General features: G+C 31.7%; 1 protein-coding gene across 1 annotated transcript; it reads right to left on the reverse strand.

The window, feature by feature from the left end:
* Positions 1-21,785: 21,785 nt before the first annotated feature.
* LOC143250406 (metabotropic glutamate receptor 5-like) lies at positions 21,786-55,861 on the reverse strand. Its single transcript, XM_076500861.1, has 5 exons — positions 55,622-55,861; positions 52,667-52,844; positions 45,051-45,177; positions 43,668-44,598; positions 21,786-23,061 (listed from the first exon to the last, which is right to left on the reverse strand). The coding sequence occupies exons 1-5, from the start codon at positions 55,822-55,824 to the stop codon at positions 21,837-21,839; spliced, it is 2,664 nt and encodes an 887-aa protein (XP_076356976.1). The 5' UTR covers positions 55,825-55,861; the 3' UTR covers positions 21,786-21,836.
* Between the last annotated feature and the right edge of the window lie 16,228 nt (positions 55,862-72,089).

Raw genomic sequence — 72,089 nt, forward strand, 5'->3', positions numbered from 1 at the left:
GAAACAAGAAAAACATTACACATTACATCCTACTAACAACCCAGAGTGAAACAAGAAAAACATTACACATTACATCCTACTAACAACTCAGAGAGAAACTAGAAAAACATTACACATTACATCTTACTAACAACCCAGAGTAAAACAAGAAAAACATTACACATTACATCCTACTAACGATCCAGAGTGAAACAAGAAAAACATTACACATTACATCCTACTAACGACCCAGAGAGAAACAAGAAAAACATTACACATTACATCCTACTAACAACCCAGAGTGAAACAAAAAAACATTACACATTACGTCCTACTAACGATCCAGAGTGAAACAAGAAAAACATTACACATTACGTCCTACTAACGATCCAGAGTGAAACAAGAAAAACATTACACATTACGTCCTACTAACGATCCAGATTGAAACAAGAAAAACATTACACATTACATTCTACTAACGACCCAGAGTGAAACAAGAAAAACATTACACATTACATCATACTAACGACCCAGAGTGAAACAAGAAAAAAAAAACACATTACATCCTACTAACGACCCAGAGTGAAACAAGAGAAACATTACACATTACGTCCTACTAAGGACCCAGAGTGAAACAAGAAAAACATTACACATTACATCCTACTAACGACCCAGAGTGAAACAAAGAAAAAAAAACACATTACATCCTACTAATGACCCAGAGTGAAACAAGAAATCTATTGCATCCTTCTAATGGCCCAGAGAGAAACAACCAAACTATTGCATCCTTCTAATGACCCAGAAGGAAACAACAAAACTATTACATCCTCCTCATGACCCAGAGAGAAACAATAAAACTATTACATCCTCCTAATGACCCAGAGGGAAACAACAAAACTATTACATGATCCTTATGACCCAGAGAGAAACAACAAAACTATTACATCCTCCTTATGACCCAGAGGGAAACAACAAAACTATTACATCCGCCTTATGACCCAGAGAGAAACAACAAAACTATTACATCCTCCTTATGACCCAGAGGGAAACAACAAAACTATTACATCCTCCTTATGACCCACAGGGAAACAACAAAACTATTACATCCTCCTAATGACCCAGAGGGAAACAACAAAACTATTACACCCTCCTAATGACCCAGAGGGAAACAACAAAACTATTACATGATCTTTATGACCCAGAGAGAAACAACAAAACTATTACATGATCCTTATGACCCAGAGAGAAACAACAAAACTATTACATGATCCTTATGACCCAGAGAGAAACAACAAAACTATTACATCCTCCTTATGACCCACACGGAAACAACAAAACTATTACATCCTCCTTATGACCCAGGGAGAAACAACAAAACTATTACATCCTCCTTATAACCCAGAGAGAAACAACAAAACTATTACATCCTCCTTATTACCCAGAGAGAAACAACAAAACTATTACATCCTCCTTATGACCCACAGGGAAACAACAAAACTATTACATCCTCCTTATGACCCACAGGGAAACAACAAAACTATTACATTTCACAAATGACCCAGGAGAAAACATCACAGACATTACATCCCACTAACAAGCCAAGGGGAAGCAACAAAAATATCAAATCCTACTAATTACTCAGAGGGAAAGACATCATCCTACTAACGATTCAGGTAAAACAGACAGAAATACAACCTAGAGGGAAAGACATCATCCTACTAACGATTCAGGTAAAACAGACAGAAATACAACCTAGAGGGAAAGACATCATCCTACTAAAAATTCAGGTAAAACATACAGAAATAGAGCCTAGAGGGAAAGACATCATCCTACTAACGACTCAAGTAAAACAAGACAGAAATACAACCGAGAGGGAAAGACATCATCCTACTAACGATTCAGGTAAAACAAGACAGAAATAAAACGTAGAGGGAAAGACATCATCCTACTAACGATTCAGGTAAAACAAGATAGAAATACAGCCTAGAGGGAAAGACATCATCCTACTAACTATTCAGGTAAAACAAGACAGAAATACAGCCTAGAGGGAAAGACATCATCCTACTAACGATTCGGGTAAAACAAGACAGTAATACAACCTTGAGGGAAAGACATCATCCTACTAACGATTCAGGTAAAACATACAGAAATACAACCTGGAGGGAAAGACATCATCCTACTAACGATTCAGGTAAAACAAGACACAAATACAACCTAGAGGAAAAGACATCATCCTACTAACGATTCAGGTAAAACAAGACAGAAATACAACCTAGAGGGAAAGACATCATCCTACTAACGATTCAGGTAAAACAAGACAGAATTTCAGCCTAGAGGGAAAGACATCATCCTACTAACAATTCAGGTAAAACAAGACAGAAATACAACCTAGAGGGAAAGACATCATCCCACTAACGATTCAGGTGAAACAAGACAGAAATACAACCTAGAGGGAAAGACATCGTCCTACTAACTATTCAGGTAAAACAAGACAGAAATACAACCTGGAGAGAAAGACATCATCCTACTAACGATTCAGGTAAAACAAGACAGAATTTCAGCCTAGAGGGAAAGACATCATCCTACTAACAATTCAGGTAAAACAAGACAGAAATACAACCTAGAGGGAAAGACATCATCCTACTAACGATTCAGGTGAAACAAGACAGAAATACAACCTAGAGGGAAAGACATCGTCCTACTAACGATTCAGGTGAAACAAGACAGAAATACAACCTGGAGGGAAAGACATCATCCTACTAACGATTCAGGTAAAACAAGACAGAATTTCAGCCTAGAGGGAAAGACATCATCCTACTAACAATTCAGGTAAAACAAGACAGAATTTCAGCCTAGAGGGAAAGACATCATCCTACTAACGATTCAGGTGAAACAAGACAGAAATACAACCTAGAGGGAAAGACATCGTCCTACTAACGATTCAGGTAAAACAAGACAGAAATACAACCTGGAGAGAAAGACATCATCCTACTAACGATTCAGGTAAAACATACAGTAATACAACCTGGAGAGAAAGACATCATCCTACTAACGATTCAGGTAAAACATACAGTAATACAACCTCGAGGGAAAGACATCATCCTACTAACGATTCAGGTAAAACAAGACAGAAATACAACCTAGAGGGAAAGACATCATCCTACTAACGATTCAGGTAAAACAAGACAGAAATACAACCTAGAGGGAAAGACATCATCCTACTAACGATTCAGGTAAAACAAGACAGAATTTCAGCCTAGAGGGAAAGACATCATCCTACTAACAATTCAGGTAAAACAAGACAGAAATACAGCCTAGAGGGAAAGACATCATCCTACTAACGATTCAGGTGAAACAAGACAGAAATACAACCTAGAGGGAAAGACATCGTCCTACTAACGATTCAGGTAAAACAAGACAGAAATACAACCTGGAGAAAGACATCATCCTACTAACGATTCAGGTAAAACAAGACAGAAATACAACCTAGAGGGAAAGACATCATCCTTCTAACGATTCAGGTAAAACAAGACAGAATTTCAGCCTAGAGGGAAAGACATCATCCTACTAACAATTCAGGTAAAACAAGACAGAAATACAGCCTAGAGGGAAAGACATCATCCTACTAACGATTCAGGTGGAACAAGACAGAAATACAACCTAGAGGGAAAGACATCGTCCTACTAACGATTCAGGTAAAACAAGACAGAAATACAACCTGGAGAGAAAGACATCATCCTACTAACGATTCAGGTAAAACATACAGAAATACAACCTGGAGGGAAAGACATCATCCTACTAACGATTCAGGTAAAACAAGACAGAAATACAACCTAGAGGGAAAGACATCATCCTACTAACGATTCAGGTGAAACAAGACAGAAATACAACCTAGAGGGAAAGACATCATCCTACTAACGATTCAGGTAAAACAAGACAGAATTTCAGCCTAGAGGGAAAGACATCATCCTACTAACGATTCAGGTAAAACAAGACAGAAATACAACCTAGAGGGAAAGACATCATCCTACTAACGATTCAGGTGAAACAAGACAGAAATACAACCTAGAGGGAAAGACATCGTCCTACTAACGATTCAGGTAAAACAAGACAGAAATACAACCTGGAGAGAAAGACATCATCCTACTAACGATTCAGGTAAAACATACAGTAATACAACCTCGAGGGAAAGACATCATCCTACTAACGATTCAGGTAAAACAAGACAGAAATACAACCTAGAGGGAAAGACATCATCCTACTAACGATTCAGGTAAAACAAGACAGAAATACAACCTAGAGGGAAAGACATCATCCTACTAACGATTCAGGTAAAACAAGACAGAATTTCAGCCTAGAGGGAAAGACATCATCCTACTAACAATTCAGGTAAAACAAGACAGAAATACAGCCTAGAGGGAAAGACATCATCCTACTAACGATTCAGGTGAAACAAGACAGAAATACAACCTAGAGGGAAAGACATCGTCCTACTAACGATTCAGGTAAAACAAGACAGAAATACAACCTGGAGAGAAAGACATCATCCTACTAACGATTCAGGTAAAACAAGACAGAAATACAACCTAGAGGGAAAGACATCATCCTACTAACGATTCAGGTAAAACAAGACAGAATTTCAGCCTAGAGGGAAAGACATCATCCTACTAACAATTCAGGTAAAACAAGACAGAAATACAGCCTAGAGGGAAAGACATCATCCTACTAACGATTCAGGTGGAACAAGACAGAAATACAACCTAGAGGGAAAGACATCGTCCTACTAACGATTCAGGTAAAACAAGACAGAAATACAACCTGGAGAGAAAGACATCATCCTACTAACGATTCAGGTAAAACATACAGAAATACAACCTGGAGGGAAAGACATCATCCTACTAACGATTCAGGTAAAACAAGACAGAAATACAACCTAGAGGGAAAGACATCATCCTACTAACGATTCAGGTGAAACAAGACAGAAATACAGCCTAGAGGGAAAGACATCATCCTACTAACGATTCAGGTGAAACAAGACAGAAATACAACCTAGAGGGAAAGACATCGTCCTACTAACGATTCAGGTAAAACAAGACAGAAATACAACCTGGAGAGAAAGACATCATCCTACTAACGATTCAGGTAAAACAAGACAGAAATACAACCTAGAGGGAAAGACATCATCCTACTAACGATTCAGGTAAAACAAGACAGAATTTCAGCCTAGAGGGAAAGACATCATCCTACTAACAATTCAGGTAAAACAAGACAGAAATACAGCCTAGAGGGAAAGACATCATCCTACTAACGATTCAGGTGGAACAAGACAGAAATACAACCTAGAGGGAAAGACATCGTCCTACTAACGATTCAGGTAAAACAAGACAGAAATACAACCTGGAGAGAAAGACATCATCCTACTAACGATTCAGGTAAAACATACAGAAATACAACCTGGAGGGAAAGACATCATCCTACTAACGATTCAGGTAAAACAAGACAGAAATACAACCTAGAGGGAAAGACATCATCCTACTAACGATTCAGGTGAAACAAGACAGAAATACAACCTAGAGGGAAAGACATCATCCTACTAACGATTCAGGTAAAACAAGACAGAATTTCAGCCTAGAGGGAAAGACATCATCCTACTAACGATTCAGGTAAAACAAGACAGAAATACAACCTAGAGGGAAAGACATCATCCTACTAACGATTCAGGTGAAACAAGACAGAAATACAACCTAGAGGGAAAGACATCGTCCTACTAACGATTCAGGTAAAACAAGACAGAAATACAACCTGGAGAGAAAGACATCATCCTACTAACGATTCAGGTAAATCAAAACAGAAATACAACCTAGAGGGAAAGACATCATCCTACTAACGATTCAGGTAAAACATACCGAAATACAACATTAAATCAACAATCCAAGGAAAGAAGACAAAAACGGTCCATTCTACCAAAGATCCATACGAAAAACGTAATTTATATGTGATACCCTTTGGAAATATCAGGTTTTACAAAATAAAACATTTTTAGAATAATCTAACACAATGTTTAGAGTTCGACATTTTTGTATAGAATGGTACAGAAGAATCTCTTGTTTCAATGAACACGTGGAGAACCATCTTTACACATGTGTAAGTAAATAAAAAACATAGCATTTGGAGAAGGAAACCTCTTATTCTAACAATTGTGTATTGTTCTAGCTTTACACATGCAATTACAGATGTACGATACTTGTTTACGAAAACCATAGCAACGCGATAGTTATAAATGTCTCGTGTATAGTGATATATTTCTCCGTTTCATGTTTCAGAATAGAGTGGATTTTTTTTCTGACCTTATGTCAATTTATCTTAAAAACATTGAATATGTCTACAGATCTACTGACGCTAGTAACTAATTATTTGCTACTTTTAATATCTAGGTTTAAAACTAAATGAAAAAGAAATTAATATGTAATTCGTAGTTAGTCTTAGCTGATTATGTAGGCTTACTAACTGTGATAACAAATACTTTTAATACCCTACAACCTAACACTATTATAATTAATGTAATAAGTTACAGTAACATGATTTGTAATGTATGATACAATAAATTACAGTAGCATGACTTGTAATGTATGATACAATAAATTACAGTAGCATGACTTGTAGCGTATGATGTAATAAGTTACAGTAGCATGACTTGTAATGTATGATATAATAAATTACAGTAGCATGACTTGTAGTGTATGATGTAATAAATTACAGTAGCATGACTTGTACTGCATGATGTAATAAGTTACAGTAGCACGACTTGCAGCGTATGATGTAATAAATTACAGTAGCATGACTTGTAGTGCATGATGTAATATGTTACAGTAACATGACTTTTAATGTATGATGTAATAAATTACAGTAGCATGACTTGTAGTGTATGATGTAATAAATTACAGTAGCATGACTTGTACTGCATGATGTAATAAGGTACAGTAACATGATTTGTAATGTATGATATAATAAATTACAGTAGCATGACTTGTAGTGTATGATGTTATAAATAACAGTAGCATGACTTGTATATGATATAATAATCTACAGTAACATGACTTGTATTGTTAGGCAGAGACTACATCTGGTTGAAGATATATTTATTTTCAAAACTTTGCTTTTCGTCCTAAGGAAAACAAAAAAAATATATTTAAAATGAATGTCATTTTTAGGCTTTACGTAATGCTTGAGGTATCTATAATACTGAAAAAGTTAAACAAACGGACTGGAGATGACATAGTAAACGAAATCACACTGTCACAAGTCGACATTGAAGAATTTAGTTTTGACATATTCGTGTGTCGTCTTGAGTCTCACGTGGAGGGAAGAGGACATACGAATGTGTCGAAAGTAGTTTTTTAATGTCAAAACTTGTGACAGTTTTTCGGTTTAGTTTTTATTATTTTGTTCACTAGCTGTTTCGTTCGATGTTTTGTTATTTTGTGTTTCCAGAGGCATCACGTGGAGTACCAGGCGGAATAAAGTATAGATTTTAAGGCTGTGTTCCATGACTTTTTCAATGATTACAATATAGGAAGATGGCGATTCTTACAGGAATTACTTACATGATATTAACTTAGTAAAAAACAACTTCACTAACCTTATTATGTATTAGAATCAATAATTAGTAACCACACGGACAAGGAATGTCTTTATTTGGTATTAGTATTGATAATTAGTAACCACACGGAGAAGGAATGTCTTTATTATGTATTAGTATTAATAATTAGTAACCACACAGAGAAGGAATGTCTTTATTATGTATTAGTATTAATAATTAGTAACCACACAGAGAAGGAATATCTTTATTAGGTATTAGTTTTAATAATTAGTAACCACACGGAGGAATGTCTTTATTAGGTATTAGTATAAATAATTAGTAACCACACAGAGAATGAATATCTTTATTATTCCTTATTATTAATAATTAGTAGCCACACGGAGAAGGAATGTCTTTATTATGTATTAGTATTAATAATTAGTAACCACACTGAGAAGGAATGTCTTTATTATGTATTAGTATTAATAATTAGTAGCCACACGGAGAAGGAATGTCTTTATTATGTATTAGTATTAATATTTAGTAACCACACGGAGAAGGAATGTCTTTATTATGTATTAGTATTAATAATTAGTAACCACACTGAGAAGGAATGTCTTTATTATGTATTAGTATTAATAATTAGTAACCATACGGAGAAGGAATGTCTTTATTACGTATTAGTATTTATAATTAGTAACCACACAGAGAAGGAATGTCTTTATTATGTATTAGTATTAATAATTAGTAACCACACGGAGAAGGAATGTCTTTATTATGTATTAGTATTAATAATTAGTAACCACACGGAGAAGGAATATCTGTATTATGTATTAGTATTAATAATTAGTAACCACACGGAGAAGGAATATCTGTATTATGTATTAGTATTAATAATTAGTAACCACACAGAGAAGGAATATCTTTATTATTCCTTATTATTACTAATTAGTAGCCACACGGAGAAGGAATGTCTTTATTATGCATTAGTATTAACAATTAGTAACCACACAGAGAAGGAATGTCTTTATTATGCATTAGTATTAATAATTAGTAACCACACGGAGAAGGAATGTCTTTATTATGTATTAGTATCAATAATTAGTAACCACAGAGAGAAGGAATATCTTTATTATGTATTAGTATTAATAATTAGTAACCACACGGAGAAGGAATGTCTTTATTATGTATCAGTATTAATAATTAGTAACCACACAGATAACGAATGTCTTTATTATGCATTAGTATTAATAATTAGTAACCACACAGAGAAGGAATGTCTTTATTGAGACACATAATAAAGACATACTAATTAATAATACTAATACATCATAAAAACATTCCTTCTCTGTGTGGTTACTAATTATTAATACTATTACCTAATAAAGATATTCCTTTTCCCTGTGGTTTCTAATTATTAATACTAATACATAATAAAGACATTCCTTCTCCGTGTGGTTACTAATTATTAATACTAATACATAATAAAGACATTCTTTCTCCGTGTGGTTACTAATTATTAATACTAATACATAATAAAGACATTCCTTCTCCGTGTCGTTACTAATTATTGATACTAATACATAATACAGATATTCCTTCTCCGTGTGGTTACTAATTATTAATACTAATGCATAATAAAGACATTCCTTCTTTGTGTGGTTACTAATTATTAACCTCCACAGTTGACTTTACTTTCAAGCGGTGAGTGAGTCGATTTCATCTCTGTTAATTGACATCTCGTTAAAACAAATATAAGTAATGGATTTCTCTAGTGATAGAGTGCTATGTACCACGTGCTTTGTTTGTGAACTGCGTTGAAGATTTTTAGTTCAAATCCTTGTAAGTTATATATCATTATAATTAATTAAATGACCTCGAAATGCTATATAAGGGAATGATTTAACATCATTGTGGTGGCCCCACTCGTGCTAGGCAAATTGTTGTTTCCAGTGCCTAAAAGTGGAATATATTCATGGACATATATAAAGCGATGACATAAACATGGTCAGTACACCTGTCGAGTACAAGGGCGAGATACAATATATTTTTAGAAATTCATACAAAACTTTGTGATTATAAGTAACAATCCCTCCCAGCTTCTATAGGAATACTCTCAGAGTAAGACTTATCCCGTTGGAAACTGCTTTCAACTTAAGGTTATATTTTATTTTGAACTACTTCCAGCGTAACGTTACTGTCCAGATGGAACTACTTCCAGCGGATGGTTACAGTCCAGTTGGAACTACTTTAAGCGTAAGATTATTGTCCAAATAGAACTACTTTCAGTGTTAGGGTACTGTCCAGTTGGGACAACTTTCAGCGTAAGGATACTGGTCCAGATGGAACTACTTCCAGCGTAAGGTTACTATCCAGATACAACGACTTCAAGCTTAAGATTACTGTCCAAATGGAACTACTTCCACTGTAAGGGTACTCTCCAGTTGAAACTACTTTCAGCGTAAGGTTACTGTAGAGATGGAGCTACTTACAGCGGAAGGATATTTTTAGGTTGAAACTAACACCAGATTAAGTTGATTGTCAAATCATCTCCATGATTTGATTTTAAAAATCCTAATTCAACTTGAAATTCTCTAAAAGCTAGTAAATTATCGTATGGAAGAATAAAACACTCAAACGTAATTAATTGTCAGACACTCCCCGTCAGCATGCAGAAATTGTACTAAAGAATGTTCAACACCTCATCAATAGCATGTACTGAGTGTGTTGGGAAATAAATTAATATATGTTCTATAAATACAGTAAGGAAATATTGTTTGTGTTTTATCAAGTCGGTATGTTCTATAAATATGGTAAGGTAATATTACTGGTGTTTTATCATGTCGGTATGTTCTATAAATATAGTGACGTAATATTATTGGTGTTTTATCATGTAGGTATGTTCTATAAATATAGTAAGGCAATATTATTGGAGTTTTATCATGTCGGTATGTTCTATAAATATGGTAAGGTAATATTATTGGAGTTTTATCATGTCGGTATGTTCTATATATATAGTAAGATAATATTATTGGTGTTTTATCATGTCGGTATGTTCTATAAATATAGTAAAGTAATATTATTAATGTTTTATCATGTCGGTATATTTTATAAATATAGTAAAGTAATAATGTTATTGGTATTTTATCATGTCGGTATGTTCTATAAATATGGTAAGGTAATATTATTAATGTTTTATCATGTCGGTATATTTTATAAATATAGTAAAGTAATAATATTATTGGAGTTTTATCATGTCGGTATGTTCTATATATATAGTAAGATAATATTATTGGTGCTTTATCATGTCGGTATGTTCTATAAATATAGTAAAGTAATATTATTAATGTTTTATCATGTCGGTATATTTTATAAATATAGTAAAGTAATAATGTTATTGGTATTTTATCATGTCGGTATGTTCTATAAATATGGTAAGGTAATATTATTGAGTTTTATCATGTCGGTATGTTCTATATATATAGTAAGATAATATTATTGGTGTTTTATCATGTCGGTATGTTCTATAAATATAGTAAAGTAATATTATTAATGTTTTATCATGTCGGTATATTTTATAAATATAGTAAAGTAATAATGTTATTGGTATTTTATCATGTCGGTATGTTCTATAAATATGGTAAGGTAATATTATTGGAGTTTTATCATGTCGGTATGTTCTATATATATAGTAAGATAATATTATTGGTGTTTTATCATGTCGGTATGTTCTATAAATATAGTAAAGTAATATTATTAATGTTTTATCATGTCGGTATATTTTATAAATATAGTAAAGTAATAATGTTATTGGTATTTTATCATGTCGGTATGTTCTATAAATATAATAAGATAATATTATTGGTGTTTTATCATGTCGGTATGTTTTTAGATATAGTAAAGTAATATTATTGGTGTTTTATCATGTCGTTATGTTCTATAAATATAGTAAAATAATATTATTGATGTTTTATCATGTAGGTATGTTCTATAAATATGGTAAGGTAATATTATTGGTGTTTTATCATGTCGGTATGTTCTATAAATATAGTAAAGTAATATTATTGATGTTTTATCATGTAGGTATGTTCTATAAATATAGTAAAGTAATATTATTGGTGTTTTATCATGTAGGTATGTTCTATAAATATGGTAAGGTAATATTATTGGTGTTTTATCATGTCGGTATGTTTTTAAATATAGTAAAGTAATATTATTGGTGTTTTATCATGTCGTTATGTTCTATAAATATAGTAAAATAATATTATTGATGTTTTATCATGTAGGTATGTTCTATAAATATGGTAAGGTAATATTATTGGTGTTTTATCATGTCGGTATGTTCTATAAATATAGTAAAGTAATATTATTGATGTTTTATCATGTAGGTATGTTCTATAAATATAGTAAAGTAATATTATTGGTGTTTTATCATGTAGGTATGTTCTATAAATATGGTAAGGTAATATTATTGGTGTTTTATCATGTCGGTATGTTCTATAAATATGATAAGGTAATATTATTGGTGTTTTATCATGTCGGTATGTTCTATAAATATAGTAAGGTAATATTATTGGTGTTTTATCATGTCGGTATATTCTGTGAATACTGTAAAGTAATAATGTTATTGGTATTTTATCATGTCGGTATATTCTGTGAATATAGTAAAGTAATATTATTGGTGTTTTATCATGTCGGTATATTCTATAAATATAGTAAAGTAATAATGTTATTGGTATTTTATGATGTCGGTATGTTCTATAAATATAGTAAAGTAATAATATTATTTGTATTTCATGATGTTGGTTTATTCTGTGAATATAGTAAAGTAATAATGTTAATGGTATTTTATCATGTCGGTATATTCTATAAATATTGTAAGGTAATATTATTGGTGTTTTATCATGTGGGTATGTTCTATAAATATTGTAAGGTAATATTATTGGTATTGTATCATAACCTGTACTTCTTACGTGAAAAGAAAGACATGAAATAGTGGAATAAACTTCCGTTTTCAAAAGATGAATTTATGTTGAAAATTGATACAATACTACAGTTTAGTACTGGGACTAGATAATATGTAGTGATATAATACAGTTTAGTATTAGGACTAGGTAACATTATGTGATATAATACAGTTTAGTATTGGGACTAGGTAACATGATGTGATATAATACAGTTTAGTACTGGGACAAGGTAACATGATGTGATATAATACAGTTTAGTACTGGGACTAGGTAATATGTAGTGATATAATACAGTTTAGTGTTGGGACTAGGTAACATGATGTGATATAATACAGTTTAGTACTGGAACTAGGTAACATGATGTGATATAATACAATTTAGTATTGGGACTAGGTCACATGATGTGATACAATACAGTTTAGTACTGGTACTAGGTAATATGTAGTGATATAATACAGTTTAGTACTGGTACTAGGTAATATGTAGTGATATAATACAGTTTAGTACTGGGACTAGGTAATATGTAGTGATATAATACAGTTTAGTATTGGGACTAGGTAACATGATGTGTTATCATACAGTTTTGTACTGGGACTAGGTAACATGATGTGATATAATACAGTTTAGTACTGGTACTAGGTAATATGTAGTAATATATTACTGTTTAGTACTGGGACTAGGTAATATGTAGTAATATAATACTGTTTAGTACTGGGACCTAGGGAACATAATGTGATATAATACAGTTTAGTACTGGGACTAGGTAATATGTAGTGATATACTACAGTTTAGTACTGGGACCAGGTAACATGATGTAATATAATACAGTTTAATACTGGGACTAGGTAACATGATATGATATAATACAGTTTTGTACTGGGACTAGGTAACATGATGTGATATAATACAGTTTTGTACTGGGACTAGGCAACATGATGTGATATAATACTGTTTAGTACTGGGACTAGGTAACATGATGTGATATAATACAGTTTAGTACTGGGACTAGGTAACATGATGTGATATAATACAGTTTTGTACCGGGAGTAGGTAACATGATGTGATATAATACAGTTTAGTGCTGGGACTAGGTAATATGTAGTAATATAATACTGTTTAGTACTGGGACTAGGTAAGATGTAGTAATATAATACTGTTTAATACTGGTACTAGGTAACATGATGTGATATAATACAGTTTAGTACTGGGACTAGGTAACATGATGTGATATAATACAGTTTTGTACTGGGACTAGGTAACATTATGTGATATAGAACAGTTTTGTAGTATGACTAGGTAACTTGATGTGATAGACTGAAATGTTTTGTAGTGGTTTATACTCTACATAATTATCAAATTTTCTTAAAAACAAATGTTTTAGTTTGAGCTGTATTAATAATTCTTTATCTATTTGATCTAAGGGACTAGGGACGAGACTTTGGTAAGAATATATTAACACTGTATTGTTTAATCATATATGCAAATCAGTTTATCCATTGTTATTTTATTGACATATCCTAAAATTCGCTAAACTAATAAGTTACAACAACGAATGAACAACTGTTATGGCATGAACGTTTCTCCAAGGGAATATATAAGAATGCGCTGTAAACAATATGGTAGCTCTAACACTAATAACTCGTAATAGGTGTAATTAGTTAAATTTATGTTTCGTCGGTTCGGTAAAGACGTTCGTTCACACCATAATTATTGCTGTAACAAACACATAAGTATTGTTTCCATGGCTACTGTGTTTGTTAGTCCTAACTTCCATGATGAAAAATATATTTAGTAATGGATACAGTGGACATTTTATTATACACTCTTGTCTGGAAAGCCGTAATAGATAGAATGAATGAGTTAATGCTTAAATATTCGATAGGCTTAATATTTATCTCTTATGGTGAGTATTATTATGTATTAGTTATACTAAATGTATCAGTCTTTCATTTTCTTTGAATGATTTGTTTGAGCAAATGGATTTCGAAATAGTGAATAGAAAAATACTTTGATTGCATCAAAACAAAAACAATCTATATATGTATGTGACGTTCTGACGTTCTCGCTGTCTTTGTATATATTCATGTACATGTAAAGTGATTTTCGTGTAGACCTTCTGTATATACAAATATACATGTATACTTTGAAGCTAAGGTTCTTTAGTACTATCTGAATAAATATAAACTTATAATATTATTACAGAATGCTAACATCACGTGGTGTTTTTCTTGTCACCTCCACCATATCCATTACACAAGTGGCTAAAGATATGTTGGTCATGTGTCTACCAGTCGTAATGAACCACCTTTCAGTCCATGTCTGACGAAGAGAGACAATACCTCTATGTGGGTCCTGTTTTCGTGGACTCTTCCAGAACCAGGGTCCATTTTATATATCCTTCATTGGGCAACAGGCGCCCTCTAGGAAATTTAATGTTATACGTTTTTGTTGCTGAGGATCTTTAAATTCTTTTTATGTGTGTGGGTGACTTTCTAACTTAATGTAATGATTTATTAAAGGTTTGTTTAGGGTATTAATAATGCTTTTCTTCCTTTTAATATATTGGTCAGTTGACTTTGCACAGATTTCCATACCTACTTAACTGTGCACGATGTTTGTATACGACAGTGATGTGTTTATTATATCCGTATAATATCTAATTATTAGTGTGATCCCTGTATATTATTGTTACACTTATATGTAATGTATGTATAACAGTGTTTCATTTATAAATTACTGTCTTTTTTATCAGTGATACCTATATTTCATTGCGATTTCTTTCTATCAGTATGATATTTATATATCGCTGTGATGTTTGCATATTAGTGTTACATTTATATATCAGTGTCCTATCTATATACATGTGAGTGTGTGACGTTTATATATCTGTATGGCATCTATATATCAGTGTGATGTCTACATATCAGTATCATGTATATATATCGCTGATGTCTGTATGTCAGTGTGATATCTGTATGTCGTTCGGATGTTAATATATGTGTATGTGATGTCTAAATGTCAGTAATATATATTTTCCCAGTTTGCCCCTCAAAAAGTAAGGTTCATTTTTTAGAAAGCTCTCGGGTTATAGGGTTTTTGTTCAAGTCTATCGAGGCTTCTTTAACCTACATGTTTTTTTCTAATATCATGAATGTAATTCAATGTGACATCTAATATCAGTGTTACGTCCATATAACAGAATCAAAATTGTAAGTCGCAGTTTAGGCTTAATCTGCCACAATTGTCGTTCACACTATAACGCTAAATCAGTGTGTAACAATTGAAATATCCTTGCCTTGTATATCATTTGTGATAAAATTGTTGTTCCATTTGACACAGAGCTGAACGTTTTTACAGATCTATCTTTATTCATAGAACCACATCGTGGAGTTCATTTCATGAAGAATTAAAATATAAAAATATATTGACATAATTTTTAATGTTTCATTTCTATATTCATAAAGACTTGGTTACGTTCTCTACAAGGTGCAAAATGTTTGTATATTTTGTAATAAATATAATCATTATTAGTAATATTAAATACTAATACACTTAATGCTGTCAACTGAAAGATGTATGTTGTATTAAGCATATACATACCTAATCATACTATAATGGAACTTTTGCTTATATGATACTGTAAAACCTTTTTAATGCGCAATGTGCAACCTCCAACTTCACAAACTTCTTTTCCAACGTGCATGTAGATTTGCAATAGGGGTCACGATTTTCTCGTTTCGCCTGCGTTTCTCGTCACAGATAACTTTATTTTTCTCCATTTTCAGGGTGCAGATATTACATCATGAATATATCGTACGCGGATTTAATGTACTGATGCCATCTATATAAATATAATAGTACTGTCTGTTGTATGTCCATGTAAATATTTCGCAGGGTGTGGATATATTAGCGTTTTTGTTGTTTTTTCTTTTAGTTCTATTTCACCCTTCTTTATGGATCTTTACCGAATTTGGCATGAAGGTTTTGCGGTTTCACTTTTTGTATTTTGCTGTTTTATGGGCGTTATTTTTTAAATTATATATAAAGGAAACAACTTTTTGGGTCCAAAAATAACATTTCATTAATTATGAGTTTATATAACTTGCGTCCAGGATAGGAGTATCTTTGCTAGTTTGTATAATGATACAGGCTCTATGAACATCATGAACGATTTATTAGAACAGCAATGTTATCAAACAGCTTTAGAAAGATGCGTAATTAACTTGAAACAACAGAATCTTACCAAAACATATATAATGACAAAATATAACATCAAATTATTATAAATAGGTCTGAACCCTTATACCAGTTCGTAATAAACATTCAGTACTTGGCTGGTCCTTCTTGTACTGTAATAACCTCTGCAAAGAGACTTGGCACGCTGTTTATGAGGTTATTGATCTAATACACCGTGATTTATTCCCAACTTATTACTAGAAAGCGCTACAACTCACTTACTCACAGTAGTTGGTTTAGTGTCGTAGTTAGTCATTTTTCAACTCAATTCTGCCTAACAGTTGTCAATGGTATTACAATCTGAAGACTTTGCTGGCCATGACAATCTTGTAATGTTAAACTGTTCGAGATAATCCTGTATAATACGTGCACTTTAGACAGTAGTATTGTCATCCTGGAACATAAACTTATTGCCAAACCTAACCCCAGTAGAAATATCCTCTTTCTTTGATACCCGTAGGAACTGTTATTGACGCTTTCCTGGATCATATGAAACGCAGTTTTTCCGCCATGAGGAAAAGTTGCCCAATCAAGTACTGCACCACCTTCCGTGTGTTCCCTGTGGGAAAGAAATCTTCCCTTATCTGTTCTCCAGGCAAACAATGAACATAAATCCTACCATCAGCTTTAACAAGCCGACAACAGGACTGATATGAAAAGATTACATGTCGCCAGTGTCCTAACTGTAAGTTGAAATGGTGTCTTGTCCAAGTAACACATGATGACAGTGAATTTTGGTTAATATCGTTATGCAGATAGCCATTGTTGAAAAATAACCTTGTTTAGTCAGTCTTATATTCACTGTTCTTCTGGATACCCTGGAACGAACATGTTCATGTCATTCCTATGTTAAGGTATTATAAGAATTTTTTTAACCTTGATATTAACCTAGTCAAAACACGGTAATTTTGGGCAGTAGCTTACCAGCGTCTACCAGTTGACTTTCATGGAACAACATTTTCTGTAATCCTGTGGCATTTCAGAATTCGGTATACAATATTTTTCTGGCAATGTCTGTTTGCTTCATTATCTGAACAAAGCATTGATTTATTTCTATAAACGGCCCGGAATGGCCAGATGGTTAAGGCACTCGACTCGTAATCCGAGGATCGCGAGTTCGAATCCCCTTCACAACAAACATGCTTGTTCTTTCAGCCATGAGAGCGTTATAATGTGACGGTCAATCCCACTATTCATTGGTAAAAGAGTAGCCCAAGATTTGGCGGTGGGTGGTGATGACTAGCTGCCTTTCCTTTAATCTTGCATTGCTAAATTAGGGACAGCTAGCGCAGATAGCCCTCGAGTAGCTTTGCGCGAAATTAAAAGCAAACCATTTCAATCAACGTTATGCCAAAACATACCCTTTTACTTGGTATAGAGTGTACGTGTATTTTGCTAAAACAATTTATACAGACCATAATAACAACTAGTAACATGTTTGTCCCATTATACGCTACGTTCTCTGATACTCCTAGGACAATATCTACTCCATACATAAAGACAATGGCATTAGTATAGAACAGTAAGGGAACATTTTGTTCAAGACGGTAACATAATACACACATAGATATATATGTACATATAATACGTATATTTAACATATATATATGTAATAGGTATACATATAACATAAATATCGGTATAAGTGTAGCCTTCTACCTTTTTTTATATTTGTGCATACGTGTGACTTTGTCGTCTTTCTGTAGTCGTGAAAATGATACACACAAATACATGATTCATGTCATTCCTGTTCAACATCAAATTCATTCATTAGATAGATTTGTTCACGTAATTTTCATATGTGTTTAAAAACACAATAAATCAAATCTGCGAAACGTCCACTAACCTACAGTAGGTTTTGGTTTCGATAACGTTATACATGAGGTAGCGGACTGATATTTCATCGTAAGAAATTGTGTTCCAATAGATTCAACATTTTATTTTGTATTCATACTCTGAGTAAGCTCATGTTGGAAGACATTTAATACGAGAAAAGAAATAAACCAGAAACCAGTAGATTAGCAGTGCAAAGTGTTTTATTTCACAGACACTTAGTTAACTACTGTGACATAACACTTCTGAATTAAGAACTAAATGGCCTGGCCATACGTGCGAAACATTCCAAACTATTAGATATATACATATATAAATTATAACATGTGTGTCGTATATACTACGGTATCAATATCTTTAATATCCTTTAGTATACGTGTATATATATATATATATATATAAACTTTTGGTCTTGTTGGCAACTAGTATCTGAAGGATATTTAGTTGTTCATTCACATTACTACAACTGGGTGATAACCAACACGTTAATAGGCATAGCTGCTTATAGGGCTGATATATATTAGATACAAACACCAGATGAACTTCATAACAAAATATCGAGTGCGAAAACATCTCACATAAATCACACGTCGTTTACATGAAGACATTAGTGCAATTAGTGAAATGATTACCGTTTATACACGCAGTGTTGCTATGAAAGACTGAGTGAGGACCCAGCGGCCATATTGTCGGCACGCTGATGTTTGTAATACAATACCCTTCACTGTGAAACTATGTTTCGCTGCAAATACCAGTTAAAATGACAAATGAAGATAATACATATATTTGAATAACTTTAACAAAGCGAAACGTTTGAATACAAACGAAACAATATGAAACTAAACACGATTTTTTTCTCGATGACGTATATAAATATTACTTCATGGAGAGGTAAGAACAAACGTTTATTTTCAATAAAACATCGGAAGTTTTAAAAGAAATATTAAATAGACAAAAGACGGTGTGGCTGTATTTTCAATATATACATGAATATGTCCATACAAGTTTTTCCTTTATATAAATTGGAAGAACATAAACATTGAATATGGTGTGCTATAAAAAGTGTCAGTTATTTCTTGGAGATAAACTTCACTTTTAACGAGACTTTGCGTTTCTACCAACACTTATATATACAATCTAATGTGCAATATTCAACTTCTCAGGTGTACAGACTCCGCTTTCCTTAGTAAAACATAACACGATTCTGAACGTTAGAAATATTATAAAAATCTCTACAATAAATCTTTACTATCACATAAACTGATCAGTTTCAGCTTACTGGTTCTGTGTTTGTTCACTGAGCTTACTTTAACACGTTGTCCTAGTTTTCATGTAGTGATCCGCATTCTGGCCTAGTTTCTCTCGTTCACAGGTTTATCACATTTTAATATTCTGGGCTAGTTTCACATTTCTGTACTGTGATCACATTTTAACATTTTGGCCTAGTTTCACACTTTCGACACGATGATCACGTTTTAACATTCTGTCCTAGTTTCACACTTTCGACACAATGATCACATTTTAACATTCTGGCCTAGTTTCACACTTTCGACACAATGATCACATTTTAACATTCTGTCCTAGTTTCACACTTTCGACACGATCACATTTTAACATTTTGTCCTAGTTTCACACTTTCGACACGATGATCACATTTTAACATTCTGGCCTAGTTTCACACTTTTGACACGATGGTCACATTTTCAAATTTGGCCTAGTTTCACACTTTCGACAGATTGATTGTATTTTAATATTCTGGCCTAGTTTCACATTTTAACATTCTGGCCTCATTTCAAACTTTTGGCTGGTTAGCTACATCTTAATATACTGGTCAAGTATCAACATACTGACCTAAGTTCACATTTTTGAAATGTTGGCCACTTTTTAACGCACTTAGTTTAGTACTAGCGTACTGACCTAATCTCTTAGTTTAGTACTAGCATGCTGACCTAATCTCTTAGTTTAGTACTAGCATACTGACCTAATCTCTTAGTTTGGTACTAGCATTTTGACCTAATCTTACACTTTCGACAGGTTTACCACGTTTCAAGATAATGGCCTATTATCAGCGTGTTGGTCCAGTATCAACATGTTGCTGGCCTAGTTGTGGCATGTTGATGTCGTTTTAAGATGGTTTTAGGGGGGATAAAAACATAGTTAAGCAGTCAATATAAATGATTATATGTAACCCTAATCTGAACAATTTTCTACGTTTATAGCTTATAGACTGCATTCATATCAATGTCTGATGACTTTACAAAACAAAGGTTAAAAATTCACACAGTTAAAGTCCTTTAACAGCTTAACGTGGACCACCAATCACAAGTGCATCGTTAGTGTCACATCCAAACTAGGACTTCAAAAACCATTCTGTGGGAAGACAAATGGTAGAACCTCTTCTAGAAAGGTTCTCTTGATCTAAAACATTAATAATTAACCAGGACGTGTCTTAATGTTCTAGATTGTTTTAAAATGCATGTAAGTATATATATATAACCAATGCATCATTAATGTAAGTGCAACCACTTAATCTTTATGTCAAAATAAATAAATATATTCTTTTAGTAAAAGTGGAACTAGTCTATAAATAACTGTAATAAACTCCTCGAACACAAAAGGTAAATCATTTTAATTGTCACACCTTAGATGGGACTTAAGTCTTCAAGTTAATAGTTTTTAGAAATTCTGACGTCAGCAACATGGAAGAACTCGTTTCTTCAAGTTCTTTTTTGAACCTTGACCCTTAAAATTCGCCATATTGTTTGTGTGGACTAGCAGCAGTTTAGATGAAGTTCGAAGTAAAATATTTCTTCAGGTAAAAAATAAATCAATCGTACATGGAAACAGTAGATCTAAAGAAACGAACTTACTTAATGCAAAACTTACACTCGCATTATAACTTAAATTCTGCCCAAAATAATTACATTCCAGAGTAAAATCTGCATATAGAGTATCTGGTAAGGATAAGGACATCGAGGTAACGTACTATTCATAGCATGGATGTTAGGTTGTGTTATTTATTTTAAAGTCAAACCTCATCGACAGATTACGATTAAATTCCTTGATCGACGTAAAAATCATTCGAAAAACTTTGAAATATACATTTTAAATTTGTTTCGAATATTTTTATCGTTAGAGTCAGCGCTTCTTAGAAATATATATTTTGCTGTTTTAAAATTTTGATAAGACATTTAGGAATGACTTTTCTTTGTAGGAATAAGCCATCATTCTGTAACGTGTGATTAGGATGGTTCAAGTTTTGTTTCTTTCTTCAGAGATCGTAGTCTTATACTATGTGGTAAGTCTTCTCTGGCTCGACTTGAAGCAGTATTAGGATTGTCCGGGAACGAAACGACAACGTTTCTTTCCAATGGAGACGCCCTAGCTTCTTGTAAGGCGTTTGTGGTGGTCCCTTTCAGAGAGTTCTCGGGAGCGTTTAGGGAGCTCCCAAGACTTATAATAATATTTTTATAAATTCCACTGTCCTCGCTGCCACTACTGGCGCTTTCCTCAACGATGGACGAAGCGCCTCCTTCTACAAGACTCTCTTCGCTCTTCTTCGAGTAGTTGGAGTGGAGGGTCTCCACATCTGGTGACAGGCGCTCCACCTTGCGGTTTATGATAAAGAGCTGCGGTTGTCTTACTGGGTTTCCCTTTAAGGAAACCCTTTGGTAGTCTATATTTCTCGTTGATATGACATCCAGTGCCTTGTTATCTTCGCGGGAATTTTCGTTGTCGTCCACTAGGTGGTTGTCCATAGAAGGTGGTTTGTATTCATCTCGAATGTGGTCGCCATTATTCTTTCTGAAACGATACGGCTTTTCATCTTGTACGTGTCTATGATTAGCTGTAGTGTAGCAACCAAAAGATACGTCTTCATTGTAAGAGAAGCCCGGGGGTGGTGGATAATAATACGATAAGTTTGATGCACTAAAAACGGTTCCATTTCCTCTGAGTCCGTGGTACGAAGATCGAAATTCATTGCTTGATCTTATGTCTATTCCGTCCTCTTCTGGTGTTAAAGTAGATAGCAAAGTCTCTGATCGCACGACCCGTCGTCGTCTGAGATAAATCCACGAATCCAGAAGATCTTCGCTTGTTTGACAAGCTGCATCACCTACTCGTCTTCGAATCTCACTTTTCACCTCTTCAGTTTTACTGTAAGTTTGATTCAACGTCGATACAATTTTTTTTTTCTCCTGACATCCAGGGCTTTCGTCTCCGCTCGAAGTGCTGCGTTGCGCGGGTAGTTTCGGTTGTTCTGACGAGAGACCGGAATCAGTGTGACGTAGGTTCGTCTTCCGATCGAGAGCTTCAGCCGCCCGGATAGCACGAATGTGTTCCGCAATCGTGGCGGCATTTCTTTCCTGCTTGTTTAGACGGAAACGTTCGAACAGGTTCAAACTGGATCGTTGTGGGTTGGAAGCATAATCTCGCTGTTTCACGTGAATGTCTGTTGCGTGATTCCTGAAATAGGAGAAACATTAATTTTAGCTGAGAAAGGAGTTTATTGAGACATATCAAAATGATCTGAGAACATGAGTTCAGTGAGAACTTTAACAGTACTCATGTCAGGACATGATTTTTATTGAGAACTATAATAGTACTCATATGAAAACATGATTTGACTGAGAATTATAGCAGTACTCATGTGAAAACATGATTTTACTGAGAACCATAACGGTACTCATGTGAAGACATGATTTTACTGAGAACCATAACGGTACTCATGTGAGGACATGATTTGACTGAGAACCATAACGGTACTCATGTGAGGACATGATTTTACTGAGAACCATAACGGTACTCATGTGAGGACATGATTTCATCGATCAATAAATTAATAATCTTTCTCAATGTTCCAACAATAATATTGTAAGCTTGATAACATGTTCATGTTGTGTTTGTTTTAACTCTTGTATAGCGTGCCATATATTAACTAACCCCAGTTTAAAAACATAAAATAATGCTTTTGTAAATCGATTAACTTAACCTTAAAAATGTATTTTGATGTCCTTTAACTATACCCAGTTGAAGAGCGTATACACAGGATACATTCGTTAAACTACCCCAGCTAAACTACATATAAAAAGTAATATATTCATTAACCTAAGCATGTTAAAAAACACGTTCACACATCCACCAACTCAGTCCACTTAAAGAAAATACCAAAATTATAATATCTTAGACATAAGCAGGTTAGCTACAGATAAAAAAATATCACATTTGTTTATGTTATTTTATATTTTTATTGACATAAGTCTTTGGTTCGAAATATTTAACTAGAATATGGAGTGGGGTCATTACGAACAGCAAGGTCAGTATGATTCTGGTGTCAACTCATCCGAAAAATTAGTTTCATAGCACGGTTGTGTCTGGACTCACTTGACTAGATGCGTTTCACAGCACGGTTGTGTCTGGAGTCACTTGACTAGATGCGAATGAAGTCCAATGGCTACAGCTACTCCATTGGTGTCCAGTTCAGTATGTCAGGAATGAATAGCAAATGATGACGAGTTTTTTGGTGTTAATGTTACCATTTCTGAGTCTGACATCTGCATCACTTCTCGTAACTTCCACAAGGTCCTTCACCACCAGTTGTCTACACATTTTATATGAAAAATAAATGTTCCAGATGTTGTTTGTCCAATGGCCGATAACCCATTCACTCTGTTCCTTGATGTTAGTCCTCTCGGTGGGTCTTTGGAACACGGGAATGATGTGTGTAGTCTGTTTCTAAACAACTCTTCGTTGAATCGGACAAACAACATGAATCCACTGAGATGACGGTCGACTATAGTTTTGCCAATGACTGCATACCTTGTCCACGTGTAGGAACAACTACTTTATTGCTTTAGAAACTATTACACACTCTATTCGTGACCCTTTAAACACAGTTTTAGACAATTTACAGCAGTTCGCTGTCTTACACTGTTTGCCTTTCTGAGTTAGGCAAACGGATGGCTTCTTTGAGGACAGCCATGATCTTTGTGAAAATATCAAACAGTTGAATCCACTTCAAAGTGAAAACTATAAGAAACTGTGTGTATCTATCTATATATAGACGATAAGATTACACAATGTATATATATATATATACGTGGTATGATAACATAATACATGTATTTATACATATATACATGAAATGAGAACACAATATATATATACACACATGGTATGATAACGCAATATATATAGATATACATGATATGAGAATACAATATATGTGTATAAATGGTATGATAACACAGTATATGTATATATACATGATATGATAATATAATATATATATATACACATGATATGATAATACAATATGTATATAAATATATGATATGATAAAACAATACACAGTCATGTGAAAAAGTTAGGACACCCTATGAAAGCCTGTGTATATTTGTAACATTTTTGGATATATAGATATCTAATCTCAATTTTAACAATACTGAGACATTATAGGAATATAACTAAACAATTAAAACTGAAGAAAAGACTTTTCAAGATCTTCTGTAAATGTAATTATTCAAAAATGCATATTCTAACTGAGGAAAAAGTTAGGACACCCTACCACTTAATAGCTAGTGTTAACCCCTTTGGCTGAAATAACTGCAGTGAGACGCTTCTTGTAGCCATCTACCAGTCTCTGACATTGGTCTGAAGAAAGTTTGCCCCACTCCTCAATGTAGAATTCTGTCAGCTGTGAGATGTTTGAGGGGTTTCTTGCATGTACAGCCCGTTTCAAGTCACCCTACAGCATCTCAATGGGATTAAGATCTGGACTTTCACTCGGCCATTCCAGGACTCTCCATTTCTTAGTTTTCAGCAAATCCTTGGTGGATGTACTGCTTTGTTTTGGGTCATTGTCGTGTTGCAGGGTCCAGTTCCGCTTCAGCTTTAATTTTCGTACAGATGGTCTCACATGATCCTTAAGCACCCTCTGATACACAGTAGAATTCATAGTGGATTCTATGATTGTGAGCTGTCCAGGTCCTGCTGCAGCAAGGCAGCCCCAAACCATGACACTTCCACCTCCATGCGTCACAGTTGGTATGAGGTTCTTTTCCTGGAATGCTGTATTTGTTTTACGCCAAACATGTTCTTTATTCTGGTGTCCAAATAATTCAATTTTGGACTCATCTGTCCAAAGAACATTATTCCAGAAGTCCTGGTCTTTGTCTACATTCTCTCTGGCAAACTTTAGTCTGGCCTTGATGTTTCTCTTAGAGAGCAAAGGTTTCCTCCTTGCACACCTCCCATGCAAGCTAAACTTGTGCAGTCTCTTTCTGATTGTAGAGGCATGCACTTTCACATCAACAGTAGCCAGAGCCTGCTGTAGGTCCCGTGATGACACGTTAGGGTGTTTGGAGACCTCTTTTAGCATCTTGCGGTCTGCTCTCGGGCTGAACTTGCTTGGACGACCAGACCTAGGCAAGTTGGCAGTTTTTTTGAAAGCCCTCCGCTTGCTGACTATTTTCCGGACAGTGGAATGGCTGATTTCAAAATCTTTTGGGATTTTTTTAAATCCCTTACCAGATTCATAAGCTGCTACAACTTTCTTTCTAAAGGCCTCAGACAGCTTTTTGCTCTCACCATGGTGCTCACTCTCACTTCAACAGTCAGGAGCACACCAAACTAAATGTTTGAGGTTTAAATAAAGCAAGCCTCATTCACAATGCTGAATAACAATCTTCTAATCATGTGCACCTGGTGTGATACACCTGTGTGTGGGTTGAGCCATTTTAAGTGGGAATAAATGTGGGGATGTCCTAACTTTTACCTCAGTTAGAATATGCATTTTTGTAGAATTACATTTACAGAAGATCTTGAAAAGTATTTTCTTCAGTTTTAATTGTTTAGTTATATTTCTATAATCTCTCAGCATCGTTAAAATTGAGATTAAATATCTATATATTCAAAAATGTTACACAAATACACAGGCTGTCATAGGGTGTCCTAACTTTTTCACATGACTGTATATACATACTTGGTAGGATAACACAATATATTTATATGTATGGTATGATAATAGAATATATATATGCACATGGTATGATAACACAATACATATATATATAACACTGTGGTGTTTGACATTTCTTTAAAATATATTGATAATAATACCATTATGTACGTCAACGATGGTAAAAACAGAGCATGTGACAATCAGAGAATTCCTAATTAGGTAACACATACCATTATTTTCTACATCATTCTCTGACGTTCACGGTTGTAGTAAGTAGTTGATTAAACTTTAACCTTGTCCTAAAAATACATCTCAGAACGGCTGGTATGGGTATTAACACTTTCATTAATCAAGCAAAGAACAACCTTCCTAGGTCATCTTAGGAACTAAGACATGTGCCTGGCAATGGTCAGTTGCAAACTCTCTCTTTGTTAACCTGAAAATCACCTAGGAGGGTTGTTCTCTGCTTATCAATAGACGTGTTAATTAATACCCATACCCATTATTTCAAATGGGTTTCTCGTCATCAAGAATCTAAGTTCGTCCTGTTCGGGTCTTGTTGCAGCTTTGAAATACTTATATGAAGGGCTTTAATTACAAACAAGATAAACCACACCAAGAAGACCGCTTTCACAAACACACATTACAATTGCGGGCCTTTTGGTTAGCGCATCGAGGTGCGGTAGGATGTCTGAGGTTCGGTTCAAAGCCACGGAATATTCCTAAAGATGGTATGTACCCTCAGGTGAGTTGTGAAAATAACGATTCCGCTGATGAGTTAAGAGTAGGCGGTGTCCAGTAATAACCTTTGTTTGTAAATAAACACAAAGCTACACAACTGCCCACCACAGGTATCGAAAACCGATTTCCAGTGCTGTAAGCCCGAAGACGTACCACTGTACCACTGAAATGGGACAAAGTCATTCATATCACTTCTGAAAATTCTGGAATTTTGGAAAAAAACATTTCGTTTTGGATAAAAAGTTTAGTATAATTAATAACGTTGACCAGCAGAGAGCACAGATAGCCCATTGTGCATCTTTTCAATTAATTAATAACGTTGACCAGTAGAGAGCACAGATAGCCCATTGTGCATCTTTTCAATTAATTAATAACGTTGACCAGCAGAGAGCACAGATAACCCATTGTGTATCTTTTCGCTTCACAATAAACAAAGGTAGCACAATGGATAATTTCTGGTCACTTAAATGATAACAAATTATGTGTGTTCGTCTCTGGTTCTCTTTTGTCAATCGTGCATATTCTCAGGTATACAACTCTAAAATTCTAGACCCGACCCGAACACGATATATATATATAGCCTATCACTTTTAAACGAAACAACAGTTAATACCACCATATACAATATATATATAAAGTTAACACTAACAGTATACAGGATAGTTAATACTGTCATAAACAATAAAGGTGCAGTTACGACAGAAAGTGTTTGTACCCCCTTGGTCGTGAGTAGTTTTCCCTCATAACTTAACAAGTATCATGATTAGGATAATGAAAGTATGGTATATTATACATATCATATCAACACACGTCTTCATAATTTTTTTTATAAATTGAAAGATAAATAAACTGTTTATAAACAAATAACCAAACATAGGAGGGGCAGAAAGTGTTCGTACGTTTACTTTAATGGTCAGTTGTGTAACCTTTCAGGTGAATTACTTGGCACAATCTCTTTTCATAGTCCTCCATGATCGTTTGACAGTACTCGACTGGTATTTTCTTCCATTCTTCTTCACAGAAGACCTCCAACTCTTGCAAGTTTTTCGAATGACGTTGATGAACCCTGGTCTTCAACTCATGCCAAACGTTTTCAATTGGGTTGAGATCGGGTGACTGCGATGACCACTCCAGAACGCTTATATGGTTCCTCTCCAACCAGTATTGCACATACTTCGATGTGTGCTTAGGGTCATTGTCGTGCTGGAAGATCCAACGACGCCCAAGCCACAAGTTCCGAGCATCATTCTTGATATAAGTGCCTAATATACCAACGTACTCTTCTTTTTTCATGATTCCGTTGACGCGGTGAAGGCTGCCTACACCAGAAGAGCTGAAGGAACCCCATAGCATGATCGAACCACCTCCGTGTTTAACTGTAGGGACGGTGTTCTTTGGAAGATTTCGTTCCCCCTTCTTACGGAACATATAGTGAACATTATTGTGGCCGAAAACTCGATTTTAGTCTCGTCTGACCAAAGAATACTCTTCCAATAGGTAAAGGGTTTAGCTACATGCTTTATTGCATACCACAATCGTGCTTCTAAATTAACAAGCTTTTAATATGGAGTTCTACAAGGACGGCATGCTTTGAACTCAGAAGAGCGTAACATATTCGTAACTGTAGAGGTGCTTACTTCAACCCTAGTTTCCCTTACCAGTTTCTGTATGTCACTAAGTGTTAAACGAGGGTTCCTACTAACTTCTCTGAGAATCTTCCTCTTGGTTCTCTCTGGAATTTTGGTGGGGTGTCCGGAACGAGGGATGTTAGCAATTGATCCTGTAAGCTTAAACTTGGTAATTATGCTTTGAACAGTAGATTTTGGCACATTAAGTTGTGTAGCAATACCAGAAAGAGACACACGAGACTTGTATTTTACAATAATTCGTTTTTTTTCAAATCACTGGACAGTTGTTTCCTCTTCGCCACGATGACCAAGCAGATAATGACGGAGACGGTGCTAAATTGCTAGGAGTACATTTTTGCTGGCTAAATTCCAATAATTATGAACCCAGTGTCTAGTTCTGGAATGCTATAATGTAGTTTATTTATCAAACTAAAATTTTTTACGGGAATATCAGTTTTTATACACGTTCTGAACTCTACGAACACTTTCTGCTCCTCCTATTTTTGGTTATTTGTTTATAAACAGTTTATTTGTCGTTTAATTTACATCAAAATGTATGTAGATATGCGTTAGAATAATATTCATAGTATATTATACGTCTATTAGCCTAATCGTGATACTCGGAACGCAATTGTACGAACACTTTCTGTCGTAACTGTGCAAAGTAAATACTAACACTATACAGGACAGATAATACTACCATATACAATATGTGTACAATGCTAATACTAACAGTATACAGCATAGTTAATACTATACTATACAATATATACATAATATTAATACTAACACTATACACAGTAGTTAATACTACACTATGCAATATATATATAATATTAATACTAACACTATACAGCATAGTTAATACTATACTATACAATATATATATAATATTAATACTAACACTATACAGCATAGTTAATACTATACTATACAATATATATATAATATTAATACTAACACTATACAGCATAGTTAATAGTACACTAAACAGTATGTATATAATATTAATACTAATACTATACAACGTATACATAATATTAATACTAACACTATGCAAGACAGTTAATACCACTATCTACAATGTACATATAAAGTTGATACTAACAGTTTACAGGATTGTTAATACCACTATATACAATATATATATAATGTTGATACGAGCACTATACAGGATAGTTAATACTACTATGTACAATGTACGTATAATGTTGATACCAGCACTATACAGGATAGTTAATACTACCATACATAACATGTGTATAATGTTGATACTAGCACTATACAGGATAGTTAATACTACCATACATAACATATGTATAATGTTGATACGAACACCATACAGCATAGTTAATACTACCATACATAACATATGTATAATGTTGATACGAGCATTATACAGGATAGTTAATACTACCATACATAACATATGTATAATGTTGATACGAGCACTACACAGGATAGTTAATACTACCATATATAACATATGTATAATGTTCATACGAACACTATACAGGATAGTTAATACTACCATACATAACATATGTATAATGTTGATACGAACACTATACAGGATAGTTAATACTACCATATATAACATATGTATAATGTTGATACCAGCACTATACAGGATAGTTAATACTACCATATATAACATATGTATAATGTTGATACGAGCACTATACAGGATAGTTAATACTACCATACATAACATGTGTATAATGTTGATACGAACACTATACAGGATAGTTAATACTACCATACATAACATGTGTATAATGTTGATACGAGCACTATACAGGATAGTTAATACTACCATACATAACATGTGTATAATGTTGATACGAGCACTATACAGGATAGTTAATACTACCATATATAACATAGGTATAATGTTGATACGAGCACTATACAGGATAGTTAATAGTATTATATATAACATATGTATAATGTTGATACGAGCACTATACAGGATAGTTAATAGTATTATATATAACATATGTATAATGTTGATACGAGCACTATACAGGATAGTTAATAGTATTATATATAATATATGTATAATGTTGATACGAGCACTATACAGGATAGCTAATAGTATTATATATAGCATATGTACAATGTTGATACGAGCACTCTACAGGATAGTTAATAGTATTATATATAACATATGTATAATGTTGATACGAGCACTATACAGGATAGTTAATACAACCATATATAGCATATGTATAATGTTGATACGAGCACTATACAGGATAGTTAATACTACCATATATAACATATGTATAATGTTGATACGAGCACTATACAGGATAGTTAATACTACCATATATAACATATGTATAATGTTGATACGAGCACTATACAGGATAGTTAATACTACTTTATATAACATATGTATAATGTTGATACGAACACTATACAGGATAGTTAATACTACCATATATAACATATGTATAATGTTGATACGAGCACTATACAGGATAGTTAATACTACCATATATAACATATGTATAATGTTGATACGAGCACTATACAGGATAGCTAATAGTATTATATATAGCATATGTATAATGTTGATACAAGCACTATACAGGATAGTTAATACTACCATACATAACGTGTATAATGTTGATACGAGCACTATACAGGATAGTTAATACTACCATACATAACATATGTATAATGTTGATACGAGCACTCTACAGGATAGTTAATAGTATTATATATAACATATGTATAATGTTGATACGAGCACTATACATGATAGCTAATAGTATTATATATAGCATATGTATAATGTTGATACGAGCACTATACAGGATAGTTAATACAACCATATATAGCATATGTATAATGTTGATACGAGCACTATACAGGATAGTTAATACTACCATACATAACATATGTATAATGTTGATACGAGCACTATACAGGATAGTTAATACTACCATATATAACATATGTATAATGTTGACACGAACACTATACAGGATAGTTAATACTACCTTACATAACATATGTATAATGTTGATACGAACACTATACAGGATAGTTAATATTATTATATATAATATTTGTATAATGTTGATACGAGCATTATACAGGATAGCTAATAGTATTATATATAATATTTGTATAATGTTGATACGAGCACTATACAGGATAGCTAATAGTATTATATATAATATATGTATAATGTTGATACGAGCACTATACAGGATAGCTAATAGTATTATATATAATATATGTATAGTGCTATATTATGAAGAGATAGGACAGTTAATACTGCCATATATAACATATGTATAATGTTGATACGAGCACTATACAGGATAGCTAATAGTATTATATATAGCATATGTATAATGTTGATACAAGCACTATACAGGATAGTTAATACTACCATACATAACGTGTATAATGTTGATACGAGCACTATACAGGATAGTTAATACTACCATATATAACATATGTATAATGTTGATACGAGCACTATACAGGATAGTTAATACTACCATATATAACATATGTATAATGTTGATACGAGCACTATACAGGATAGTTAATACTACCATATATAACATATGTATAATGTTGATACGAGCACTATACAGGATAGTTAATACTACCATATATAACATGTGTATAATGTTGATACGAGCACTATACAGGATAGTTAATACTACCATACATAATATATGTATAATGTTGATACGAGCACTATACAGGATAGTTAATACTACCATATATAACATATGTATAATGTTGACACAAACACTATACAGGATAGTTAATACTACCTTACATAACATATGTATAATGTTGATACGAACACTATACAGGATAGTTAATATTATTATATATAATATTTGTATAATGTTGATACGAGCATTATACAGGATAGCTTATAGTATTATATATAATATTTGTATAATGTTGATACGAGCACTATACAGGATAGCTAATAGTATTATATATAATATATGTATAATGTTGATACGAGCACTATACAGGATAGCTAATAGTATTATATATAATATATGTATAGTGCTATATTATGAAGAGATAGGACAGTTAATACTGCCATATATTATATATGTATAATGTTACTTGTCCGGTTTAATATATTTCTGTTAAACTTCTAAGTATTACCCGTTATATCTTCCATGTATATTCTACTCCTGCATATATTCTAAGTTTTCTTTGATTGTTTTGAATTGTATTCACATGGTAAGACAAATACTCCTAAAGTGTTTGGTTATAAAAATGTAAAACCCTTTGTTGTTGTTTTTCCTTGAATTATCTTGTGTTTTGTGGATTTCAAGCACATAAAATATAGTATTTTTCATGGTATGAAACAATATTGTTATGTTTCTCCTAGTGCGCTGATAATTACATATTTAATTGTTGTATGTTTTGTTTGAAACTAAAAGATTCACCCTATGAGGACTAAGAGACTAAGAATTATTCAAAATTATAATTAGGTTTTATGTATGGAGAAAATGTTCGATCTAAGTAATTGTTAGAAAAAATATTACTTTAAATCCAACTTATAAGTTTGTTGTGAAATTAGTTACCCTGAGTCTAAGCTGGAAACGTGGTTATGTCCAACTAAATGTAATTTGGTGACATTATATTAGTAGGTCTAAAACACGTAAAATTGAAATTTCATGATTTTGAGATGAATGTTCTGCTTCTCACAACTTTCATTTTATGTTCTTTCTTTTATTTATCCATCACACCAAACATGTTCGCCCTTCAACTCGTGGGGGCGTTATAATGTGACGGTTAATCCCACTATTCATTGGTAAAAGAGCAGCCCAAGAGTTGGCGGTGGGTGGTGATGATTAGCTGCCTCCCCTCTGGTCTTACACTGCTAAATTATGGACGGCTAGTGCAGATAAGCCTCGTGTTGCTTTGCGCAAAATTCAAAACAAACCAAACCGAACCTTTCCTTTATTCCACTGTATAAAGACAGCCAATGTGAAAGCTTTGATGTGTAATAGCCTCCTAGTGGCACAGCGGTATGTCTGCGGACTTACACATCTAGAAATCGGGTGTCGATACCCGTGGTGGCAGAGCACAGATAGCTCATAGTATAACTTCGTACTGAACTTCAAACAACCAATGGAAGTGTAGTAAGTGATATAAGAACGAATGTTTGAAAGTTGATTCTTGTGTTTAACCATACTACTCTGTCCTGATTTGAAGAACTTGTAGAAGGTATAAGGTAAATATTAACAAATCAATACGTTTAGTGTGTGTGTTTTCTTATAGCAAAGTCACATCGAGCTATTTGCTGAGCCCAGCGACGGGAATCTAACCCCTGATTTTAGCATTGTAAATCCGTAGTCTTACCGTTGTACTAGCGGGGAAATCAATACGTTAAATGTACAAAAATGTAACGGCATGCACTATCTGTGCGGTTTATTTACTGTTTTACATTAATTATATTTAAAAACGATAATTACATTAAATCTATAATTAAATTAATGCGAACTCCGTTGAAACTTTTACTAATGAATTACTTGATTATAAACACTTTATTTTTACGTGCTAAAGATAATTATTAATTTCTACTACATTTTTACGTGTTATATCTAATTATATGTTTCTGTTAATAACATCATTTTTACGAGCTGAGAAACCATTAATCAGTAAACCCTCCTGAAACACCATGTGGTTAAAACGAGTCGAGTGCCTGAACCACCTGGCCAGGCCGTGCCTATGATGAACCGACGAAAATATTTTCATCCACAATTGAGAACAATATTTCACTAGTAAAGTTGATCAAATTGCTAAGAAATCATTTGTCCTGTTTCATATCACATCCGCCATTTGATCCTATGTTTTCTTACTGAATTAAAATAATTAAACACTTCAGGATTCTGTTTGTAAATTTTACACTTTATTAATTCACACATCAAGAACAACGGAAAGCCATGAAGATAATTTTCAGGTACGATCACAGAATCACGAACAGAATAACCAGACAGACGACGCCCGCCTCTGAAGCATAAACGTAACAGTCCCAGAAAGGATACGAGACCAGAGAAATAGCTTATTGCTTTTCGAAAACAGTTACACAGAACAAATGACAGTTGGTCATTTTTGTATTCTGGAAGATTACGGAGGGCGTGTTATGATTGGTTGGCTTATCGCTGTATCTGATTGGCGGTTTATGTTTGTGAATAAATGCCGAATTTGAGAACAAAATGTCTTGATAATTAGTAACTGATCAAGAAAATATCTGTGAAACCTCACGAATTAATACTTAGTTAAATATCAACTAACAGTATGTGAAATATGACGTATTAATACTTAGATAAAGATCAACTAACTTTATGTAAAATGTGACGTAATAATGTTTAAAGATCAACTAACAGCATGTAAAATGTGACGTATTAATACTTAGTTAAATATCAACTAACTGCATGTGAAATGTAACGTATTAAAACTTAGTTAAATATCAACTAACTGTATGTGAAATATGACGTATTAATACTAAGTTAAAGATCAACTAACTGCATGTAAAATGTGACGTATTAATACTTAGTTAAAGATCTATAATTATATGTGAAATATGACGTATTAATACTTAGTTAAAGATCAACTAACTGTATGTAAAATGTGACGTATTAATACTTAGTTAAAGATAAACTAACAAAATGTGAAATATCACGTATTAATACTTAGTTAAAGATCAACTAACAGCATGTGAAATGTGACGTATTAATACTTAGTTAAAGATCAACTAATTGTATGTAAAATATGACGTATTAATACTTAGTTAAAGATCAAATAACTGTATGTAAAATATGACGTATTAATACTTAGTTAAACATCAACTAACACAATGTAAAATATGACGTATTAATACTTAGTTAAAGATCAACTAATTGTATGTAAAATGTGACGTATTAATAGTTAGTTAAAGATCAACTAACTGATTGTAAAATATGACGTATTAATACTTACTTAAAAGTCAACTAACAGTATGTGAAACCTGACGAATTAATACTTAGTCAAAGATCAACTAACTGTATGTATAATGTGACGTATTAATACTTAGTTAAAAATCAACTAACTGTATGTAAAATATGACGCATTAATACTTAGTTAAAGATCAAATAACTGTATGTGAAATATGACGTATTAATACTTATTTAATGATCAACTAACTGCATGTAAAATGTGACGTATTAATGTTTAAAGATCAACTAACTGCATGTAAAATGTGACGTATTAATACTTACTTAAAAGTCAACTAACAGTATGTGAAACCTGACGAATTAATACTTAGTTAAAAATCAACTAACTGTATGTAAAATATGACGCATTAATACTTAGTTAAAGATCAAATAACTGTATGTGAAATATGACGTATTAATACTTATTTAATGATCAACTAACTGCATGTAAAATGTGACGTATTAATGTTTAAAGATCAACTAACTGCATGTAAAATGTGACGTATTAATACTTACTTAAAAGTCAACTAACAGTATGTGAAACCTGACGAATTAATACTTAGTCAAAGATCAACTAACTGTATGTAAAATGTGACGTATTAATACTTAGTTAAAGAACAACTAACTGTATGTAAAATGTGACGTATTAATACTTAGTTAAAGAACAACTAATTGTATGTGAAATGTCACGTATTAATACTTAGTTAAAAAACAACTGTATGTAAAATGTGACGTATTAATACTTAGTTAAAGATCAACTAACAGTATGTGAAATATGACGTATTAATACATAGTTAAAGATCAACTAACTGTTTGTGAAATATGACGTATTAATACTTAGTTAAGATCAACTAACTGTATGTGAAATATGACGTATTAATACTTAGTTAAAAATCAACTAACTATATGTAAAATGTGACGTATTAATACTTAGTTAAAGAACAACTAATTGTATGTAACATGTGACGTATTAATACTTAGTTAAAGAACAACTAATTGTATGTGAAATGTGACGTATTAATACTTAGTTAAAGATCAACTAACAGTATGTAAAATGTGACGTATTAATACTTAGTTAAAGATCAACTAACAGTATGTAAAATGTGACGTATTAATACTTAGTCAAGATGAAAGGAAGTTTGAGAAACCATGTTGGTGATAATACGGAAGAGATCAAAGGTGAAGTCTAAATGTGTTTGTAATTAGTTAATTATGAAATAGCAGTTTCATTAAGCCTGTACGCATATCACTAATTAAGGTCAGACGAAAATTTGTGAAACCAGGTTGTTGATAATTAGAGTCGAAAGAGAAGATGAAAAACTGATTTTGTTTGAGATCGATTTAATATGAATAAATGGTATAAGAAATATTAAACAGAAACTTTAAGTTTGGAAAATACAAAGAAAATAACGTCACATCAATATCCTTATGATAACATAATAAACAGAAGACTATAGACGATCCTCTAACGTCACATCAATATCCTTATGATAACATAAGAAACAGAAGACTATAGACGTTCCTCTAACGTCACATCATTATCCTTATGATAACAGAAACAGACGACTATAGACGTTCCTCTAACGTCACATCATTATCCTTATGATAACATAAACAGAAGACTATAGACGTTCCTCTAACGTCACATAATTATCCTTATGATAACATAAACAGAAGACTATAGACGATCCTCTAACGTCACATCATTATCCTTATGATAACAGAAACAGACGACTATAGACGTTCCTGTAACGTCACATAATTATCCTTATGATAACATAAACAGAAGACTATAGACGTTCCTCTAACGTCACATCATTATTCTTATGATAACATAAACAGAAGACTATAGACGTTACTCTAACGTCACATCATTATCCTAATGATAACATAAACAGACGACTATAGACGTTCCTCTAACGTCACATAATTATCCTTATGATAACATAAACAGAAGACTATAGACGTTACTCTAACGTCACATAATTATCCTTATGATAACATAAGAAACAGAAAACTATATATGTTACTCTAACGTCACATCATTATCCTTATGATAACATAAACAGAAGACTATAGACGTTACTCTAACGTCACATAATTATCCTTATGATAACATAAACAGAAGACTATAGACGTTCCTCTAACGTCACATAATTATCCTTATGATAACATAAACAGAAGACTATAGACGTTACTCTAACGTCACATCATTATCCTTATGATAACATAAACAGAAGACTATAGACGTTACTCTAACGTCACATCATTATCCTTATGATAACATAAGAAACAGACGACTACAGACATTTCTCTGACGTCACATCATTATCCTCATTATAATATAAGCACGTGATTTGTTTGCATTGAAAACATATTAATTTAATCTCGAAACTTTTCATTGTGTGTTCGTTACGCAAGAATTGGACTATGTAAATCTCACAGTATCTACTTATACTGCTGTTGTTTTACGTCGACCTAATTAGATAGTAAGAACAGACACTCGCTCAGTTACTGTATAACTCCCACAGTGATAACTGTAGTCACTGGTGGTGTTAAACGCTATGATATATTAACTGACGTTTCTACACTGTTTTCTGGTAATAATGCATGTCGTTTTTGAACATATTTGGTAATTATCCGGAACTAGGAAAGAATGTTCTAAAATACAAATTTATATTTCTTAAAAAGAGACAATGTTTTGAAACGTAAGATTAACAAACATGTTACTCCTTCCGGGTTTAAACGTGATCGGATGGTTGTTTACTGAAAAATCGTTTGGACAAAAGAAAACTGTTGTCTGGCCGTAGGGGTTTCAGAATAACACTTCATGTTTTTTTGTTTTGTTTTGTTTTAATTTCGCGCTAAGTTTCACGAGGACTATCTACGCTAGCTGTCCCTAATTTAGCAGCATAAGACGAGAGAGAAGGCAGCTAGTCATCACCATCCACCGCCAATTCTTGAGCTACTCTTTAATCAACGAATAGTGGGATTGACCGTCGCATTATAACGCCCCCACGGCTGAAAGTGCGAGCATGTTTGGTGTTATGAATATTCGAACACGCGACCCTCGGATTACGAGTCGAGTATCTTAACCACCTGGCCATGCCGGGCCTAGCACTTCGTGAAAAGTCTTGTTTGTTTCTAGCCCTCAGCAGCTCAGCACACAGCCAATACTTCTCAGTGACTTGGCGGTGTGACAGAAGGTTTAAAACTATAAAAATTCGGGTTTAGATTCCCATGATGTGTGGCTTTACAATTCTCCACAAACACCCTCGTTGTTTTAATATAATGATCATTTTGTGATGTTTACTATGGTTACTACGATTTGTGAATTTTCTTTTTGGATCTTACTCGTTTTAAGTTTCATTTCAAAAAAAATTCCATAAAACTCTACTAACGTTTCTAAATGAAACGTAATTCTTGTGCCATAAGCTAGGTGACAAGAAAAGAATTATTCTCTGAAGTGAAGGAGTCAGCCATAAGAAAATAACATCAGAACAGCCATCAACTGATAAAGTAGATAAAAAAACGGTTTTCGTTTCCTACTGAACAGATTACATTTAATATCTCGACTCCAAACAATTGTTAATACTGACATACACGTAACTGCAGTGTTATCACTTTACTGATTGATATGGGATGGAACATTATGACCTTCTGAAAGTCAATCTGGTCTTCGAGCTTTTAGGAACAACTAGGAAACGCCACTGGTGTATGTATGGTACCATAACAGCTGTACCTTCAGAAATATCGGCTGATATATTTTGTTCTTGTGCTTTTTAAAGTACAGAAACCATTACGACACGTTATCTCATTTGTTTGTTTGTTTTTGAATTTCGGGCAAAGCTACACGAGGGTCATCTGTGCTAGCCGTCCCTAATTTAGTAGTTTAAGACTAGAGGGAAAGCAACTAGTAATCACCACCCACCGCCAACTCTTAGGCTACTCTTTTACGAACGAACAGTGGAATTTACCATCACTTTATAACGCCCCCACTGCTGAAAGGACAAGCATGTTTGCTGGAACAGGATTCGAGCCCACAACCCTCAGATTATGAGTCGAGTGCCTTAACCACCTGGGTATGCCGGGCTGAGTATCTCGTATATACGACTTGTTGGTAACCTTACCCGGCTTCAATATATTTTGAAATATTTTACTTTGAAAGTATACTGTTTACAACAGTGTATGATGTAAGGAGAGGATGAAAGTCCCAAATGATATAAACTATGGACGGATAGTCCGGAGACTTAGAAAAAAGACGTGTGAGTGGTAGATAATACCATACAGATAATAAAAATATTATACTGTTTGTGTGTGTGTTTTCTTATAGTAAAGCCACATCGGACTATCTGTTGAGCCCACCGCAGGGAATCGAACCCCTGAATTAATATAATAATAACGACTTCAATAATAAAATAGTATTGACTTCACTAATATAATAATAGTGACTTTACTAATATAATAATATTGATTTTACTAATATAATAATATTGACTTTACTAATATAATAATAGTGACTTCACTAATAGAATAATAGTGACTTTCCTAATAGAATAATAGTGACTTCACTAATGAAATAATAGTGACTTTACTAATATAATAATATTGACTTTACTAATATAATTATAGTGACTTTACTAATATAATAATAGTGACTTTACTAATATAATAATAGTGACTTCACTAATATAATAATAGTGACTTCACTAATAAAATAATAGTGACTTTACTAATATAATAATATTGACTTTACCAATATAATAATATTGACTTTACTAATATAATAAAAGTGACTTTACTAATATAATAATAGTGACTTTACTAATATAATAATATTGGCTTTACTAATATAATAATAGTGACTTTACTAATATAATAATAGTGACTTTACTAATATAATAATATTGGCTTTACTAATATAATAATAGTGACTTCACTAATATAATAATAGTGACCTTACTAATATAATAATATTGACTTTACTAATATAATAATAGTGACTTTACTAATATAATAATAGTGACTTCACTAATATAATAATATTGACTTTACTAATATAATAATAGTGACCTTTCTAATATAATAATATTGACTTTACTAATATAATAATAGTGACTTTACTAATATAATAATAGTGACTTTACTAATATAATAATATTGACTTTACTAATATAATAATAGTGACCTTACTAATATAATAATATTGACTTTACTAATATAATAATAGTGACTTTACTAATATAATAATATTGACTTTACTAATATAATAATAGTGACTTCACTAATAGAATAATAGTGACTTTACTAATAGAATAATAGTGACTTCACTAATGAAATAATAGTGACTTTACTAATATAATAATATTGACTTTACTAATATAATAATAGTGACTTTACTAATATAATAATAGTGACTTTACTAATATAATAATAGTGACTTCACTAATAAAATAATAGTGACTTTACTAATATAATAATAGTGACTTTACTAATATAATAAGAGTGACTTTACTAATATAATAATATTGACTTCACCAATATAATAATATTGACTTCACTAATATAATAAAAGTGACTTTACTAATATAATAATATTGACTTTACTAATATAATAATAGTGACTTCACTAATAGAATAATAGTGACTTCACTAATGAAATAATAGTGACTTTACTAATATAATAATATTGACTTTACTAATATAATAATAGTGACTTTACTGATATAATAATAGTGACTTCACTAATAAAATAATAGTGACTTTACTAATATAATAATAGTGACTTTACTAATATAATAATAGTGACTTTACTAATATAATAATAGTGACTTCACTAATAAAATAATAGTGACTTCACTAATATAATAATATTGACTTCACTAATATAATAATATTGACTTCACTAATATAATAATAGTGACTTCACTAATATAATAATAGTGACTTCACTAATAAAATAATAGTGACTTTACTAATATAATAATAGTGACTTTACTAATATAATAATAGTGACTTTACTAATATAATAATAGTGACTCCACTAATAAAATAATAGTGATTTCACTAATATAATAATATTGACTTCACTAATATAATAATATTGACTTCACTAATATAATAATAGTGACTTCACTAATATAATAATAGTGACTTCACTAATATAATAATAGTGACTTTACTAATATAATAATAGTGACTTTACTAATATAATAATAGTGACCTTACTAATATAATAATATTGACTTTACTAATATAATAATAGTGACTTTACTAATATAATAATAGTGACCTTACTAATATAATAATATTGACTTTACTAATATAATAATAGTGACTTCACTAATATAATAATATTGACTTTACTAATATAATAATAGTGACTTTACTAATATAATAATAGTGACTTCACTAATATAATAATAGTGACTTTACTAATATAATAATACTGACTTTACTAATATAATAATAGTGACCTTACTAATATAATAATATTGACTTTACTAATATAATAATAGTGACTTTACTAATATAATAATAGTGACCTTACTAATATAATAATATTGACTTTACTAATATAATAATAGTGACCTTTCTAATATAATAATATTGACTTTACTAATATAATAATAGTGACTTTACTAATATAATAATAGTGACTTTACTAATATAATAATATTGACTTTACTAATATAATAATAGTGACCTTACTAATATAATAATATTGACTTTACTAATATAATAATAGTGACTTTACTAATATAATAATAGTGACTTTACTAATATAATAATAGTGACCTTACTAATATAATAATATTGACTTTACTAATATAATAATAGTGACTTTACTAATATAATAATAGTGACTTTACCAATATAATAATAGTGACTTCACTAATATAATAATATTGACCTCACTGATATAATAATATTGGATTTACTAATATAATAATAGTGACTTTACTAATATGATAATAGTGACTTTATTAATATAATAATATTGACCTCAATAATATAATAGTATTCACTTCAGTAATATAATAATAGTCACTTCAATAATATAATACTTGTCTCTCTCATAATATAATAAAGTTGACTTCACAAATATAATAATACTGACTTCACTGTGCATTTTTTGGAACTAAAATGTAGAATTTTTACAAATGTAAAGAAATGCATATGTGTTTTTTCTAGTTTTGTTTTATGCTAAAGGGGGGATATAGCTCTCTCCACCCCCACTGGACCCCCAACTGGTATAATGAATGTAATTATAAGAGGATTGCTTTAGATCTGTTGGAAGCATATCCATGTAATATTTATTTAAACTGCCAAGTTATATCTCAATACACATTACTAGACTTTGGTAATTATCCTTGTTATTATAAAGAAGACATCACCAAGAACAAAGCCGCCTAACCATAAGAATAAAGTACAAAAAAAATTTTAATTAACTAAGTCTGTGCTGTTTGGTAAGGGCTGCTGATGTAAAAAAAAAAAAAAAGACAATTTCATAGCATCAACTTATTATTTAAATTAATTTTATCTAACAAGGAATAAATGACGTATTTTCCTTGGGGTTATGTGTTATCCAGTGTTAAGGATTACTCCATGATATAATAATCCGTGACAGTAAAACAAAAAACTCTCAAACCCGAGGTTCGAAATATGGATTTGTCTTCTCCAAGAATAAACACTAAAGTTTCGTTGTTACTGTTTTAATAACTTAATAATGATTATGTACAACTGTCCTTCGAAGATTCTTACCTGGGAGACTCGAGACTGAAGTCTGAAGTGGTCTGAGATGAGTTTCTTGAAACTCCTACGTTTCCTGAAGCAAGATATCCTATATGACAGCGGACATCTTTGGTTGTGGTGAAAGCGCTCCTGTTGTTTCTCTCAGGCCTGAAAACAATTATGTACACTTTAGGGACATACAGAAGGAGAAGTGCAACCAGTGCACTGAAACTTATGCACAGGCACATTGTAATCACGTTGGAGTTGCTTCCAAAATATATAGGCACAAACGCCATCCAAATGACTAAAGTCGTGTACATCGTAAAACCAATGAACTTAGCCTCGTTGAAATTTTCTGGCAAATTTCTCGTTTTCACAGCATAAACTGTACACATTGCGATAAGGAAGAAGTCGAACCCTAATGGAGCGATTATTCCCAAAGTTGTCGTGTTACAAGTTAGTTTTACCCTGTCTATGGCTGGATACACCAGCTCTGAATCTGCAGGTTCAAAAATCAACATGGCGGCGATGATCGTTCCTTCGATGGAGATCAGAATAAAAGTGATCACAACCTGAGCTGTGGCGCTCATGAACCTCGGTTTCTTGGTTATGATCTTCTTCTTGCTTCCGGCGAGAATGCGGGCGATACGATTGGTCTTTGTAACCAGAGCTGCATAAATCATCGAGAAACTCAAACCAGGGAGAACCCGAGTAAGAAAACAAGATGTCTGTGTAGGCTTAGCCAGTAATACTATGGTTGTAGCGTAGCACAGATACATACCAACCATGATGATGTAAGACAGTTCCCTGGTGGAGGCCTTCACCACTGGGGTGTTGTTATGTCGTATAAACACAATCATCACTACGAAAGTGGCCACAAATCCAAGACAAGCAATGGTCATTGAAACAACAGCAGTGGAATCCCACCAATAGATGTACTCTACAGAAATTTCGTCACAACCTGGAATAAAGAAAACGCTTATAAAGAGCAGATAATGAAAATAAACGAACTTTATCACTGATTACAAACATCTAGTTAGAATATCGTATTTAATGGTAACGTTCTTATGATGAATATATGTTAGATACCATGAAATCAAATGAAACTTTTACTGTTGTAATGCTCCGTTTTTATAAGTGGTGTCTAACAGAAATAAACCTTTGGCAAATTGTTTTTATAACTTATAATATCCTCTCTTTAATATATTCACACATTTTATACATCACATAATATTTTCATGTTTAAAGACCTATTACTGGTTAAATTTCGAATTTGTTTACAGACTTTTACTGTTTAAATATATATTATTGGTTAAGTTTCAAATCTGTCCATACACTATCGACGACGCAACTTTTTTAACACCAGTTATTTGCAAGCCAAAACCAGTTAGCAATAAAATGTTTTGTACTTGCCTGTTAAATTATCGTTGGGCCAGTATCCGGGAGGACATTCTTGACAAGTGGTTTCATTTATAACATGTGCATTTTCTTTGCATTTCACACATTTCCAACAGCACTGCACCATTTCGGACACAATGTTCTGGAAAACAAAAACAAATATATATTTTTTTCCTTTTTGGTTTACGTTAATTTTTAACCATTTTGTTAAAACCTTCATTACTTTATCTGCACTTATATATGTCGAAACAACATCTGCTTTGCACATGGAGACAACGTCTGCTGGATAAGGAACATAAAATGCACTTATCGTAAGAATTTCAAACTTTCAGATATATAACCAATGTGTTTTAGTTTTCAACATGTCAAAAACACATTAACTTAGTAAAGTCTCAAAATATAGAACACCTTGTCGTAGCTGGTACTTATTAATAGAATGAAATATAACAAAGTAATAGAAAACAACTTTGCTTCTTTTTATCTTCGTCAAGATGTAGTTTTACATTTATAAAAATTACATCCGAAACTATCGTTAACATAAAAAGTTCTAACTCATTATTCTATTCGTCTAACAGAGTTTTGTGTAGGTGAAAACTACAACTGAAACTATGGTTAACAGAAACGGTTCCAACACATTATTCAATACGTTTAACAGAGTTTTGTGTAGGTGAGAACTACAACTGAAACTATAGTTAACAGAAACGGTTCCAACACGTTATTCAATACATCCGACAGAGTTTTGTGTTGGTGAGAACTACAACTGAAACTATAGTTAACAGAAACGGTTCCAACACGTTATTCAATACATCTGACAGTGTTTTGTGTTGGTGAGAACTACAACTGAAACTATCGTTAACAGAAACGGTTCCAACACGTTATTCAATACGTCTAACAGAGTTTTGTGTTGGTGAGAACTACAACTGAAACTATAGTTAACAGAAACGGTTCCAACACGTTATTCAATACATCTGACAGTGTTTTGTGTTGGTGAGAACTACAACTGAAACTATAGTTAACAGAAACGGTTCCAACACGTTATTCAATACGTCTAACAGAGTTTTGTGTTGGTGAGAACTACAACTGAAACTATAGTTAATAGAAACGGTTCCAACACGTTATTCAATACGTCTAACAGAGTTTTGTGTTGGTGAGAACTACAACTGAAACTATAGTTAACAGAAACGGTTCCAACACGTTATTCAATACATCTGACAGTGTTTTGTGTTGGTGAGAACTACAACTGAAACTATCGTTAACAGAAACGGTTCCAACACGTTATTCAATACGTCTAACAGAGTTTTGTGTTGGTGAGAACTACAACTGAAACTATCGTTAACAGAAACGGTTCCAACACGTTATTCAATACATCTGACAGTGTTTTGTGTTGGTGAGAACTACAACTGAAACTATCGTTAACAGAAACGGTTCCAACACGTTATTCAATACGTCTAACAGAGTTTTGTGTTGGTGAGAACTACAACTGAAACTATCGTTAACAGAAACGGTTCCAACACGTTATTCAATACGTCTAACAGAGTTTTGTGTTGGTGAGAACTACAACTGAAACTATAGTTAACAGAAACTGAAGAAATATACGTGAAGAAGTTGGTAATTTTAATACTGAATAATTGTCCATTCAGTAAATCAAAAACATAGGAATGATTTACGTTTACAGAATTCAACATAGAAAATTAGCTCTGTTTCCACCGGAGGCAAAAAATTCGTAATAATATGAATAGAAAACTGGTTTGAACTTTGTAGAACGGAAGGCAATTCCTGTTGTGATGACAGAATTGTGGAGGACAACATTTAGAAAGTCTTCCGCTGACCTGAAGATGAAGGTGGAAGACTTTCTGAACGTCGTCCTCTACACTTGTATCTCCACGACAGGCAGTTGTCGTCCATTCTACAAAGTTTTATCATGAACAGTCTGTCAAAGAATAGAAAAATTGTCATTTTCTATATTCAGTCAGCGCCTGTTTTCTGAATTATAATGCCGAGAAGTTTGTTCTTTCAAACTAACTGGTTAAAGGAAAGACTAATCTTGGTGGTTATAAAATTAATTAATTAAAATTACTCTGTGTTTAATAAGTGAAAAATAAATTTTAATGTTCATTCAGAAACGGAAAGGAAAAAACATAAATAACAATACATTTTATCCATTTGTTTTTAGTGTCGAAACCCTGGAAATTTATAACATAATTCTGTCGTGAGGGTGAACTTTGATATGATTTTTATCAGCTCAAACGCGTGTTTGTTTCAATTTCGCGCAAAGCTACACGAGGACTATCTGCGCTAGCCGTCCCTAATTTAGCAGTGTAAGACTAGAAGGATGGCAGCTAGTCATCACCACCCACCGCCAACTCTTGGGCCACTCTTTTACCAAAGAATAGTGGAATTGACCGTCACATTATAACGCCCCCACGGGTGAAAGAGTGAGCATGTTTGTTGTAAGGGAGATGCGAACCCGCGACCCTCGCATTACGAATCGAGTACCTTAACTACCTGGCCATGCTGGGCCCCAGCTGAAAATAGGGTTTAAAAAGTACAACAAAAACTTCACCTAATAAATACAACGCCGCCATTGGGTTTCGTAACCAAGACCAATTGAGTAACAAAATGTATCACGAATGTTAAGTGTGTAACGTTATGATGCATGACGTATGAGTATTCAGAAATGTGGGATGTGTGAAATACTGTGAGATTTATTAATTATAACCTCATATTTAACGTGAAAGTGTATTTCACTGTATTTACTGGTCCATATTTCCCAATGAGATAACAACATTGTTAACTGTGTCGTTTGAGTGTTTTACGACATTAAGTGTTAACGGTGGTGTTTAGGTGTTATACGACATTAAGTGTTAACGGTGGTGTTTAGGTGTTATAGGACATTAAGTGTTAACGGTGGTGTTCAGGTGTTATACGACATTAACTGTTACAGGTGGTGTTTAGGTGTTATATGACATTAAGTGTAACAGGTGGTGTTCAGGTGTTCGAAGATTCCGTGGTTATATTTCGTGAAACGTACTTAGCCCTAAAACTACGAAATTGTTTTCGTAAGTTTTTAGGTTTGTTTTTTTTCTTACGAAGATACACGAATAGTTCTAAAACTTAGAGACAAGTACATGAGTTTCTCAATGGGTTAGATAGTGTATGAAGAAGGCAACTCAGCAGATCTATAAAGAACCATTAATCGTCGTAAAATTAAAAATCCAATATGTGGCAGGAAACACACACACACACATGTATATGTCGTCTTTTCATTCTGAACATTCTCTGCTAAGTCGAAAATTCTATCTATAGGACACGATAAGTGGCTATTATCTACAATCAGTCACTGGTCAGTTAACGACGCAGGAAATTGGTCCACTTCAGGTTTCTCTCAGAACGTTTTTCACCAGGGGCCTGTATCAGGAAGCGGACTGATGACGTTACGTGAGGAAACGCTCGACTAATCAGTAGCTTGTTTTGTTCTGTTGTCGTTACCCACAATACCTAGAGTAACAACGAGCACTGATTCGAGTTCTATAGGGTTTTTAACTTCATATACTTTAATCATATATCTTTATGTTGCATATAGAGTTATGTTTGTCAACTGAGTCCGCTATAAGTTATGTAAATGACAGCTTTTATCTATGATTAGAACTTCTTATATTTCGATCTGGCATATTATGGAGAAACTAGAAATGGATTTGACATTTTGTTAGATTCTTATCTGTAATGTTTCTCTTCTGTTTTTGTTCTTGTTGGATTTTTTTAAAGAAAATTTCAAAGACAGAATCATGCTAAAATTAACACCTGACTAAGGAACGTGCCTTACTCTGTTGAACGTTTGTATATTCGTGCTTTGGTAATTCAGTTGTCATTAAATGTAAATAACATATTGATACTTGATTACATCAAGCTGTTTAATAATCATGTTTCATTCCATTAGATCCACATTACACATAAACAACATATTGACAGTTCATTTCATTAAATAACCGTTAAATATAAAGAGCATATTGAAACTTGATTAGATTAAATTAGCGGTAAATATAAACCTTCACCACATGATGACCTATCTCTGTACCTGTAGTGACTTTGATCACGTTTTTGACTTTTTATTCTGAACTCCATTTAATATAAAAGAAAATTCATATCGTGTAGAATATTGTTTTAACCCTAATGATCTTGGAATTGTTTTGATTATTATATTTTTGATATTTTCAGATTTAATCACATGTTATGCAAGTTGTTTTTGCATTTTCTTATAGCAAAGCTACATTCGGGCTATCTACTAAGTCCACCGAAGGTGATATTTGTATAAGGAATGTTACACAAGAAGTATAAATCACTCGAAACATTTTATATGATAACCTTTACAGGGTGGTCAGTAAGATATGTTGTAATTTTACCCCTGGATCATTTTATTTGATAACCTTTACAGGGTGATCAGTAAGATATGTTGTAATTTTATCCCTGGATCATTTTATTTGATAACCTTTACAGGGTGATCAGTAAGATATGTTGTAATTTTATCCCTGGATCATTTTATTTGATAACCTTTACAGGGTGGTCAGTAAGATATGTTGTAATTTTATCCCTGGATCATTTTATTTGATAACCTTTACAGGGTGGTCAGTAAGATATGTTGTAATTTTATCCCTGGATCATTTTATTTGATAACCTTTACAGGGTATACAATAAGATATGTTGTAATTTTATCCCTGGATCATTTTATTTGATAACCTTTACAGGGTGATCAGTAAGATATGTTGTAATTTTATCCTGGATCATTTTATTTGATAACCTTTACAGGGTGATCAGTAAGATATGTTGTAATTTTATCCTGGATCATTTTATTTGATAACCTTTACAGGGTGATCAGTAAGATATGTTGTAATTTTATCCCTGGATCATTTTATTTGATAACCTTTACAGGGTGGTCAGTAAGATATGTTGTAATTTTATCCCTGGATCATTTTATTTGATAACCTTTACAGGGTATACAATAAGATATGTTGTAATTTTATCCCTGGATCATTTTATTTGATAACCTTTACAGGGTGATCAGTAAGATATGTTGTAATTTTATCCCTGGATCATTTTATTTGATAACCTTTACAGGGTGGTCAGTAAGATATGTTGTAATTTTATCCCTGGATCATTTTATTTGATAACCTTTACAGGGTGATCAGTAAGATATGTTGTAATTTTATCCCTGGATCATTTTATTTGATAACCTTTACAGGGTGGTCAGTAAGATATGTTGTAATTTTATCCCTGGATCATTTTATTTGATAACCTTTACAGGGTGGTCAGTAAGATATGTTGTAATTTTATCCCTGGATCATTTTATTTGATAACCTTTACAGGGTATACAATAAGATATGTTGTAATTTTATCCCTGGATCATTTTATTTGATAACCTTTACAGGGTGATCAGTAAGATATGTTGTAATTTTATCCCTGGATCATTTTATTTGATAACCTTTACAGGGTGATCAGTAAGATATGTTGTAATTTTATCCCTGGATCATTTTATTTGATAACCTTTACAGGGTGGTCAGTAAGATATGTTGTAATTTTATCCCTGGATCATTTTATTTGATAACCTTTACAGGGTGGTCAGTAAGATATGTTGTAATTTTATCCCTGGATCATTTTATTTGATAACCTTTACAGGGTGGTCAGTAAGATATGTTGTAATTTTATCCCTGGATCATTTTATTTGATAACCTTTACAGGGTATACAATAAGATATGTTGTAATTTTATCCCTGGATCATTTTATTTGATAACCTTTACAGGGTGATCAGTAAGATATGTTGTAATTTTATCCCTGGATCATTTTATTTGATAACCTTTACAGGGTGGTCAGTAAGATATGTTGTAATTTTATCCCTGGATCATTTTATTTGATAACCTTTACAGGGTGATCAGTAAGATATGTTGTAATTTTATCCCTGGATCATTTTATTTGATAACCTTTACAGGGTGGTCAGTAAGATATGTTGTAATTTTATCCCTGGATCATTTTATTTGATAACCTTTACAGGGTGGTCAGTAAGATATGTTGTAATTTTATCCCTGGATCATTTTATTTGATAACCTTTACAGGGTATACAATAAGATATGTTGTAATTTTATCCCTGGATCATTTTATTTGATAACCTTTACAGGGTGATCAGTAAGATATGTTGTAATTTTATCCCTGGATCATTTTATTTGATAACCTTTACAGGGTGATCAGTAAGATATGTTGTAATTTTATCCCTGGATCATTTTATTTGATAACCTTTACAGGGTGGTCAGTAAGATATGTTGTAATTTTATCCCTGGATCATTTTATTTGATAACCTTTACAGGGTGGTCAGTAAGATATGTTGTAATTTTATCCCTGGATCATTTTATTTGATAACCTTTACAGGGTATACAATAAGATATGTTGTAATTTTATCCCTGGATCATTTTATTTGATAACCTTTACAGGGTGATCAGTAAGATATGTTGTAATTTTATCCCTGGATCATTTTATTGGATAACCTTTACAGGGTATACAATAAGATATTTTGTAATTTTATCCCTCGATCATTTTATTTGATAACCTTTACAGGGTGGTCAGTAAGATATGTTGTAATTTTATCCCTGGATCATTTTATTTGATAACCTTTACAGGATGGTCAGTAAAATATGTTGTAATTTTATCCCTGGATCATTTTATTTGATAACCTTTACAGGGTGGTCAGTAAGATATGTTGTAATTTTATCCCTGGATCATTTTATTTGATAACCTTTACAGGGTGGTCAGTAAGATATGTTGTAATTTTATCACTGGATCATTTTATTTGATAACCTTTACAGGGTGGTCAGTTAGATATGTTGTAATTTTATCCCTGGATCATTTTATTTGATATTCTTTACAGGGTGGTCAGTAAGATATGTTGTAATTTTATCCTGGGATCATTTTATTCTTGTTTTAGTAAAACAATTTATGTGAACGACTTGAATTACATATCTATATATATTACATATCTCTATATATTATATATATATTACACATCTATATACGATTTTGTACATTTGTTTGTCGTGTTTAAGAACATTTTGGACTTCTACTGTGATAACATCCATTTTTGACTAATGATCGAAGTTGCCATCGTGTCTGACTATACAGTTCAATAATAAAGGTTTCACCGTGTCTGACTATACAGTTCAATAATAAAGGTTTCACCGTGTCTGACTGTACAGTTCAATAATAAAGGTTTTACCGTGTCTGACTATACAGTTCAATAATAAAGGTTTCACCGTGTCTGACTGTACAGTTCAATAATAAAGGTTTTACCGTGTCTGACTATACAGTTCAATAATAAAGGTTTCACCGTGTCTGACTATACAGTTCAATAATAAAGGTTTCACCGTGTCTGACTATACAGTTCAATAATAAAGGTTTCACCGTGTCTGACTGTACAGTTCAATACTCAAGGTTTCACCATGTCTGACTATACAGTTCAATAATAAAGGTTTCACCGTGTCTGACTATACAGTTCAATAATAAAGGTTTCACCATGTCTGACTATACAGTTCAATAATAAAGGTTTCACCGTGTCTGACTATACATTATCACGAACTGTATTTAATGATTACCTTTATTTCACCACGACCACAAGGTTTGCTGCACACGGATTTTGGAGGACTGTTCCCCGCAGTGATTTTTCCCCACTGGAACGCACGATCAAGCTTCAACACACCATTAATCCAGGATCCGACCTTAACGTAGTCGTACTTTGTCGAGTTCATTCTCTGGTAGTTCATAATGTCGTACCTGTAGCCATCAGATTGTAACAAACGTGATATTAATGGTTTAATAATTTAGAAGCATCGTTCAAGTAAAAAGAATTTTGTAATTTTAAGTGTTGACCTCGTTATCAAAAATAGTGAAATTTGTAACTAAATAATATTTTAGAGTAATGAGATATTGATGATATAAGAGAAACTATAAATATTTTCATCATATATATCGATATTTTTGTAGATTTAAAATCTTAGTCAATATGCAAATTAGTCGTATCTTAAATAAAGTATAGGATCACAGAGGTCTTGAAGAGAGTGTTGTTAGAGTTTAATTTGTTAGAGTCTAAGTACTAATCCAACATTACCATATTCCAGTGAGTGTTGTTAGAGTTTAATTTGTTAGAGTCTAAGTACTCAGCCAACATTACCATATTCCAGAGAGTGTTGTTAGAGTTTAATTTGTTAGAGTCTAAGTACTAAGCCAACATTACCATATTCCAGTGAGTGTTGTTAGAGTTTAATTTGTTAGAGTCTAAGTACTAATCCAACATTACCATATTCCAGTGAGTGTTGTTAGAGTTTAATTTGTTAGAGTCTAAGTACTAAGCCAACATTACCATATTCCAGAGAGTGTTGTTAGAGTTTAATTTGTTAGAGTCTAAGTACTAAGCCAACATTACCATATTCCAGTGAGTGTTGTTAGAGTTTAATTTGTTAGAGTCTAAGTACTAAGCCAACATTACCATATTCCAGAGAGTGTTGTTAGAGTTTAATTTGTAAGAGCCTAAGTACTCAGCCAACATTACCATATTCCAGCGAGTGTTGTTAGAGTTTAATTTGTTAGAGTCTAAATACTAAGCCAACATTACCATATTCCAGTGAGTGTTGTTAGAGTTTAATTTGTGAGAGTCTAAGTACTAAGCCAACATTACCATATTCCAGTGAGTGTTGTTAGAGTTTAATTTGTCAGAGTCTAAGTACTCAGCCAACATTACCATATTCCAGAGAGTGTTGTTAGAGTTTAATTTGTTAGAGTTTAAGTACTAAGCCAACATTACCATATTCCAGAGAGTGTTGTTAGAGTTTAATTTGTCAGAGTCTAAGTACTAAGCCAACATTACCATATTCCAGTGAGTATTGTTAGAGTTTAATTTGTTAGAGTCTAAATACTAAGCCAACATTACCATATTCCAGTGAGTGTTGTTAGAGTTTAATTTGTGAGAGTCTAAATACTAAGCCAACATTACCATATACCAGTAAGTGTTGTTAGAGTTTAATTTGTTAGAGTCTAAGTACTCAGCCAACATTACCATATTCCAGTGAGTGTTGTTAGAGTTTAATTTGTTAGAGTCTAAATACTAAGCCAACATTACCATATTCCAATGAGTGTTGTTAGAGTTTAATTTGTTAGAGTCTAAGTACTTAGCCAACATTACCATATTCCAGAGAGTGTTGTTAGAGTTTAATTTGTTAGAGTCTAAATACTAAGCCAACATTACCATATTCCAGTGAGTGTTGTTAGAGTTTAATTTGTTAGAGTCTAAGTACTAAGCCAACATTACCATATTCCAGTGAGTGTTGTTAGAGTCAAAATCCACTGCTGTTTCAACCAAACATATGCAGTCATATTACCATCTTCCAGAGAGTGTTGTTAGAGTTCAAACCAACTGCTGTTTGAACCAAACATATGCAGTCATATTACCATCTTCCAGAGAGTGTTGTTAGAGTTCAAACCCACTGCTGTTTGAACCAAACATATGCAGTCATATTACCATCTTCCAGAGAGTGTTGTTAGAGTTCAAACCCACTGCTGTTTGAACCAAACATATGCAGTCATATTACCATCTTCCAGAGAGTGTTGTTAGAGTTTAATTTGTTAGAGTCGAAGTGCTAAGCCAACATTACCATATTCCAGTGAGTGTTGTTAGAGTTCAAATGCACTGCTGTTTGAACCAAATACATACTGCCATATTACTATCTTCCAGTGAGTGTTGTTAGAATCCAGATCCACTACTTTGTGATCCAAGCACGTACTATTATAATGGCATCTTGCAAATAGCGTTTTACATAGATATACATATTACGCACATATGAACTTCGACATATGTACGTAAACCACATATACAAATTATTACACAGATACATTCATATACACCTTTTGAGAGACAGTCATTGTAACAACGTGAATTTGAGAAAAGAAACGTGACGAATATACATGCTTAACAAATATAACGTTACCGATTATTATTGCTTTACTTTAGTCAAATAAATAATATAAATATATCTGAAGAATAAAAATGGATGCTAGTAGAATTGTCCACCAGATGGTGACAGTATATGTTGATAAAATATAGATTAATTAACGGGTCTTTAACTGCTAGTCATTAAATTAAATACACCAATGCCACCTTTTGGGCTCAAAGATGAACTATGTTTTTCTAATAAAATATCGTAAAAATCTCAACATAAATTAAAATAGAAATTAGAAGTAAACAATATAAGAGATTGTTGTTGCCAAAATTAAACGTTTTATCATTATTATGTGTGATATATGTTGTGTTATTCAACTAAATCAAATTTATTTCCATGTACGTCTTACCTGACAAACTCAAAAATATAAACCTCACCTATATGTGACTTTCTTTTCCGATTGTCTATTGATCATTACGTAATTGGCTCAAACACTTGCTAATTATGTTTCAGAAATTCAAGAAAAGATAAATTGATCAAAAAAAAAGGATTTGGTTGGTCAAACGGTTCAAATTGTAGACAATCAACTCTAATCATAAGTTAAGATGAAGTTCCTACCTTCCCGGGGAATCTCCATTCGCGTCGAAACGCACCGTTTCGTTGTTCCAAACAAAGGTTACGTTCATAAGATATTGAAGCAGAACAGATCCGTTTATGGGGGTCATGGCTGCACACAACCCCTGGGTGGCATTGCACATATCTCTCTGCATGTTGTGAAGTCCGTAAGCCATTGTGTGAATTGCCTTCTTCACAAATTCCATTTTTGTGTCCTGTTTGTAGCCGTGTTCTAATCTTTCATTGCCTACAAAGGAATAACATTGAATAAAACTTTTCATGTCTGGTAGTATTTAATATCAGTATACAGTGTGTTTCATTAGTAATACTTGTAGGGTTAAGTTGTCAGTATACAGTGTGTTACATTAGTAATACTTGTAGGGTTAAGTTGTCAGTATATGGTATATTACATTAGTAATACTTGTAGGGTTAAGTTGTCACTCTATGATATATTACATTAGTAATACTTGTAGGGTTAAGTTATCAGTATATAGTGTGTTACATTAGTAATACTTGTAGGGTTAAGTTGTCAGTATATGATATATTACATTAGTAATACTTGTAGGGTTAAGTTGTCAGTATATGATATATTACATTAGTAATACTTGTAGGGTTAAGTTATCAGTATACAGCGTGTTACATTAGTAATACTTATAGGGTTAAGTTATCAGTATATGTTACATTAGTAATCTTTATATGTTTAAGTATATACTATGTTAAACTAGTAATTTTTGGAATGTTATCGCTATATGATATGTTACTCTAACAGTCCTGTTAAGGTAATGTTATCGGTATATGATATGTTACTGTTACAATCCTGTTAAGGTAATGTTATCGGTACGTGATATGTTACTCTAACAGTCCTGTTATTACAGACAACAGAGGAAAGTTTAAAGTTTAGAATCAATGAAACAGAGTAATACAAGCGACAGTCTCTCTATTTTATATTCTTTAAATTAAACATACATATATCAAGCTAGCTCAGAATCATGTTTGTTATTTTAAATATAGAGGTATTTCAAAGTCTCCTCTGTGTGATAGCCATTAAGGTTGTACACCGTACGATAAATTAATTTATAAGGCTGGAATATCGTGTTTATCGAATATATATCCACAAATTAAAAGTACACCTCAGATACACGAAGTGAATAGAATGCTTTGTTTAGCTGTAAAACAGAGACAAGGCAGATGTGAAAAAACATAAAATATCACTTCGATCTATAACAATGCTGAGATACTCTATGAACTACCAAACTCTTCGTAAGATACCAGACACTTGGATAAAGGAAATGGAAGAAAAGAAACTCTGAGTTCCTTTTGAAAGCATTTTCTATGAAACTTTGACCACCATATCATACACTGGTTAAGATAAACTTACCAGGGATCACTTTATTCAGAAAATATATACAACTCTAATATGATTATTCTCAATCTGCATGTTTTCTCCATACCTTAACTAATACATCTACTACATTATTTGATATTCGTTATGTTTCATTAATACTATCTTTTCTTCTTTTTATACGTATTTCATTAAAGGTTTGTAATCATATGTGCTAATCAGAGACAGATTTTCAATCATTTGTCCTCATTGTTCCCAGATGGCACATTTTTAATGTTTATTGTCTAAATTTTGCAAACATTTTGCTTGTTCATATATATATCATATTACATATGATACTAGCTGTTATATATCAAGTGGGAAAACTACAACATATGCTAACATATATATCATACTACATATGATACTAGCTGCTATATATCAAGTGGAAAAAGTACAACATAGGCTAAAGTATATATCATACTACATATGATACTAGCTGCTATATATCAAGTGGAAAAAGTACAATATGCTAACGTATATATCATACTACATATGATACTAGCTGTTATATATCAAATGGGAAAACTACAACATATGCTAACATATATATCATACTACATATGATACTAGCTGCTATATATCAAGTGGAAAAAGTACAACATATGCTAAAGTATATATCATACTACATATGATACTAGCTGCTATATATTAAGTGGAAAACTACAACATATGCTAAATTATATATAATATTACATATGATACTTAGCTGTTATATATCAAGTTGAAAAACTACAACATATCCTGACATATATATCATACTGCATATAATACTAGCTGCAATATATCAAGTGGAAAAACTACAACATATGCTAACGTATATATATATCATACTACATATGATACTAGCTGCTATATATCAAGTGGAAAAACTACAACATATGCCAACATATATATCATACTACACATGATACTAGCTGCTATATATCAAGTGGAAAAACTACAACATATGCGAACGTATATATCATACTACATATGAAACTAGCTGTTATATATCAATCGGAAAAACTACAACATATGCTACACGTATATCATACTACATATGATACTAGCTAATATACATAGAGTGGAAAACTACAACATATGCTAACATATATATCATACGACATATTTTACTAGCTGCTATATATCAAGTGGAAAAACTAAAACATATGTTAACATATATATCATACTAAATATGATACTAGCTGCTATATATCAAGTGGAAAAACTAAAACATATGCTAACATATATATACTACATATGATACTAGCTTCTATATATCAAGTGGAAAAACTACAACATATGCTATCAAATATATCATACCACATATGATACTAGCTGCTATATATCAAGTGGAAAAACTACAACATAAGCTAACATATATATCATACTAAATATGATACTAGCTGCTATATATCAAGTGGAAAAACTACAACATATGCTAACACATATATTATACTACATATGATACTACCTGCTAAATAACAAATGGAAAAATTACAACATATGTTAACATATATATAATACATATGATACTAGCTGCTATATATCAAGTGGAAAAACTACAACATATGCTAACGTATATATCATACTACATATGATACTAGCTGCTATATATCAAGTGGAAAAAATACAACATATGCTAACGTATTTATCATACTACATATGATACTAGCTGTTATATATCAAGTGTAAAAACTACAACACATGCTAACATATATATACTACATATGATACTAGCTGCTATATATCAAGTGGAAAAACTACAACATATGCTATCAAATATATCATACCACATATGATACTAGCTGCTATATATCAAGTGGAAAAACTACAACATAAGCTAACATATATATCATACTGAATATGATACTAGCTGCTATATATCAAATGGAAAAACTACAACATATGCTAACATATATATATCATACTACATATGATACTACCTGCTATATATCAAGTGGAAAAACTACAACATATGCTAACATATATATCATACTACATATGATACTAGCTGCTATATATCAAGTGGAAAAACTACAACATATGCTAACGTATATATCATACTACATATGATACTAGCTGTTATATATCAATTGGAAAAACTACAACATATGCTAACATATATATCATACTACATATGATACTAGCTGCTATATATCATGTGGAAAAACTACAACATATGCTAACAAATATATCATACTACATATCATACTAGCTGCTATATATCTAGTGGAAAAACTACAACATATGCTAAACGTATATCATACAACATATGATACTAGCTGCTATACATCAAGTGGGATAACTACAAGATATGCTAACGTGTAAAAACTACAACATATGGTAAGATATATATCATACTACATATGAGACTAGCTACTATATATGAAGTGGAAAAACTACAAATTATGCTAACATATATATCATACTACATATGATACTAGCTGATATATATGAAGTGGAAAAACTACAACATATGCTAACGTATACATCATACTACATATGATACTAGCTGCTATATATCAAGTGGGATAACTACAAGATATGCTAAAATATATATCATACTACATTTGATACTAGGTGCTATATATCAAGTGGACAAACTACAACTTATGCTAACATATATATCATACTACATATGATACTAGCTGCTATATATCAAGTGGAAAAACTACAACATATGCTAACGTATATATCATACTACATATGATACTAGCTGCTATATATCAAGTGGAAAAACTACAAGATATACTAACGTACATATCATACTACATATGATACTAGCTCTTATATCGAAAGTGAAAAACTACAACATATGGTAACATATATATCATACTAAATATGATACTAGCTGCTATATATCAAGTGGAAAAACTAAAACATATGCTAACATATATATCATACTACATATGATACAACCTGCTATATATAAAGTGGAAAAACTACAACATATGATAACATATATATCATACTACATATGGTACTAGCTGCTATATATCATGTGGAAATCTACAACATATGCTAACAAATATATCATACTACATATCATACTAGCTGCTATATATCAAGTGGACAAACTACAACTTATGCTAACATATATATCATACTACATATGATACTAGCTGCTATATATCAAGTGGAAAAACTACAACATATGCTAACGTATATATCATACTACAAATGATACTAGCTGCTATATATCAAGTGGGATAACTACAAGATATGCTAACGTGTAAAAACTACAACATATGGTGAGATATATATCATACTACATATGATAGTAGCTGTTACATATAAAGTGGAAAACCTGCAACATATGCTAACATATATATCATACTAGCTGCTATATATCAAGTGCAAAAACTACAACATATGCTAACGTACATATCATACTACATATGAGACTAGCTACTATATATGAAGTGTAAAAACTACAAATTATGCTAACATATATATCATACTACATATGATACTAGCTGATATATATCAAGTGGAAAAACTACAACATATGCTAACGTATATATCATACTACATATGATACTAGCTGCTATATATCAAGTGGAAAAACTACAAGATATGCTAACGTACATATCATACTACATATGATACTAGCTCCTATATAGAAAGTGAAAAACTACAACATATGGTAACATATATATCATATTACATATGATACTAGCTGTTATATATCAAGTGGGAAAACTACAACATATGCTAACATATATATCATACTACATATGATACTAGCTGCTATATATCAAGTGGAAAAACTACAACATATGCTAACATATATATCATACTACATATGATACTAGCTGTTATATATCAAATGGGAAAACTACAACATATGCTAACATATATATCATACTACATATGATACTAGCTGCTATATATCAAGTGGAAAAAGTACAACATAGGCTAAAGTATATATCATACTACATATGATACTAGCTGCTATATATCAAGTGGAAAAAGTACAATATGCTAAGGTATATATCATACTACATATGATACTAGCTGTTATATATCAAATGGGAAAACTACAACATATGCTAACATATATATCACAGTACATATGATACTAGCTGCTATATATCAAGTGGAAAAAGTACAACATATGCTAAAGTATATATCATACTACATATGATACTAGCTGCTATATATTAAGTGGAAAACTACAATATATGCTAAATTATATATAATATTACATATGATACTAGCTGTTATATATCAAATGGAAAAACTACAACATATGCTAACATATATATATCATACTACATATGATACTACCTGCTATATATCAAGTGGAAAAACTACAACATATGCTAACGTATATATCATACTACATATGATACTAGCTGCTATATATCAAGTGGAAAAACTAAAACATATGCTAACATATATATACTACATATGATACTAGCTTCTATATATCAAGTGGAAAAACTACAACATATGCTATCAAATATATCATACCACATATGATACTAGCTGCTATATATCAAGTGGAAAAACTACAACATAAGCTAACATATATATCATACTAAATATGATACTAGCTGCTATATATCAAGTGGAAAAACTACAACATATGCTAACACATATATTATACTACATATGATACTACCTGCTATATAACAAATGGAAAAATTACAACATATGTTAACATATATATAATACATATGATACTAGCTGCTATATATCAAGTGGAAAAACTACAACATATGCTAACATATATATCATACTACATATGATACTAGCTGCTATATATCAAGTGGAAAAATACAACATATGCTAACGTATATATCATACTACATATGATACTAGCTGTTATATATCAATTAGAAAAACTACAACATATGCTAACATATATATCATACTACATATGATACTAGCTGCTATATATCAAGTGGAAAAACTACAACATATGCTAACAAATATATCATACCACATATGATACTAGCTGCTATATATCAAGTGGAAAAACTACAACATAAGCTAACATATATATCATACTAAATATGATACTAGCTGCTATATATCAAATGGAAAAACTACAACATATGCTAACATATATATATCATACTACATATGATACTACCTGCTATATATCAAGTGGAAAAACTACAACATATGCTATCGTATATATCATACTACATATGATACTAGCTGCTATATATCAAGTGGAAAAACTACAACATATGCTAACGTATTTATCATACTACATATGATACTAGCTGTTATATATCAATTGGAAAAACTACAACATATGCTAACATATATATCATACTACATATGGTACTAGCTGCTATATATCATGTGGAAAAACTACAACATATGCTAACATATATATCATACTACATATGATACTAGCTGCTATATATCTAGTGGAAAAACTACAACATATGCTAAACGTATATCATACAACATATGATACTAGCTGCTATATATCAAGTGGGATAACTACAAGATATGCTAACGTATATGGTAAGAAACTACAACATATGGTACAAATATGCTAACATATATCATACCACATATGATACTAGCTGCTATATATCAAGTGGAAAAACTACAAATATGCTAACATATATATCATACTACATATGATACTAGCTGCTATATATCAAGTGGGAAAACTACAACATATGCTAACATATATATCATACTACATATGATACTAGCTGCTATATATCAAGTGGGAAAACTACAACATATGCTAACATATATATCATACTACATATGATACTAGCTGCTATATATCAAGTGGAAAAACTACAACTTATGCTAACATATATATCATACTACATATGATACTAGCTGCTATATATCAAGTGGAAAAACTACAACATATGCTAACATATATATCATACTACATATGATACTAGCTGCTATATATCAAGTGGAAAAACTACAACATATGCTAACATATATATCATACTACATATGATACTAGCTCCTATATAGAAAGTGAAAAACTACAACATATGGTAACATATATATCATACTAAATATGATACTAGCTGCTATATATCAAGTGGAAAAACTACAACATATGCTAACATATATATCATACTACATATGATACTAGCTGCTATATATCAAGTGGAAAAACTACAACATATGCTAACATATATATCATACTACATATGATACTAGCTGCTATATATCAAGTGGAAAACTACAACATATGCTAACATATATATCATACTACATATGATACTAGCTGCTATATATCAAGTGGAAAAACTACAACATATGCTAACATATATATCATACTACATATGATACTAGCTGCTATATATCAAGTGGAAAAACTACAACATATGCTAACATATATATCATACTACATATGGTACTAGCTGCTATATATCAAGTGGAAAAACTACAACATATGCTAACATATATATCATACTACATATGATACTAGCTGCTATATATCTAGTGGAAAAACTACAACATATGCTAACATATATATCATACTACATATGATACTAGCTGCTATATATCAAGTGGAAAAACTACAACATATGCTAACATATATATCATACTACATATGATACTAGCTGCTATATATCAAGTGGAAAAACTACAACATATGCTAACATATATATCATACTACATATGATACTAGCTGCTATATATCAAGTGGAAAAACTACAACATATGCTAACATATATATCATACTACATATGATACTAGCTGCTATATATCAAGTGGAATAACTACAAGATATGCTAACATATATATGGTAACATATATATCATACTACATATGATACTAGCTGCTATATATCAAGTGGAAAACTACAACATATGCTAACATATATATCATACTACATATGAGGACTAGCTATATATATGAGTGGAAAAACTACAACATATGCTAACATATATATCATACTACATATGATACTAGCTGCTATATATCAAGTGGAAAAACTACAACATATGCTAACATATATATCATACTACATATGATACTAGCTGCTATATATCAAGTGGAAAAACTACAACATATGCTAACATATATATCATACTACATATGATACTAGCTGCTATATATCAAGTGGAAAAACTACAACATATGCTAACATATATATCATACTACATATGATACTAGCTGCTATATATCAAGTGGAAAACTACAACATATGCTAACATATATATCATACTACATATGATACTAGCTGCTATATATCAAGTGGAAAACTACAACATATGCTAACATATATATCATACTACATATGATACTAGCTGCTATATATCAAGTGGAAAACTACAACATATGCTAACATATATATCATACTACATATGATACTAGCTGCTATATATCAAGTGGAAAACTACAACATATGCTAACATATATATCATACTACATATGATACTAGCTGCTATATATCAAGTGGAAAACTACAACATATGCTAACATATATATCATACTACATATGATACTAGCTGCTATATATATCAAGTGGAAAACTACAACATATGCTAACATATATCATACATATGATACTAGCTGCTATATGATACTAGCTGCTATATATCAAGTGGAAAAAGTGGAAAAACTACAACATATGCTAACATATATATCATACTACATATGATACTAGCTGCTATATATCAAGTGGAAAACTACAACATATGCTAACATATATATCATACTACATATGATACTAGCTGCTATATATCAAGTGGAAAAACTACAACATATGCTAACATATATATCATACTACATATGATACTAGCTGCTATATATCAAGTGGAAAAACTACAACATATGCTAACATATATATCATACTACATATGATACTAGCTGCTATATATCAAGTGGAAAAACTACAACATATGCTAACATATATATCATACTACATATGATACTACATGATACTAGCTGCTATATATCAAGTGGGAAAACTACAACATATGCTAACATATATATCATACTACATATGATACTAGCTGCTATATATCAAGTGGAAAAACTACAACATATGCTAACATATATATCATACTACATATGATACTAGCTGCTATATATCAAGTGGAAAATATACTACAAAAAACTACAACATATGCTAACATATATATCATACTACATATGATACTAGCTGCTATATATCAAGTGGAAAAACTACAACATATGCTAACATATATATCATACTACATATGATACTAGCTGCTATATATCAAGTGGAAAAACTACAACATATGCTAACATATATATCATACTACATATGATACTAGCTGCTATATATCAAGTGGAAAAACTACAACATATGCTAACATATATATCATACTACATATGATACTAGCTGCTATATATCAAGTGGAAAAACTACAACATATGCTAACATATATATCATACTACATATGATACTAGCTGCTATATATCAAGTGGAAAACTACAACATATGCTAACATATATATCATACTACATATGATACTAGCTGCTATATATCAAGTGGAAAACTACAACATACAACATATATATCATACTACATAATACATATATATCATAAAACTACATATGCTAACATATATATCATACTACATATGCTGCTATATATCAAGTGGAAAAACTACAACATATGCTAACATATATATCATACTACATATGATACTAGCTGCTATATATCAAGTGGAAAACTACAACATATGCTAACATATATATCATACTACATATGATACTAGCTGCTATATATCAAGTGGAAAAACTACAACATATGCTAACTATATATCATACCACATATGATACTAGCTGCTATATATCAAGTGGAAAACTGCTAACATATATATCATACTACATATGATACTAGCTGCTATATATCAAGTGGAAAAACTACAACATATGCTAACATATATATGATATACTACATATGATAACTACAACTGCTATATATCAAGTGGAAAACTACAACATATGCTAACATATATATCATACTACATATGATACTAGCTGCTATATATCAAGTGGAAAAACTACAACATATGCTAACATATATATCATACTACATATGATACTAGCTGCTATATATCAAGTGGAAAAACTACAACATATGCTAACATATATATCATACTACATATGATACTAGCTGCTATATATCAAGTGGAAAAACTACAACATATGCTAACATATATATCATACTACATATGATACTAGCTGCTATATATCAAGTGGAAAACTACAACATATGCTAACATATATATCATACTACATATGATACTAGCTGCTATATATCAAGTGGAAAAACTACAACATATGCTAACATATATATCATACTACATATGATACTAGCTGCTATATATCAAGTGGAAAACTACAACATATGCTAACATATATATCATACTACATATGATACTAGCTGCTATATATCAAGTGGAAAAACTACAACATATGCTAACATATATATCATACTACATATGATACTAGCTGCTATATATCAAGTGGAAAAACTACAACATATGCTAACATATATATCATACTACATATGATACTAGCTGCTATATATCAAGTGGAAAAACTACAACATATGCTAACATATATATCATACTACATATGATACTAGCTGCTATATATCAAGTGGAAAAACTACAACATATGCTAACATATATATCATACTACATATGATACTAGCTGCTATATATCAAGTGGAAAAACTACAACATATGCTAACATATATATCATACTACATATGATACTAGCTGCTATATATCAAGTGGAAAACTACAACATATGCTAACATATATATCATACTACATATGATACTAGCTGCTATATATCAAGTGGAAAAACTACAACATATGCTAACATATATATCATACTACATATGATACTAGCTGCTATATATCAAGTGGAAAAACTACAACATATGCTAACATATATATCATACTACATATGATACTAGCTGCTATATATCAAGTGGAAAACTACAACATATGCTAACATATATATCATACTACATATGATACTAGCTGCTATATATCAAGTGGAAAAACTACAACATATGCTAACATATATATCATACTACATATGATACTAGCTGCTATATATCAAGTGGAAAAACTACAACATATGCTAACATATATATACATACTACATATGATACTAGCTGCTATATATCAAGTGGAAAACTACAACATATGCTAACATATATATCATACTACATATGATACTAGCTGCTATATATCAAGTGGAAAAACTACAACATATGCTAACATATATATCATACTACATATGATACTAGCTGCTATATATCAAGTGGAAAAACTACAACATATGCTAACATATATATCATACTACATATGATACTAGCTGCTATATATCAAGTGGAAAAACTACAACATATGCTAACATATATATCATACTACATATGATACTAGCTGCTATATATCAAGTGGAAAAACTACAACATATGCTAACATATATATCATACTACATATGATATACTAGCTGCTATATATAGCAATATGGAAAACTACAACATATGCTAACATATATATCATACCACATATGATACTAGCTGCTATATATCAAGTGGAAAACTACAACATATGCTAACATATATATCATACTACATATGATACTAGCTGCTATATATCAAGTGGAAAACTACAACATATGCTAACATATATATCATACTACATATGATATATCAAGTGGAAAAACTAGCTGCTATATATCAAGTGGAAAAACTACAACATATGCTAACATATATATCATACTACATATGATACTAGCTGCTATATATCAAGTGGAAAAACTACAACATATGCTAACATATATATCATACTACATATGATACTAGCTGCTATATATCAAGTGGAAAAACTACAACATATGCTAACATATATATCATACTACATATGATACTAGCTGCTATATATCAAGTGGAAAAACTACAACATATGCTAACATATATATCATACTACATATGATACTAGCTGCTATATATCAAGTGGAAAACTACAACATATGCTAACATATATATCATACTACATATGATACTAGCTGCTATATATCAAGTGGAAAAACTACAACATATGCTAACATATATATCATACTACATATGATACTAGCTGCTATATATCAAGTGGAAAACTACAACATATGCTAACATATATATCATACTACATATGATACTAGCTGCTATATATCAAGTGGAAAACTACAACATATGCTAACATATATATCATACTACATATGATACTAGCTGCTATATATCAAGTGGAAAAACTACAACATATGCTAACATATATATCATACTACATATGATACTAGCTGCTATATATCAAGTGGAAAAACTACAACATATGCTAACATATATATCATACTACATATGATACTAGCTGCTATATATCAAGTGGAAAACTACAACATATGCTAACATATATATCATACTACATATGATACTAGCTGCTATATATCAAGTGGAAAACTACAACATATGCTAACATATATATCATACTACATATGATACTAGCTGCTATATATCAAGTGCAAAAACTACAACATATGCTAACATACATATCATACTACATATGAGACTAGCTCCTATATATGAAGTGGAAAAACTACAACATATGCTAACATATATATCATACTACATATGATACTATATCTGCTATATATCAAGTGGAAAACTACTACAACATATGCTAACATATATATCATACTACATATGAGACTAGCTCCTATATATGAAGTGGAAAAACTACAACATATGCTAACATATATATCATACTACATATGATACTAGCTGCTATATATCAAGTGGAAAAACTACAACATATGCTAACATATATATCATACTATATATGATACTAGCTGCTATATATCAAGTGGAAAACTACAACATATGCTAACATATATATCATACTACATATGATACTAGCTGCTATATATCAAGTGGAAAAACTACAACATATGCTAACATATATATCATACTACATATGATACTAGCTGCTATATATCAAGTGGAAAACTACAACATATGCTAACATATATATCATACTGGATAATACTAGCTGCTATATATCAAGTGGATACAACATATGCTAACATATATATCATACTACATATGATACTAGCTGCTATATATCAAGTGGAAAAACTACAACATATGCTAACATATATATCATACTACATATGATACTAGCTGCTATATATCAAGTGGAAAACTACAACATATGCTAACATATGATATATATATCATACTACATATGATACTAGCTGCTATATATCAAGTGGAAAACTACAACATATGCTAACATATATATCATACTACATATGATACTAGCTGCTATATATCAAGTGGAAAACTACAACATATGCTAACATATATATCATACTACATATGATACTAGCTGCTATATATCAAGTGGAAAAACTACAACATATGCTAACATATATATCATACTACATATGATACTAGCTGCTATATATCAAGTGGAAAACTACAACATATGCTAACATATATATCATACTACATATGATACTAGCTGCTATATATCAAGTGGAAAAACTACAACATATGCTAACATATATATCATACTACATATGATACTAGCTGCTATATATCAAGTGGAAAACTACAACATATGCTAACATATATATCATACTACATATGATACTAGCTAGCTATATATCAAGTGGAAAAACTACAACATATGCTAACATATATATCATACTACATATGATACAACATATGCTGCTATATATCAAGTGGAAAATGTGGAAAGAACTACAACATATGCTAACATATATATCATACTACATATGATACTAGCTGCTATATATCAAGTGGAAAAACTACAACATATGCTAACAAATATATCATACTACATATGATACTAGCTGCTATATATCAAGTGGAAAAACTACAACATATGCTAACATATATATCATACTACATATGATACTAGCTGCTATATATCAAGTGGAAAAACTACAACATATGCTAACATATATATCATACTACATACATATGATATCTGGAGCTGCTATATATCAAGTGGAAAACTACAACATATGCTAACATATATATCATACTACATATGATACTAGCTGCTATATATCAAGTGGAAAACTACAACATATGCTAACATATATATCATACTACATATGATACTAGCTGCTATATATCAAGTGGAAAACTACAACATATGCTAACATATATATCATACTACATATGATACTAGCTGCTATATATCAAGTGGAAAACTACAACATATGCTAACATATATATCATACTACATATGATACTATATGCTGCTATATATCAAGTGGAAAAACTACAACATATGCTAACATATATATCATACTACATATGATACTAGCTGCTATATATCAAGTGGAAAAACTACAACATATGCTAACATATATATCATACTACATATGATACTTAGCTGCTATATATCAAGTGGAAAACTACAACATATGCTAACATATATCATACCACATACATGATACTAGCTGCTATATATCAAGTGGAAAACTACAACATATGCTATATATATACTAGCTGCTATATATATCAAGTGGAAAAACTACAACATATGCTAACATATATATCATACTACATATGATACTAGCTGCTATATATCAAGTGGAAAAACTACAACATATGCTAACATATATATCATACTACATATGATACTAGCTGCTATATATCAAGTGGAGAAACTACAACATATGCTAACAAATATATCATACTACATATGATACTAGCTGCTATATATCAAGTGGAAAACTACAACATATGCTAACATATATATCATACTACATATGATACTAGCTGCTATATATCAAGTGGAAAAACTACAACATATGCTAACATATATATCATACTACATATGATATATAGCTGCTATATATCAAGTGGAAAAACTACAACATATGCTAACATATATATCATACTACATATGATACTAGCTGCTATATATCAAGTGGAAAAACTACAACATATGCTAACATATATATCATACTACATATGATACTAGCTGCTATATATCAAGTGGAAAACTACAACATATGCTAACATATATATCATACTACATATGATACTAGCTGCTATATATCAAGTGGAAAAACTACAACATATGCTAACATATATATCATACTACATATGATACTAGCTGCTATATATCAAGTGGAAAAACTACAACATATGCTAACATATATATCATACTACATATGATACTAGCTGCTATATATAAAGTGGAAAACTACAACATATGCTAACATATATATCATACTACATATGATACTAGCTGCTATATATCAAGTGGAAAAACTACAACATATGCTAACATATATATCATACTACATATGATACTAGCTGCTATATATCAAGTGGAAAAACTACAACATATGCTAACATATATATCATACTACATATGATATTAGCTGCTATATATCAAGTGGAAAAACTACAACATATGCTAACATATATATCATACTACATATGATACTAGCTGCTATATATCAAGTGGAAAAACTACAACATATGCTAACATATATATCATACTACATATGATACTAGCTGCTATATATCAAGTGGAAAAACTACAACATATGCTAACATATATATCATACTACATATGATACTAGCTGCTATATAGAAAATGAAAAACTACAACATATGCTAACATATATATCATACTACATATGATACTAGCTGCTATATAGAAAATGAAAAACTACAACATATGGTGACATATATATCATACTACATATGATACTAGCTGCTATATATCAAGTGGAAAAACTACAACATATGCTAACATATATATCATACTACATATGATACATAGCTGCTATATATCAAGCTGCTATATATCAATATGTGCTGCTAAAAAGTGGAAAACTACAACATATGCTAACATATATATCATACTACATATGATACTAGCTGCTATATATCAAGTGGAAAAACTACAACATATGCTAACATATATATCATACTACATATGATACTAGCTGCTATATATCAAGTGGAAAAACTACAACATATGCTAACATATATATCATACTACATATGATACTAGCTGCTATATATCAAGTGGAAAACTACAACATATGCTAACATATATATCATACTAC

The sequence above is a fragment of the Tachypleus tridentatus genome, chromosome 5, assembly GCF_004210375.1.
Source record: "Tachypleus tridentatus isolate NWPU-2018 chromosome 5, ASM421037v1, whole genome shotgun sequence".
NCBI classification, from domain to species: Eukaryota; Metazoa; Arthropoda; class Merostomata; order Xiphosura; family Limulidae; genus Tachypleus; species Tachypleus tridentatus.

What these genes read in the sequence shown, in the direction of transcription:
- LOC143250406 (XM_076500861.1), bottom strand. Translation starts at nt 55,824, where the DNA reads ATGGAATTTGTGAAGAAGGCAATTCACACAATGGCTTACGGACTTCAC. An exon ending in GTGGTCGTGGTGAAATAAAG is followed by an intron (nt 45,178 to 52,666) that starts GTAATCATTAAA and finishes TTTGTTTTCCAG; the next exon opens with AACATTGTGTCCGAAATGGT. An exon ending in TTCAGTCTCGAGTCTCCCAG is followed by an intron (nt 23,062 to 43,667) that starts GTAAGAATCTTC and finishes CTCCTATTTCAG; the next exon opens with GAATCACGCAACAGACATTC.